The sequence below is a fragment of the Marmota monax genome, unplaced genomic scaffold (genome assembly GCF_021218885.2).
Source record: "Marmota monax isolate L192 unplaced genomic scaffold, Marmota_monax_Labrador192_F-V1.1 WCK01_AAM20220418_F8-fsc00723, whole genome shotgun sequence".
Taxonomy (NCBI): domain Eukaryota; kingdom Metazoa; phylum Chordata; class Mammalia; order Rodentia; family Sciuridae; genus Marmota; species Marmota monax.
In genome coordinates, this window is record NW_026694855.1 from 76,587 (window position 1) to 148,675 (window position 72,089).

The window sequence follows — 72,089 nt, forward strand, 5'->3', positions numbered from 1 at the left end:
ATATATAAAAGCATATATATAATAGGTTTCCATATATATTTTTATATATACTTATATCTTTATATATATATATAATTTATATCTTAAATCTAACTCTAGCCCTAAATTTAGTCCTAACTCTAACATTACCCTTCACCATATAAGTATTTACATATAAAAACATATATTTATATGGATTTTCATGTATATATTAACAAGTATATTTGTATATTCATATGAAGTTCCTATATATTTATATATTCATAAACAATCTTTAAATCAAATGTAACCATATATCTACTACTAAACCTATCCATATATAAAATCATATATTTACATAAGATTTAAAAATATATAATCATATATATATATTTATATATATTCATATATTTTTTATATATGTTCATATTCTAACCCTAACTCTACTTATTTACACTAAGCTTACCTAAACCTAATGCTAATACTACCTATTTATATATAAAATCATATGTATTTTATAAATATTGATATACGTTTTGACAGTTATACTTATATATTAACATAAATTCATATTTATATTAATATATATTCAATTATATCTTCATATCATATTTTTAAAACAAACTATAACCATACACATAACTCTAATAAAATTATTCATTTATAAACTGTGAATATATATAGATTATCATATATATTTTCACATATATAGACATATTCATATATATTGAAATATATGTACATAACCTAACACTAATCCTACCTCAAAATCTCTCCTAACCTTATAATAAACCATAAATGTATTTATATAAATATTCATATATATTTTGATATATATTTATATTTTCACATTTACATTCATATGTATATTTTATATATATTCATTCACTGCCTTTAAATCAAAGCATAATCATACAATAAAACTCTCTATATTTGACACCATATATATTAATATATGTTACCATATATATTTTCAATATTATATATTATATATTATATATAATATATAATATATATATATACTCATTTATCCTGAAATAGAGTTGTGTGTATGTATGTGTGTGTGTGTATATATATATATATCTATATATCTATATATATATCTAGCTATGTATATATAACTCTCTCTCTCTCTCTCTATATATATATATGTATATATATATATATATATATATATATATCCCTATCCCTAACCCAAACTTTGTCCTAAACCTAACACTACCTCTAAGCCTCAACCAACTTGTACATAAAACTATATATATTTATATGACTATTGATATATACTGACATGTAGATTTATATATTCACGCATATTCATATATATTCATATGTTCATATATATTCATTTATATATTCATATCTTTAAACCAAACCATAACCATACACCTAACTGTAAAATTACCCATATATGAAATATATATACATATTTTATATATATTTACTTATATATTCATACACTATTTAAAAACAACCAATAACTATATCCATAACCTTAAAACTATCTATTATGAAATCATATATACATACATACATGTAGATTTTCATATGTATTCTAACATCTGTATTTGTATATAATCATCTATATTGATACATATCTTCATGCCCTAACATTACCCTAACCCTATTCCTAAACTTAGTCCTAACCATAACAAAAGTAATCATAAATATATTTATACACAAAGCCATACATATCAATATTCATATATATTTTGACATACCTATTTTTTATATTTACATTTATACCCATATAAATTCATTTATATATTTATACCCTATCTGTAAAACAAACCCTAACCCTAAATATAACACTATATAGATATATGAAATCATTTATTTTTATAGTTTTAATATATATTTTTCATATGTATTCATATATATACTCATATAAACATATATATATATATATATATATATATATATATATATATATATGCTCATATCCTAACCCTAGCCCTAATTCAACTAATAAATTTAGTCCTAACCCTAACTATACCCCTAGCAATAAAACTATTTATATGTAAAGCTTATATATTTATATAGATATTCATATATATTTTAACAGATATATTCATATGTATCATATATATTCATACTCTTACCTGAACCCTTATCCTACCATTAAACACTAACACTACATCTAAATCTCAATCAAATTATTATAAAACCATGTACAGGGCTGGGGTTGTGGCTCACTGGTAGAGCGCTGGCCTAGCATGTGTGAGGCACTGGGTTCGAACCTCAGCACCACATATAAATAAATTAAAAAATAAAATAAAGGTCCATCAACAACTAAAAAATATTTTTTAAAAATAAATAAAACCATGTATATTTATATGAATTTGATATATATGAACTTGAATATTTATATATTCACATATATATCCATATATACGTTTGTATATATTCATTAGTATATCCACAACTTATGTATAAAACAAACTGCAATCACACATAGCACTAAACTTGTATATAAAAACATATGTATTTATATAGGTTTACTTATATATTTTCACATATTTTCATGTATACTTTCATTTATATTGGTATATATAATCATAACCTAACCTTAACCTTAATCCAACCCATAAATTAGTCCTAATACACTATCCCTAAACCTGAATCTAGTCCTATATAAACTATATAATATTTATAAGAATATTGATATATATTTTGACATGTATATTTATATATTCACATATACACATACCTTATTTTAAAACAAATCAATTTCATAAATCTAACTGTAAAACTATCCATTATGAAACCATGTATATATTTATATTTTTCACATATATTTATATATACTCAAATATATTGATATACATGTTTATATCCTAACAATGACCATATCTATATACATAAAATTAGTCATAACCCCAAGAATACCCCCAACCATAAAAATTCTTATGTATAAAACATTATATATTTATATATTAATAAATATTTTGACATATATATTTATATATTCACATATATCTTTTTATATATTCATATCCTATCTTTAAACCAAACAGTAGCCATGCAGTAAACACTAAACCTAACCCTAACCCTATCCATGCAAGTAGCATTAAACCTGTCCAGGTATAAAGCCATATATATTTATATTTTTTTCATATACTTTCACTTATATTCCTATATATATATGCATATATATATATATATATATATATATATATATATATATATATAGTAACCCTAACTATAATCCTACCTCTAAATGTATTTCTAATCCTAGTACTAACCCTAAACCTCAATCTGCTTATATATAAAACATATATAAATATTGATATATATTTTGACATGAATATTTATATATGTATATTTATATATGTATATTCATATATATTTATGTATTCATTTATGTTTTCATACTGTACTTTATACTAAATCATAACAATACTCCTAACTCCCAAACTATCCATATATGAAACCATGTTTATTTATATATAGATTTTCATGTATATTTTTACATGAACATTTATATATACACTCATATATATTGATACATATGTTCATACCTTAACCCTAACTCTAATCTACCCATAAACTTTTCCTAACCCCCCAAAATGGCTTCAAGCTTAAACTATGTATATATAAAATAACATATATTTATAAGTATATTCATATGTATTTCACATGTATATTTACATATTCACATATATATTTATATATTCATATTTATTTATTTATTTTTATTTTCTTACTTTTTTTTCATTAAAAGTATACTCTAATGAAAAAAGTATTATGAGTTTAGAGAATAAAGAATAAAACATTATTATAAAAAGAGCAACTTGTCTGAAATCTAACACTTCTAAGCTCTAATAGATGTAATGATTGAGAGTTACACTAAGGGGACTGGATACATCAACAATCAGATTCTGAACCTATTTTTAAATTTATTCTTCTTAGTTATACATGACAGTAGAATCTATTTTGTCATATTTATACAAAATGGAGTACATCTGACTGTACTTAGGATCCCAGTTTTGTGGTTGTACATGATGTGGAGTTTGACTGTCGTGTATTTATGTATATACTTTGAAAGTGAAGTCGGATTCATTCTACTGTCTTTCATATTCCTGAGCCCCCTCCCTTCTCTTCAGTCTGCTTTTTCTAATCTACTGGAGGAGTTCTATTCCCCCTGCCCACATTGTGTGTTAGCCTTCTTATTTCAGAATATTTGACTTTTGATTTTTTGGGATTGGCTTATTTCACTTAGCATAATAGTCTCTAGATCCATGGATTGATTGGCAAATATCATAAAGTCATTTTTTTGTGGCTGAGTAATATTCCATTGTGTATATACCACATTTTCTCTATCCATTCATCTGTTGAAGGGTACCTAAGTTGGTTAAATATCTTAGTTATTGTGAATTTGTACTATAAGCATTGATGTGGCTGTGTCACTGTAGTATGCTGATTTTAAGATCTTTGGGTATTCACTGTAGAGTGGGATAGCTGGGTCAAATGGTGGTTCTATTCCAGTTTTTCTGAGGAATCTCCATACTACTCTCCAAAGTGGTTGTAGCCCCACAAGCAATGTATGAGTGTGCCCTTTTCCCCACATCCTTACCATCATTTATTGTTACTTGTATTCTTGATTGTTGCCATTCTGACTGTAATGAGATGGAATCTCAGTGTAGTTTTAATTTGCATTCCTATAATAGATAGAGATGTTGAACAGTTTTTTCCATACATCTGTTGACCATTTGTATTTCTTCTCCTGTAAAATATCCACTCAGTTCCTTTGTCCATTTATTGATTGGGTTGCTTGTTTGATTTTTGGTGTTAAGTAATTTGAATTCTTTATATATTCTAAAAATTAATGAGGTGCAAGTGGCAAAGATTTTTCTCCCATTTTGTATTTCTTCACACTCTTATTTCTTTTGCTAGAAACTTTTTAGTTTGATGTCATCCCATTGGTTGACTATTGATTTTATTTCTTACACTTTAGAGGTCTTATTAAGGAAGTCAGTTCTTGAGCCAATATGTTGGAGTACTGGGCCTGCCATTTTGAAGAAGTTTTAATCTAATAATATGGATCTCTTTAACAGATATCATCAGAATATATTTATACTTCATTGTTTTATGTATATGTGAACAAACCACTTGCTATTAAAATTTTTAACAATTTAAAATAATTTAAATATAAATATAAAGTATATGGATATGAAATTAGAATGTTAAAGGGAGACTTTTAAAGAAATGTAAGCATCAAATTTATCTCTACGCAAACTAAAACATTTTAGTCAATATTTTTTTCTGAAATAGTTGACACCAAAAGTTTCTAAAAACCTTTCTCACATAATACTAATGATCCAGTTTGCTCGAAAGTAAGTTTATCTTATATGCTTTAAAGCAAATATATTATTAAATAGTGCAGAAAACTTAATATAGTACCAGCTTTTAGTACTATTTATTCATTAATGAGATAGAATTGAAGAAATAAAAGAATAATTATGTTCTTTTAAAATGTTAAAGTTTTTATTATATATCAACATCTGCTTTTATGAATTTTCTAAATGCTGTTTTGTTATTTTTCTTTGCTCATTTCAAAATTCATTGTAGACATCAAAGATTACAAAATACTAATAAAGTCAGATTCAGTTGTCTCCATTCACAGGAATCACAGTGATCACAGATATTTGAAAAAACACAGCAGAAACTTTTTACATTCAATTGTATGACACTGATGCTTGTTGAAATTTTCAAAGTTGAATTAATTAGTTTTGAAAAAAATTAAGCATTAGTTTTTAAGTGCCATAAAGACATTGTACTTAGATTTAAAACAGAGAATGTGGTTGTATTTTGAATTATCCTTTAGTTACTAAAGTTATAAATGATTTACTGAGCTTCTATGAATTTTAAAGTCTCACCCTAACATATACTTGCTTTGTTTTGTCAAAAACATTATATATATATATATATATATATATATATATATATATATATATATTTCTGTTGATTTTGAAGATTAAAGAATGTTAGGCTTGGACTTGGCACAAGCACATCTCTTCATTTTTCATGGTAGTACTTCAAAGGCTGGTGAAAAGTTCTTTTAAAAAGGCAAACAGGTTTATGTGGAGCTGAACTCCTGGGCCAAGACAATTACCGAAGTAAGGATATGCTCAGAAAGAAATCGATATTGAAGCAGGCCACAGACCCCCACCCAGAAGACCTTTACTATAATTAAGCAGAAACCTCCACCATATTTGTGGCATGTAAGTTCCTCTTAGCCTTTCAGAAAGCTTTTTATCAGCAAAAACTTCTGGAGAAGGGCATTGTAGTTGATAGTTTCCTCTTTTTGTAAATGCCAGGTTTGAAAAAAAAAAACAAAAAACAAACTTGTTAAACCTCTCTGGTCTAGAGGATAGAACAAAAAGCACTTGTCATGTGAACCTCCTAGCCCTCCCCCGCACTGGGTATAAAGTTCAAAGAATTTCTAGATTCATTGTTCAGAGGAAGAAGTTTTAGAAGGTAGCCCATTCTGAACCCTGCAGTCAAAAACCTGCTTCCTGAAAATTCCTCAGGTGTCCAGCCTCTTCTGTCCTACTTTAGTATAAAATTCATAGAATGATCCTGCATGCATGCTTAAACATTTGACAAGAGGAAAAAGCAGGAAGAAAACCAAAGTACCAATAACCTCTAACTTTTTTCTTATATTGTTATTATATAATATTTTAACTACCAGGAAGGTCAATATATGTAGCAAGAGTTTACACATACAAACAGAGTTGGCACATAAAATGTACAAATCAACCTCTAAGTGTCCATTGCTTTTGGAAAACATTATTCTGAAGTTAATTTATCTGTTTAATTTCATGTCTCTTGGATTTTATCTACTACAATTTGTTGAGATTTTGATCACAATTTTTAGGGGAACAAATAACTTCTATATTTTTTAAAAAAGAATATTGATTATCAATACAACAAGAACACTGGAGCTAGTTATACCAGCTCATGAGAGCCAATTGTGCATGGACTTTCTCAATGCTGTGTCTAAGGATGTCACTTTGGTACTTGAAATCCAGTGTAATATGAGTATTTATGCCAGGGAAATATAAAATTACTATACATCAAGGCTCTTCCAGACCCCTCACCCACCCTGAGAACTGGTTTATTATTATACCATTGAATATAAATACATAATCAAGGGAAATAAAAAGTTCAGAGTAAAAATCTATCACTTCAACTATGAAAATATTTGAGAAGCTTTTTGTTCCTCCAGAGCAGAAAACAGAATATTAATGTGATTCTTATTAAAAGCAACTATGGTTTATTAAAATACTATCGAAGAATATTCATCAGACAGATCAGATAAGAATATCTATTGGCTGTTAAAACACTGTGAAACCCTAATAATTAATGGTAGGGTACTAGTGCAGTGATAAAATATTGGTTGGAACAAAATATATATACCTTAGAGAGACCCTATTACATTCAATTACAGTGGATAGTAGATACCCCCATAGGTAGAGAACTTTCTCTCCTTTCAAACCTCTGCCTCTAGAAAGTCAAAAGCTCTGTTGTTATCATTACAATAACCCAAACAAGTCAAATAAGCTTAAAAAATGTAGGTTTTTTTAAAAAGCTAGTTCCATTAGGTTGTTGAGGAGACACACACACACACACACACACACACACAATCTAGATGAATAAAATGCCAGAAATTATAAAACTTTCCTAGAAAAGACATACAGCTGCTTTTATTTCTGGCAGTGTAGTGAGGAGAAAGCAGCCAAAATTCCAGCTGCTATGTACAGGCTATTGTAACAGATTAGAATTCCCAAATATCCCAATCACAATGACAACAGCTACCATTGAGCATCCATTCTAAAGCTTTTTCAAGTATTATTTCATTCATCATAACTTTATGACTATATTACCACTATCTTTACACAATTTTAATTCCTGTTTTTCAGGGAGTTATTGAGATAGAGAGGTTATCAGCCCAAAGTCAGAATGTGAATGGTGGAGCCAGGTTTTGTGCACAGACAATAGCTTTCAGTCTTCCCGAGATGCTATTCTGCTTCCAAGTAAATTGATTTTTTTTTTAAAATTTTTTATTGTTGGTTGTTCAAAACATTACAAATTTCTTGATATATCATATTTCACACTTTGATTCAAGTGGGTTATGAACTCCCATTTTTACCCCATATACAGATTGCAGAATTACATCAGTTACACATCCATTGATTTACATATTGCCATACTAGTGTCTGTTCTGTTCTGCTGCCTTTCCTATCCTCTATTATCCCTCCTCCCCTCCCCTCCCCTCCCTTCTTCTCTCTTTACCCCCTCTACTGTCATTCATTTCTCCCCCTTGTATTATTTTTCCCTTTCCCCTCACTTCCTCTTGTATGTACTTTTGAATAACCCTGAGGGTCTCCTTCCATTTCCATGCAATTTCCCCTTCTCTCTCCCTTTCCCTCCCACCTCTCATCCCTGTTTAATGTTAATCTTCTTCTCCTGCTCTTCCTCCCTACTCTGTTCTTAGTTACTCTCCTTATATCAAAGAAGACATTAGGCATTTGTTTTTTAGGGATTGGCTAGCTTCACTTAGCATAATCTGCTCTAATGCCATCCATTTCCCTGCAAATTCTATGATTTTGTCATTTTTTAATGCAGAGTAATACTCCATTGTGTATAAATGCCACATTTTTTTAATCCATTCGTCTATTGAAGGGCATCTAGGTTGGTTCCACAGTCTTGCTATTGTGAATTGTGCTGCTATGAACATCGATGTAGCAGTGTCCCTGTAGCATGCTCTTTTTAGGTCTTTAGGGAATAGACCGAGAAGGGGAATAGCTGGGTCAAATGGTGGCTCCATTCCCAGCTTTCCAAGAAATCTCCATACTGCTTTCCAAATTGGCTGCACCAATTTTCAGTCCCACCAGCAATGTACAAGTGTACCCTTTTCCCCACATCCTCGCCAGCACTTGTTGTTGTTTGACTTCATAATGGCTGCCAATCTTACTGGAGTGAGATGGTATCTTAGGGTGGTTTTGATTTGCATTTCTCTGACAGCTAGAGATGGTGAGCATTTTTTCATGTACTTGTTGATTGACTGTATGTCCTCCTCTGAGAAGTGTCTGTTCAGGTCCTTGGCCCATTTGTTGATTGGGTTGTTTGTTTTCTTATTGTCTAATTTTTTGAGTTCTTTGTATACTCTGGATATTAGGGCTCTATCTGAAGTGTGAGGAGTAAAGATTTGTTCCCAGGGTGTAGGCTCCCTATTTACCTCTCTTATTGTTTCTTTTGCTGAGAAAAAACTTTTTAGTTTGAGTAAGTCCCATTTGTTGATTCTAGTTATTAACTTTTGTGCTATGGGTGTCCTATTGAGGAATTTGGAGCCCGACCCCACCGTATGTAGATCGTAGCCAACTTTTTTTTCTATCAGACGGCGTGTCTCTGATTTGATATCAAGCTCCTTGATCCATTTTGAATTAACTTTTGTGCATGGTGAGAGAAAGGGATTCAGTTTCATTTTGTTGCATATGGATTTCCAGTTTTCCCAGCACCATTTGTTGAAGATGCTATCCTTCCTCCATTGCATGCTTTTAGCCCCTTTATCAAATATACCAAGTAAATTGTTGAAGTTCATTCATCAGTAATGGCAATAAATGAACCTAAACTAAGCACTTTTTCAACTTTCTCTCAAAGAAGTAAATTCAACAGTTAATTTGAAATGAAAGAGCATTGAAAAAATTAGGAAAACTTGTTTAAAAAAGAACCAGAACTTTTATGGATGCAAGTGCTTCAAAGTTCTGATACCTAAAATATTGCATATTTATCTTAGATTTGACATCTATTACCAGCTCAAGTAATATTGAAGAATTAACTTGAATGCTAATTCCAATTCTATCAATAATATGTGTAATTCTCCCTTTTCTCATTGTAGAAAAACATGCCTATGATTCAATTATTTGCAAGTGTGTTTGGCACACTTCCAAGTTTTAACTGCTAGTGAAATGAAGTGACTAGATGTTTCTGGGAAAACCTGGATATCTGCAATTTTTATAAATTTTTTTATGAATTTGTTTTACCATTTAAAATACAGAATATGTAGTGCTCCATCCAGGACCCAAACACCTGCAAGCTTAACTCTTGAAAAAACATATTATATGAGTATCTTATTTATTCAATTATTACAATCAACTTCTCAGAAACCTAGTTCTTTACAGGATTAGCAATGGGCTTAAAAATGATTATAAAGGATTAGAACTTTTTCATATTTGATATTTCCCCCAAATCTTATTTCTGGGAATACCTTTTCCTGGGAGTCCCTAAACAGAAGGAAGAAGAATGCTGGCAGAAGGATCCATCTTGGAGCAAAGACAGGCCAGTGCTTCCAAAAGAGTTCCCTGCCTATCAGAATCTTAGCAATAACAGTGATGTAGAGGAGTGATATGAAATGCCAAATTCCTTGCAGTTCTTAAAAAAAATCAAAAAAGAAATACTGATCCCTGCAGTAATAAGAATCACTTTTTCATCACTCCAAGCCCCTTTTACTGAAATCTTTACCTCTCTGATGATAATATCTGACTTTAAATGGAAATTCTTTGTTTCCATAAAATAGTTAACTTATAATCCTGATATTCGCCCTTCTCTTGACATCACTGGTTTTCCTAAGACAGATCTTTTCTATTTCCATTAGTGATTTTCTTGTGTTTTCATCTTCCAATAATTTTCTTTGGGCTTCTGTTCGTTCCATTTTTTGCGAATTTGACTATTGATAGATTTGAGTATTCCCTGAGCTCTGGTATAACATAATTGTTACAGAGAACACAGTTAAAATTTTCTTGAACCAATGAGTCATGCTCCTGATAGAAATTACTCACTTGGGTAATTCAAAGCCTGAAACCAACCTATTATCTTACCCTTAAAATAACTCCCCTTTCTGACATTTAATTTCTGTTAATGATAATGAGTACTAGCATTTATAAAGTATGGAAATTTTATCATTTATTGATTGTCATGTAAGGCATTTTCTCTGTTATCTCATCTACTTTTCACAACAATCCAATGTAATAAGTGATACTATGAAGAAACTGAGGTTGAAAGCACAGAGCAATTGAAGGGAAGGAGATCTGAATGCAAGGCTTCTAACTCAAACAGTGTCTTATGCTTAACTTAACCTCTCTCAGTCTGGGGTTTAGACCAGTGAAATACAGGTCCAAATGATGACAAATGCAATCAGAAAAAAATAGGACTCAAATTGAGATAGGTCATGTGGGATAGCCTAAACAATTGAAAATTCAGTAAAACCAAAATGACATTCATAAATAAAAAACATAAAGAAATAAAGAGATCTTTAATTGCATAAGAGTTGCCTTATTTGTTTGAAGCAAGTTCTGACATAATACAATGTTAACTGCCTGATTTTGTTCATCAAGAACATAAAAGAGATTTAAAGATGCAATCAAGTCAATTAATATATTTCAATACAAAATTTATTTTTGAAACCTCCAAAGTAGTAGCAATACAGAGTATTTGATAATATTTCTTTTTTACTTAACAATCCACCTTTGTGTTTAGCTTTCTATAAACAAATGCACTGGATTAATACTCCTCTTAACTCTGAATTCAATGCTGAGTATTTTCAATGTTTTGAGCACATAATAAAGCAGAGACAATTAATTTTCTTGAACATTTTATTTCTACCCAGAGCTCAGCAATCACTTAACTTCACATTATTCTGTCACAAATGATAATCAAATGGCCTGCCTAAGTAGCTAAAATCATAAAACTACCATAAACCAAGTCAATGGAGTTTATGTTAATATAAAACAATAACTATGTTGATACACATGTAGATTAGGCCCTACCAGACATATGCCCAATTAACAAGCTTTATTAAAGAAGGAAGTCCTGGACAGAAAGGAAAGAAGAGTCATTTGATGAAAAATTAAGATTATAGGTAAAAAGAACTTAAGTCTCCAATTGTAACCAAATGAAGGAGGAAAGGGGTATACATCACCCCAGTTGATGACAGCAGAGAAATATATAATTACCATCCCATCACAGACTGGCTTACTACCCTAAGAGCTGGGAATCAGGCTCTGCAGGCATTCTACTACTTTCCCACTATTTCTTATGTGGAACATAAACCTCCATTTATGATAACAACAGGATATTAATCTGACAACTAGCAAACAATGAGAAAAAAAGGTTGGTAGAGCGACACTGATTTTAGGCCATCTCAATACCCCTGAAAATAGGGGTTAAATGAGTCAATAAGAAACAGTATTCAAAGAACACTGTATTATCTAATGTGATTTATAAAACAAGCAAAATTCAGTAATCTTCAATGGAAAAGGTCTACTATTTCAAAATTAGGAATGTTGCAATGCTGATTTTTATCAAAGTGGTACTCCATCCTATTAATTGGAACAAATTCCAAACTCACACTTACTTGCATCACCTCAGTTTAATAATTCCATAAATGACAAAAAAGACAAAAAATGAAAACAACATCATATAGCACAGCAGCTTGGTTTGGCTCCCCCTGGATAAAATCTTCAGTTTTCCCATAGTTTTACCTAGAAATCCAGTTGTAGAATCAAATTGTGAATCCTATGAGAGAGAAGAGAAAAAGTAATACTTAGGTTCTATTATTCTACATGTGCACATTCAAGTAATTGAATACACTGTTATTAGTGTACATTTTCAATGACAGTTTTTGTGTTTAATCAGTTCAAGAACCTGCTTATAACCCTGGGTAATCAGCCTGATTACTCCATGCAAAATAAAGCAGTTTCTCTCAATGAATAAAAAGCTCTTTCATTACCCAATAGACATTTTTTAAAGTCCCACAGAGTAATTAAAAAACTCAAAGTATTTAAGCCTTATTTCAATTCTGTGGATTAAAAATCACTAACAATAAAACAAACATTGTTAAAAATAGTAACAAAGGTTTGTGGACTATCTTACAGGATTTTCCCATTATTCGTTATAGCATTGCTTTCCAGGGTCAAATAGGTAACCGCTACCCAGTAGAAGAAAGCATTCAAGGTTTAATATGGTTAGTGGTTAAATGTTTAAATTTAATATGGTTAGCAATTAAGATTCTTTTGTTTAGATAACTGACTTTGAAGTACAGTAGAGTGTACTAAGTATTAAGAGAATATCATTCATGGGGAATAGGATGTGGAAAGGACAATAAATATGTGTGAAGAAAAACAACTCTATTCAAATGGCTGGAAAAGTCCTTAAGATCAGAGTAGGTATAGATAAGAAATATTATACTTCCACTGAAGTCTTAATGTCCTCAGATGAAAAATCCCTGACATAATTAAAAGACTTTTTTGCATACCTCAGTATCCATGTGCCTCATGCACTTAAATACTTATGGTTCTTCACTGGAGTTATGCATCAGGATCTCTGGTGATGCTCTTTACAAAACACATATGCCTAGTTCCCGCCCCTTAAAATTTTGAAGCAGTTTACTTAGTGTGAGAAATAGAGATACGCATTTACAAGGAGTTCTCTAAGTGGTTCTAGCACGAAGCTAAGGAAGAACACCACTTTCAATATCATATTAATTTTTGAATAGTGCAATTTTAAAATCATGTGGAGAAACAATGGAAGGTTCAAAGAAGTTTGACATCCAAAAAAAGGCATTAACAAATGAAAGAAGGCTCTAATAAGAAAATATATGTATTGCTGAGCCCTTTTAGACAAGAGATAAAGGGCTTTGGGCTATTCAAATCTATGAGGTCTTTGTTCAGTAGCGAGCCTTAGAAAATTTGAGCAAAATAAATAAGTTTCCATTAAGTGGAAACATTTGGTTGGTTGGATATAAAGTGCTTTTTGATTGCGTGGTTAATAAATTACTAGTTGTCGTTACCCATAGAGATTTCTAAGACTACTCAAAACAGTCATTTGTCTTACATCTTTAATACTGTTTCTAAACACAGGGCTAAAGAAACATTAGCTTCCACCTCTCTTCCTACTTATGTATTTGTAAGATGAAAATACAAAAATAAATCATAGCTATTATAAACTGATTAGATACAAATGAATGGTAATTCAGAATTTATGATCTCTAGATCTCTTTCAAATGGGAAAAAAATTAAAATGTTGTTCCTGATTAACAGACTAAATTTGAGAATATTAAATCAAATTTCTTAAAGTTAAAATCATAACCACTTACCATTTCAGCTAATAGCTTATTTTGACTTTTAACTTCATGGCCTATTTCAATGGAAAGCTATAAAGAAGAAAACATACACATTATTACTCATATAATGGTACTCAATTGTTATAAAGTAAAAACAACAATACTATTCTAAGCATACACTTTTTCTCAGATTTCATTGGATTCTAGAAAAACATAGTACACTCTTCTCATACTTTGTCCACTAAAATTAATGGAAAAGAAATTTAATCTTTCTACTGGTAATTAATGGACATTTTCTATTTCATTCTGATTTCATTACAATATTCAATTCTATGTTTTAATTTTGGTATATTATTCTCTGGCTTTCTTATTCTTCATTGTTTTGTTTTCTACTTTATTCACACAAAAGCATTTACCTATATATTTGAAAAGATATACAAGTACCTATATAAGCAATTTAAATCCAGACATAAGTATTTAATGTTTTCTTAATGAAACATGACATTGCTTTGAATATGTATAAACTGACTATTTTGATTTTTTAAATATTTTTTCATTATAATATAATAATAAATTGGGGAAAATGTTAGATGTTAGTGTTATCTAAATCCTAAAGCTATGCAGGAAAGAGCCCAAGCCTACATAAAATAGCAGAAGTAATTTCAGCTGCCATGTAAACTAAAATCTAACACTTTTACACAACAAATTCATCAAGGGATTCACTTCCGAGATATTTGAATAAATACAATCAACTACTAAATATTTGGCAAACCATCATAAGTACTGTTTTCAATTTAATTGGAAAGCATGTGGGATAATATTGATCTAAATCCATATTTAGAATTCTAAAGATCAGAACATGAACCTTCCCCTCAAATTTAACAAATCAAAACTTATAAAGCTAAATGGCCCAAATCACCCAACTACTTTAAACAAATGCCATTCGTGTCAAGAAAAGAAATTTCCAGGACACACAGCTTTCTTCTAATAAGGAATCTTAATTATTAACATTAGAGTTTTGTTTATTTTGTATTAACTATTTAATTCTTATGCCCTGTCACGTTATATTTTCTAAATTATTAACATCATACAGTATTATTAGGTTCTATGATCAACTTCTTTTGATTTAATATAACTTTGAAAACAATACTCTGTTTCAAAATATGATAGACTCCAGGCTGATTATGATTTGATTTTCCCAAAGATTATATGGAACTACCAATTAAGTTTTGGTAACATGGGTTTCTACTGAATGTTTTAGAAGCATATAACATGTTTATTGCAATGAAGAATCAAACACATATACTATTAACACACTGAGAGCCACGGCCAAGTCTGTATGGCCCCTGGCATTTTGCCAACAGTATTGATTGACAGGCGAGGCATTACTATCCGCCTCTGCCGCAACTTTTGAGTTCTCGCACTATTTTGGAGTTCTCGTGGGGATTTCCGGGGATTCCCCGAGAGTTCCCATTGGTTGGGGAAGTGCAGGAGGAGGGATTTCTGGGAGAGATATTTCCAGCTGGGGGTTCCTGGACGAGCCGCGTGGCGTTAGGGAGGATTCCCCGGGAGCTGTGTGAAGTGTTTTCCTGCAGTTCAAAAATAAAGTTTGTTCCTGCTTCAGTGGCTCGTGATTTGTGCCCAGCCAGACTGCAGCAATTGGCGGCCCATGCGGGGAACGTCTGAAGCTTCGGGGTAAGTGAAATTGCTTGCCCCTAAGGGAAGGCGAGAGAATGGGTGACCATTTTAAAATGTGTTCTTGTTTTGATTTGTTTTGTGTTTGTTTCAAGCTGCCTATCCCTAGAATTTTCTCAGGCAGATTGGGAAAAATGGTTGGCTCAAGGTTTGAAGTTGTTCGCCCCTGAGGAAGAGATAGAAATAGACCACAAATGCACATATCAAGAAAATAGGAAAACTGATACAACGATTTTTTGTTCCGTTTTTGTTTCATTCTGTTTCGGTTTTGTTTTGTGTTATCTTACTGGGTTGCGTTATCTTTATAACAGATTAGAAATTAGTAAAAAACAAACTGAAAGAGTGTTAAGTAAATTGTTAGAGGTTCAGACCATGGAGAAAGACATTTTAGATCAAGCAAAAGAGAAGGTCTCTCAAGCTAGTCAGACAGAGGAAGAAAATTTAAAGGAAGAAAGCTTAGAGGAAAAACAACTATTCGGGAAAAAGCTACAACAGGAGGCTGCTACTAACACCGTTCTATCACCAGAGGGCGTAATTCAACCAACAGCTCCCCCTATGGAGATAGCTGAGTGGCCCTCAAACCCCGTAGTTGATAGATGGGATCCTGAGACAGGACCTCAAAGATTAGCATGCCCTGTACTTGAGCAGGCAGGAGAGCAGCGAATTCACCGAGCTTTAGATTTCAAAACAGTGAAGCAGTTAAAGGAGGCTGTAACAACCTGTGGTCCCCAAGCACCCTTCACTGTAAGCATGGTCGAATCCATTACTAACTTGGACATGACGCCAGCAGATTGGGCTAGTATGTGTAAATCTGTGCTAAATGGAGGACAGTATTTGTTATGGAAGGATGCCAATGAGGAATTTTGCAGGGAGACAGCTAGGCGAAATGCAGCAGCTGGTTACCCTCAAAGAAATCTACATATGTTGTTAGGAAAAGGACCTTATGAGGGTCAATGGCAACAAATTGAATATGATCCTGGCGTATACGCACAAATTGCTGTAGATGCGGTTGAGGCATGGAAAACTTTACAGGGGCATGGAGATTTACAAGGTCAATTATCTAAGGTAATACAAGGAACTAATGAACCTTATGCTGAATATGTAGATAGGCTTATTCAAGAAGCTTCCAGAATTTTGGGGGATACAGAACAGGCAATGCGATTTATAAAACAACTGGCTTATGACCAAGCAAATCGTTGCTGCAGAGAGGTCATTAGATCATGGAGACATGAAGATTTAAACACATATATTACATTATGTAGAGACATTAATGAACAAGGGCAAGTCTTAGCAGCAGTACAACAGGCTTCAGATGCCAGGCCAAAAACATGCTATAATTGTGATCAAACAGGACATTTTAAAAGGAGTTGCCCCATAGGAGGAGGGTTTAACAAAGCTAGGTATCAAAGGAATAGAATACCGGGTATTTGCCCACGATACCGTAGAGGGAAACATTGGGCTAATGAATGCTGTTCTCAAACCACCATAGAGGGTATTCCATTATCAAAAAACAGACAAGGACCAAGTGTTTACCCACGATATCGTGGAGAAAGGCATCGGGCTCCATTGCCAAAAAACGGATAGGGGGGCCCAATGCTCCGGGGCCCACAACCACAAATGTACGGGGCACTGGAGGAGCCCAGAAACACCATGGAGGAACCCAGCAACACCATCAGGGCAGTGCCAAGGACACATTATCCATCAGATCTCTCATCAGAAAAACCAGAGGGAGCGTAGGGTTGGACATCTGCACCTCTGCCAGAGCAGTACTAACTCCAGAGATGGGAGTTCAAATCATTCCCACAGGAGTAAAAGGACCTCTTCCCCAAGGAACAGTAGGCTTATTGTTAGGACGCAGTTCTTCTACGCTAAAAGGACTTATGATAAGTCCCGGGGTAATTGATCCCGATTATGAAGGTGAAATAAAAATTATAGCTAGTTCTCCAAAGGGTATATCAGTAATTTCACCAGGAGATAGAATAGCACAGTTATTAATAATACCTAGCCTACATGATAAATTTTCTAGTAGTACTATAGAAAGAGGTTCCAGGGGATTAGGCTCCACAGGTGTAGATTGGGCTATGCTGTCTTTAAATTTAGATTCTTGCCCAATGCTAAAACTAAATATTCAAGGACATGAATTTAATGGGCTACTGGATACAGGTGCAGACCTTAGCATCATATCTCCTCAAGAATGGCCAAAACATTGGCCGTTACAACAAGCCACTCAAACGCTTCAAGGCCTAGGAGTGGCAACTAATCCCCATAGAAGTGCAATGGTATTAGATTGGAAGGATCCTGAAGGATGTGAAGGAACTATACAGCCATATGTATTGGATCATCTTCCTATAAATTTATGGGGACGAGATGTCCTAGATCAATTAGGTTTGACATTAACAAATAACATCAATCCAAATGCGCCCACTATTAGGGCTAGACAAGGTTTCAGGAAAGAAAAAAGATTAGGAGAACAAGGCATAGCAGCACCAATTCAAATAGATCAAGGAATAAATAGACATGGACTGGGTTTTCAGAAGGGGTCACTGAGACAATAAAAATTACTTGGAAGTCAGAAAGACCAGTATGGGTTCCTCAGTGGCCCCTGACTAAAGAAAAGATACAAGCAGCCCATGACCTGGTCAAACAACAATTAGCGGAAGGACATATACAACCTTCTGTATCTCCCCATAATACTCCCATTTTTGTCATCAAAAAGAAATCTGGTAAATGGAGATTATTGCAAGATTTAAGAGCCATTAATAATGAGATGGTTATTATGGGACCTGCTCAATCAGGGATTCCTCAGTTGTCTGCTTTGCCAAAAACCTGGTATGTTTTAGTTATAGATATTAAAGATTGTTTTTTTTCAATTCCAATTCATCCTGAGGATAGTCCACGTTTTGCATTTACTATCCCTGCACTGAATCATGAAGGTCCTGATCAGAGATATGAATGGAAAGTACTCCCTCAAGGGATGGGTAACAGCCCAACTATGTGTCAAATTTATGTTAACAAAGCAATCCAGCCACTTAGAAATCAAAATCCTAAACTACAAATATTTCACTATATGGATGATGTATTGTTAGCACACAAAGATAAAAACACATTGCTAGAATGTTATGCCACACTTACAAATTTATTAAAAAAATATAATCTAGAGATAGCAATAGATAAAGTACAATTAAATTTTCCAATTAATTATTTAGGAGTTCTATTATCCTCAACCATGGTCCGTCCACCAAAAATTCAAATACGAGTAGATCAACTCAAATCACTTAACGACTTTCAAAACTTATTAGGAGACATAAATTGGATAAGGCCTTATCTAGGCATACCAACAGGAGAGTTGGGACCTTTATTTGATATCCTAAAAGGTCCATCAGATCCAAATTCACCCCGCATGTTAACACCTGAAGCAAGAAAGGCATTAAAAATTATTGAAACATATATGGAAAAATATGCATTTGGATAGAATTGATATAACTTTGCCTTTATTATTTATTGTAATACCAACAAAAAATATTCCTACAGGAGTATTTTGGCAAGAAGGTCCATTATTGTGGAAACATTTATCTTATTCTCCTAACACTATTCTTACTAGGTATCCTGAGGCTGTAGGAAAATTAATACTCAAAGGAATAAAAGCAGCAAAGGGAGTGTTTGGAATTTCTCCCAATAAAATTATTACTCCATATACTATGGATCAAATTGATGAGTTAGCTAATGAGTTAAATACTTGGGCAATAATCATGTGTAAATCTAATGTTTCATTTGATAATCACTTACCATCTAATCCTTTGTTGTCTTTTTGGTCTTCACATCCTGTAGTTTTTCCAAAAATGACAAGAAAAACCCCTATCATGAATGCTCCAAATGTATTCACTGATGGGTCAAATAATGGTACAGCAGCAGTAGTTACCCCTGATCAAACTTTTACATTTTTAGTACCCAAATAATCAGCTCAAAAGGTAGAGCTTAATGCAGTTTTACAAGCTTTTGTGATGTTTAAAGATTCTGTATTTAATTTATTTTCTGATAGTCAGTATATAGTTAATGCTATAGTATCCCTTGAAGATGCTGGCAGGATTTCCCCTTCCTCTACAGTTTTCTCTTTGTTTTCTGCTATACAAAGTCTAATCTGGGACAGAAAAGATCCATTCTTTATAGGACATATCAGGGCACATACAGGATTGCCTGGAGCCCTTAGTTTGGGCAACGATTTAGCAGATAAAACTACACATGACATACATATTTTCTCTACACTAGAAGAAGCTACACATTTTCATAAAAGGTTCCATGTCAATGCTAATACTTTAGAAAAGCGTTTTAAAATAACTAAGGAACAAGCTAGACAAATAATAAAACAATGTCAAAATTGTGTGACCTTTTTACCACAAGTTAATCTTGGAGTCAATCCTAGAGGACTGATACCTAACCATATTTGGCAGATGGACGTCACACACTTGCCAGAATTTGGAAAATTAAAATATTTGCATGTTACAGTTGATACTTCTTCCGGATTTTTGATGGGCTCCCTTCATTCCGGAGAAAAAATTAAAGATGTTATAGCTCATTGCTTACAAAATTTTGCCACTGTGGGCGTTCCAAAACAGTTAAAAACAGATAATGGTCCTGGTTATACTTCTACCTCTTTTAAACAATTTTGCTCATCATTTGGCATTACTCATATAACAGGAATCCCATACAATCCTCAGGGACAAGGCATAGTTGAAAGAGCTTATCAAACTATTAAAATGTACTTATTAAAGCAAAAAGAGGGAATTGGAAAGGGGTATATATCACCCAAAGATAAACTTAAAATAACCCTTTTTACTATAAACTTTTAAAATTTGGATTCATCAGGGCTTAGTGCTGCGGAAAGGCATATGTGTCCAAAAAATGTACATAAGCCTAAGGTACTTTGGAAGGATATTCTAACAGGACAATGAAAAGGTCCTGACCCAGTGATTGTCTGGAGTCGGGGTTCTGTTTGTGTTTTTCCACAGGGAGAACAGCAGCCGATTTGGATTCCAGAGAGATTAACTAAAACAATTTCTACAGACCAAAAGGAAGATAATTTGACTCAAATCCATAACAGCTGATATCCAGAACTCCAGTTTGGCTATTCTTACATCTGCGACAGTGATTAACCAAGATGCTTTTTTCAATATTTATTTTATTATTTGCCTTTTCCCACATCATAAAGTTCTATTTTATTTTTGAGCTCATACAGACCTAGGTTAATGTTTTTCTGATCAGTTTTATTTTTTGATTGTGGAGTTTTTAAGCATTACAATGGAGATTTCACCTAGGTAAAGCTACAAGGCCTTTACTATTGTCTTATGTGTTGTATGTTATGTGTGCACACTTCTGTTTTGTGTTGTATGTCTGTATGTGCGTATGTACATATATCATATATGAGGAGTGCTCATGAATTAATGGATCCGAATTTTTTTATTCACGTGATTTTAATGGTTTAATTTAGATTGGGTAAACAGCTGTTGAAAATTGTTTTAATATGTGAACAAATAAGGAGGTTAACAGATCTGTTTGTTTACTTTCACCTTTCCTTCTCATTATATTTAATAATTCCGTTCAGGATAATGTAAATTGTTCAAAAAATTGTTTTCTTAGTGCCTGTTGGAATGTTACATAATTTTTTTCTTAGCATCATTGCCAGAATTCCTATCTTCATCCCAGTGCCGGTGAAGACAAAGATAAAACCAAACAACAGCTTCTTCAATAGTTATCACAACAAACTGTATAAACTGATGTATCAATGAATAATAACTCAACAAGTAATGCTCAATCAAGGAGTCGATTTACTTTGGGAGGAAATGGACATATTGACAGATTCCTCTGCTTTGAACTGTTTGCAGAACTTGCCTGGACTATGTATCACTTGTATGCATTGTGAACTATCTGTTGGTGCAGCGAATTGTGGTAGTGCTGGAGTATTTTTGCTGATGGTGTCACCGGTGGTACAATTTTTCAAAGGAGCCCTCAATTGGCTTAGTGTCATGGCATTTTGCATCCTCCTCCCTTCTACTAGTGATGGTCTAAAATTTGGGGGCCAACAGAGGTGAGGCAAAGAACCTCACCCCCCCACTGGCACCAAGGCCAAATTTGGGGGCCAACAGAGGTGAGGCAAAGAACCTCAACCCCCCACTGGTGCAAAGGCCTATCCACAAGTATGGCTGTATGCTGGACCGGTAGTCAGTGACGGGTATGATCCAATTGCAGTGGTACCAACCTAAGACAGGAGGCTGACGCCTAGAGGTCAGTTCATCCGATGACGGGTAAGGACCATATGTTGAATTGGACTACCTAACAGGCAGGGTCCCTAAGCCACATTGCTTGTTGTTTAATTAAACAAAAAGGGGGAGATGCTGAGAGCCACGGCCGAGTCTGTATGGCCCCTGGCATTTTGCCAACAGTATTGATTGACAGGCGAGGCATTACTATCCGCCTCTGCCGCAACTTTTGAGTTCTCGCACTATTTTGGAGTTCTCGTGGGGATTTCCAGGGATTCCCCGAGAGTTCCCATTGGTTGGGGAAGTGCAGGAGGAGGGATTTCCGGGAGAGATATTTCCGGCTGGGGGTTCCTGGACGAGCCGCGTGGCGTTCGGGAGGATTCCCCGGGAGCTGGGTGAAGTGTTTTCCTGCAGTTCAAAAATAAAGTTTGTTCCTGCTTCAGTGGCTCGTGATTTGTGCCCAGCCAGACTGCAGCATTAACATTTTTGTCTAATTACTTTATTCAATACAAATTTACACAATTAATATCAGTGATAAGGAATTACTCTAGTTTCTATGTGGAATAAAAAAGAAAGTACCAAAAAAAAAAAAAAAAACCTACACTCAGGTAAATTTCTTTTACACAGAAATAATACCAAAGCAAATCATTATGCAATAAACGCTACAGAAATACGTTCATAAGGAAAAGAGTTACTTTGGATATAGTGATTAGCTAAAGCAATAAAGTAGGGTCTCTCAAGAAAAGCACAGCTTTAGTCAACATAGGAAGAGGATGACCATGGCAAAGAGTTGGCATGATCAAAGATATGGGATGGAATGGCAACAGCATACAGAAGACACAAAGAGCACTCTCATTTTTCTGGCAGAAAATATATGTGGATTCTGGATGTGCAAGAAGTCAGAAAAGTTGGAGCCCATATTTGAAGGACCTATTCAGTCAAGGTAAAGAGTGTGAACTTTATTTGGTAAATCACAGAAGTCACCAAAGACATTTCGGAGCTCAGAATGCAATTTTAAAAATACAAAGATTATTCTGGCAACAGTATGTAGCTGAGGTCAGAATAGAGGTTAAGAGATTCTCCCAATGACTCACCTTGGAAACGAGGGCTAGTATTAGAAAGAGAGAAACAGGAAAACAGAGATAGAAACACAAGAAAGCATATGACTCAGTGACTGAAATGACATTCAAAGGCAGAAACAAGAAAGACTTTGGTTTTTTATCTTAGGAGACTAGAAAAAGGAGAAGAGCTACTGGGGGTGGAAGATGGTTGAGACATTACTGCAGAATATATATAGTATTTTTCAGATTTTAACACAAAACATAGCCAGAGTTTAAAAAAAAATTTGAAAATACCATATCTTTGGATTTGTCACATTTTCTAACCTACTTAAAGAAGCTAAATTTTGAGTGCATTTTGACTTTGCTAAACCACAGTATTTGAATAACCATCTTCCTCAGTACATGCCAATAAAAAGTATAGTTTATAAGTATGTGATATATGTATACAAACATACCAATCAAAATGTATACCATGCTAACAAGATACTTACAGATTTTATAGCAGTTACTTTGCTTCTAAGACTCTCGGTGAGTCTCTCATTCTCTTCTTCACAGGCACTGTACCCACTGTGAGAATAGCCATGGTTCCCATAGTTGCCAGAAGGTGCTCCTTCACCTGCAAGGACAAGAGTCACAAGGTTAGTGTAGTAAACCAAAAGCCACTTTTGAAAGTTTAATAGGAAAGAACCGAAAAAGACCCCTTGAGGGCGTTGCAGACCACATATGTCTATAATATTCGTACTCCAAGTAAATTTTTAAAATTTAGAAACAGAGATCAAACCAATTCTTTCCATTACTTCTCTTAAATAAAGAACATTCAGTTCACTTCAATACATACTTATTAATCACTTACTGATTATTCAGAAGACACTAAAATAGGCACTGCCATACAAGGATATTGGCACACATATCCTGCTCATTAGAAATATGTTTTAATAAAAGATCTAAAAGCAGTTACATTAACTACTCATTGAAGAAATCTAGTTTTGAAGGAAAGGAAGAAAGCATCGTGGGAGGGAAACTCTTGGCAGATGGATGATGTTTCACCAGCATCTCTTTCCCTGAATGGGAAAGAGTCAAGGGGTGAAGTGAACACAAGCTGAAGTCCTAGGAGAGGGAATAACTTATGGAGAATATTAGTTGAGAGTTCTGTGGCATTTTAGTCATTCTTCAACAAATATTTGAGCTATATGTCAGATCAACTACTCTTTTCAGGTGGTCCTTCTATAGAACGTATCTTCTAGGGGATGGCACTAGGAATACAGTCCCCACCACCCTAATAAGGTACTTGGTATTCATCAGGCAAACAACAGGTGCAGTGAGCCTTAGAGAGTGAATGCAACATAAATGTGCTGGGGGGTTGAACAGGAAAGCATGGTTGAGGGTGTTATCTAACCACATTTTTAAAAAGTTGATGTCATCAGTTTCTTCAGTAAAGGAAGAAAGGGGGCTATTTGGTGATCATTTGAATGGTGATCATTTGAAATAAAAAGTAAAGAGAATAATGAAGAGCAATGACCAGGACTGCTCAGGACTACTTGGAGGTTAAAACCAACCTGGTTGCCACAATATGTTGTAATGGTTTCATTCCTCCCAGATGTTTTATAGAAGAACTCAATGGCCTGAATTAACCCTTGAAAAGCCACACTGTTAGACTGATCTAGAGTTGGAGGTACAACACGGGGGCTAGAGAAAAACAGAGTCCCAAAAGTTTGAGATTGCTTGCCAAAAGAATGGTTGAAGCATATATACGGATTATGAGAACTCTATCCATGAGATTCTAATTTAATTGGGATCCAGATAACAACACTTTAAAAACTTCCCAGGTAATTCTAATGTACAGTTGGGCTGAGAACTATCATTTCTCAAGTCTATTTCTTGAAATTTAGGAAGACAAAAAAATACATTCAAATGGGCAATAGTCTACTAATGATGTAAACCCATGTGCCTTGGGAGTTTTGCAAAAACCTCCACAATGTGGTCTCATATCCCCTACTTCAATCAAACTAGTTTAATCATCATAATCTCTTGATTATGATGTAGTTCTAGTACAAACCTTTTTAAATTTTGGTCACCCTCCCATCTGGAACTTACTTCTCCCACTCTCCACTAATCAAAGTCTAGTTGAAATTCTGATGTTTCCACAAAGTACATAGTGATCCATCTCTGCAATCTCGGAAACATTCACTATCTGCAGAACTTATCTGGTATTTGGATGTTTAGCTACCACTTTTGTACCATAATTTATCTTTGTACACAGTCCTACTCCCCAGCTAGGTTGGAAAGCTTTGGGGAGCATAAACAAGGTGACAAATGACTATGTAATTAAAGCTTACTTAATTACACAATAAATGTTTGTTGTTCAAAATCAGTTCTTTTTCACTTTAATGACCTGGACCACTTTTTAATTTTCTTTTGTCTTCTCTTTTTAGAGATTGATCCTATGGGCACTTAAGCACTGAGCCACATCCCCAGCCCCCCACTTTTTTTTTTTTCTTTTGAGACAGGGTCTTGCTAAGTTGCTGAGGCTGGCCTCCAACCAGCGATTCTTTTGCCCCAAGTCTCCCAAATCGCTGGGATTACAGGCATGTGCCTCCATGCCTGTCTTGGACCACTTTCTATGATCCAAGTATTCATAAAAATGCATAAAAACCTGTTTCTCACAGTACAATTTATTAATCAATGTAGACGTCTACATGTATTGGCAACTTGCACTGACTTTAAATAGCCAACACTACAGAAAACGCTATTGTTTTTCCCTTTTCCATCTTACAATGAGAATGGTAACATCTTTTAAAAAATATTTCAGGTATTTTTTCCTCAAATATTTCAGAGTATTTCCTACTCTGATTAAGTAGGTTTTTTTTTTTTTTTTTAAAGCCGCTTAATAGAGAGCTTAGGACCAGAAAATGCTGTGTGTTATCATAGGGTCCATTAAATCTCCTTGTGCCTGACTTATTCCTGCTGCTTAGTATGCTGGCTTCCTTAATTCACAAAGTCAAGAACAATGTGAAGTTATTAAACCTTATCACGTTTTACTTACTGCCTTAACAGTGGAACAACCTTCAGGTAAGAAACTTTCTACGTAAAAATCGCCTTTGACCCAGATCTTACATACCAGTGCCTTGAATAATAATGACACGTACATTTACCTTTGTAACTCACTGTTACCAACATAATCAGTAGTGTGCTTAGCACGCAACACCCACTCTTTATTGAACAGAGAAAGAGAAACCAGAGTCAGGCTTAGGGAAATTGAGCAGTTTCCATGTTTCCATAATCACTTAGAGACTAAAAAAAAAAAAAAAAAAAAAACACTACTGAGTTGGCACTTGTACATAACCCAGCTCCAGATCTACTCCCTCTAACCTACCATCCAAACTTGGTCTGAATTGGACTTAAGAAACTCCCTGGGATGTGGGACAAATTACGTGTTTCCACTCGGACTGCCTCCAAAGATTACCTTCAAACATCCCACTTTAAAGCCCCAATGCCTATGACAGGAGACCAGTCGAGACCCTCCCACAGCTCTATGCCTCCGAGCAAGGCTGTTTCTGGGGTCCCCAAACTTTGAACCTCAGCTCACTTCTTACCCAGGCCTGCACGCCTCATCCTGCCAGAGGAAGGAGAGAAAGGCGAGAGAGGGAGATGTGGGTAGGAAAAGGCCGGAGTCACCCGGACCTCGTCTTCAGTCCCAGGGGCCCGAGCAACACCAACTTCTTGCCCCAAAGCGCCACGACATCAGTGGAGCCTAAACACCGCGCTGGATGATGGCGTCACTCGCGCGCTTATTGGTACCCTGCGAGAAGGGTTGCATGGTATTCTGGGAATTGTAGTTCGCTGGCGACCAGGACCGTGTGGAGGGGGGCGTGGGGCGAACTCCTTTCCAGGAGCCGACGGGTTTCTGGAAGAGCAGCTGCAGAACGCGGCCCTGGTTCCAATTTGGGGGTTTCCGTGGGTGAACCGCCCGCAGAGCCTTGATTTCAGAAGTTAGAGGGCAAAGTTTAACCCTCCGAATCTTCCCTGATTCAACCTACTCCCTTTCACGCCCAGTCAGATTAGGGGAAGTAAAGAAAAATTTTGTCCGGGTTTCTTATTTTACAAACAAGTAATCTGTAGGGATAGAAGAGAATAGCCCATTTGTGCCTGGTCACAAGAAGGGACCTAAGGACAGGACCCCTGCACTTCCACTTAGAACTTTTTTTTTTTTTTTTAACTTGCACGAAAGATATTGAAATATTGCTCGTATCTAGCAGTGTGTCAGATTTGGGGTTTAAAAGCTTGGTGGGCGCTACTAGTAGAGTGGTGCTGATACAGGAGTTAATCGGAGAATTTTGTTTTATTGTACCATACGATTTGTCTGAGGATATGATGAAATCATGGTTTTTGAAAAAAAAAAAAATCTGGCTGTGTTTATGCACAGCCTACTTTTTACAGTTTGCTCTTGTTGCTTTATGATAGAGGAATTGAAAGGAAAGTGACCACAACACTAGGAGCGACCAAGGGATCAACAGTGAGAAGGAGTAGAAAAGAAAGAGAGAGAGAGAGAAGAAATAAAGAGGCAGGAGAGCATGAGAAAGAGAGAGAGAGAGTGAAAGCCAGAGAAGAAAGAGAGCAAGAGAGAGGGAAAGCAAGAGAGAGGGGCCCAGCAGGAGGGAGTTTTTATAGCCAAAATCTAATGGGATCTTTGGGTCTGCAAGCTAAATTGTTGGTTTACAATGATTGGATCATACAGTAGTTGCTAAAGGTGTCATCTTCTGTCTTCAGGCAGAAGGGGCAGGGGTCAGATGTGGGTTTCCTTTGCACCAGGTGGGTGGGGGTCCAGTGTTCAGACTTGATGCAAATAGGTGATAAAGGACCAGACAGAGGGGGCTTTGAGTGCCTGGGTAATCCTGCAGCTAACGTTTGTTCAGCCCACCCTGCAGACAACTGCACCTAACAGGAATAATTTCCATAATGGAGATTTCTGAAAATGTAATCTCTAAACAATTAGTGTTTTCTCATGGTCGTTTTTCAACATAAACATGTAGTATAATAGTGATTTAAGTTGTCTCTCTTTTTAAAGAGATCGCCTTTTTAAAAATACACACAAAAACAACTTCTAGTAAAAATTATTAACCTGGGAAATAAACTTAATCCAGTAGTGTTTTGGGAGAAAAAAAAAGTCTTCATAAAAATAAAATAAACCATCATTCTCTAAAAGTAATGGAATTAAACAACGTTTGCAATTAGGGACAACCATAGCAAATAAGCATCAAAGATTCAATAATAGAAATGATAGTTGGGGTTCCTTTTTGATATACAATTTTTGACGGTCTTTTCTTGTGCTAAAAAAGCGTTCTATAATCAAAACACATTAGAAAATATCATCTTACTAAAAGATAACAAATGTGAAAATTGTTATTTGTGAAAATCTAATATGTTTACTAAAACCAACTATTTTCTTACTCTTTTGTAAACTATCTCTCTTACTTGGAAGGAAGACAAACAAGTAAAATAGAGTTAAAAGGAGAAATAATAAAGTATTCCAAAACTGAATTCCAGAAACAGCTGGTTCACATAGAGTTTGTAACCTAGTATTTTGCATTGAAAAGATAAAGCATAAAGGATTAATTTAATACACAGAGGTGTAATTATTAAACATGACCTCAGTTGACGTAGAGACCAGAGAGAATTCTTTTTTCCTTTTTTTCTGTTGTTCTTTTTTTGTTTCTTTCTTTTTTTTTATTTTTAAATTAAAATCTCTAACTCTTCTTGCTGACTGAAGGCAAATAAAATTCTTAGAGATGAATAGCATCTATAATTTTTTCTCTATTCTCATAGGATAATATCACAGAAAACATCTAATTTTCAGAGGTCTCCAGGAGATGACTAAAAATGACTAAATAATATCATCTCCTCTATAGTAATTATGGAAACAAGAACATGAAGAGCAAATATCTGAATTTTGGTGTAAAATTACAACCTTTCTTTTTCCTGTTTGTCTTCTTCCTGTCCATTTATATTACCTCTTCCTAACTAAATTCTAGGACCAAACCAAGGGAACAGCATGCTAAGCTCTCAAACCTGACTAAATAAATGTTCCAAAGTGGTTTTTGAAAACTCTGTTATATAGTAGGTGTTTCATAATCATGAAGCAAATGAGTATCTTGAGCATCGTATTTGAACTGTAAGAAACCGTAAACTAAAATCAGAAAGCTCTTGACTTGCAAACAGGCTATGGAACAAAGGTTAGTTTGTAAGCCAGTTATTTGACACTTAAAACATATATTTCCTAGAGACTGAGATGATGCTTATGTCCCAATCCATCCCTAAAAATACATGACTCTGAAAGCCAAAGTCTATATGACCTGCAAGACAGCTGAAATGCTCTATATTTTTAGTGAAGGCCAGTAGAATAAAAGTAAATTAGAAAAAGGTAGTTCATTGAAAAAAAGAACTACCACTGACAAAGAAATGAAAAATTTCAAACTATTTTTGTTATCCTTGCTTGAGAACAAATGGGTTTCACTTGAAAATTCTTAAGTATGCCAAGAAAAAACTTACAGAGTTTGCAAAGAGCCACCAACTTGGTCTTCAGTTTCTGTAATTCAGAAATATTACTGGCACTGAGGTAATGCTTCTTAACCATGGTTAATAAAAGTGAAGCAGTTTTAACTAATAGGTCTTCAGCAGAGCTAGCTACATAATTTGCAGGGCACAGTGCAAAATGAAAATGCAGTATCCCTAGATCGAAAACAATAAAAAAACCCACAAAGAAACAAAAAAATATATATAGAAAATAGGAGAAAAGTACCATTAAAGATATTAAAACATAAACCATTTACTTTCTTATGTGATCCTCCCAACTTGTCACATTCAATTTGTCATTTAATGTCCTTCTAATAAAGAAGAGAAATTCTAATTATTAGCATGAATTTTACCCTTCATCTTGATATTGTGCAATGACAGTTTTAAATACCAACATAAAGCATTTCACTTGAATATAAAAGCACCAAAATTATTCAATTTCTTCTTAACAGAACAGTGAAACCACTGCACAAAACTAAATGCCTTTTGTGGGAGGAATTCCAGAGATTGAACCCAGGAGCCACTTCCTTAGTCAGTATTTTTTTATATTTTCTTTAGAGACAGAGTCTCTATAAGTTGGTTAGGGCCTTGTTAAGTTGCTGAGGCTGGCTTTGAACTCCTGATCCTCCTGCCGCGGCCTCCCTAGTCACTGGGATTACAAGCAAATAAATGGGTTTTACTTGGTGTGCCACTATGCCCAGCAACAGCTCTTTTTACTGCCCACCTTGATATGCACATATTCTCTTGACCTACAGCCTACTGATGAGTTAAGAGTGACAGAAAGAAAAAGGAAATATGGGTTGCTTTATCTTTCCTTCTGCTTCAGTGTCATTATTATCAGTACAACTGGCTAATAAGAGATGAGTAAGAAAGAATAGAATAGGGGTCCGTGGTCATTTTCTTCTTTCTGCAAAGTTCTGGATCAAGTAGAACATGTGGTCTTTGGGGGCTGTCAGTACCCAGATATAGGCACACTCTTAACACACTTAGCTTGTTTCTTGCTGAACTTTCATGCTTCATGAAGTCAATCATGTTCAGAGATCACTGCAAACATTATATTTGGGTGAAAAAGAACAACAAAAACAAATACTGTCCCTTTCTCCTCTGCTCATATGTATAGTACATTGTTCCATTAGACTTCATTAACAGGACACAAGGTCAAAGTTAAAATTATTAAGAATGTCAAAACAGTGACCGAAGAACACTAAAACCAAGTGTAGAAGCCTGAGAGAGAGTCGTATGCATCGGCAAAGACTATACCCACGAACCTGCCTCAGTGTTGAGAGAAATTTTCCAAGGAAATGGGGCCATAATTGGTAAATTAAAAAGTGAATAGAAATATTTAAAATGAGAAGTGAAATTCATGGGGAAAGTAGAGTACCATATATATGAAAGAAAGTAGAGAACCATATATATGATGTCCTAAGGGAAGGAAAGAGCTCTAAGTTACACAGTCCTCCAAACCACTCACTGAACCAGTTTCTGTCTGGGAGCAAATGCTTTATACGGTTAATGAGCATTAGACAAGTGAGATTCTTGTGACTTAGTATGTACAGGCAGAGAAAGAAAAAGAACAGAAGGAAAGAAAGGGAGGGAGGGAGGGAAGGAGGGGCGGAGGAAGAAGAGAAGGAAGGAAAAGTCTTCAAGGTGGTATGAGCCCAGTGAGTCTTGAGTGATTGACTGTGATGGCAGGAACAAGGCTTTTTCTTGTTTCACAGCAAGATGTTTCACTTTTTCCAACAATTCTTTCACATTATTAAGTTCTTCTTCTGGGAAATGATCCTTCCTAATGTCAGTTCATCAGGAAATGCGATTTTATTTTTTTCTCAATATTTGGCCCCACAGTAAAGCAGTGTATTGTAAAGCTGAATATCAAAACGGGCACTTTGCAGTGGCTGGCCTTTTAATATTCCAATTTTGAAGACGTCTCTGACATTTCTAATACATCATTTTATATTATAGAAGATAGGTTTAATTTACATTGCCTAGAAAATACAAGTGTTATGTCTTAAAAGACTTTGTATTACCTATCATTCAAGATCAATTTAGTCAAGTTGATAGTCATTTTATCTTAATAGTATTTATTATTCAAGAAGTATATTGAATTATCACATTGATACATTCAAACATGAAGCATACGTTTTGGTTTTATTCCTATAGCTCTGTTAGACACTTTGACAGACATGGAATTTTATCGCTCCACTTACTGACTTATTTTTCTCCCAGTGGTGCAGATTAGTTTTATATATATGAAAGTCAAATTTCTCAATAAGTTGTTCAGGGATTGAAATCTGCTCTGAGTTTTCATGTAGTAGATATTCATCTAATTTTTCTGTTTTACAAAAGATTATGGTCTCATGACTCTTAATTTCTACAGTTGGGCTACAACTGTGTCCCAAATGTATCCATGCAATCATCTCAGTTTCCCTTAGTTTATTGACACGGAAGTATTCTCTAGGCAGGACCCAAAATATCCAGTTTTATTACTTTGTCAGTTAGTAACCATAATTAGAGTCAGCTGAGATGGTCGAATTTTATATAGACAACATTCAATTCCTTTTATTCTTATAGACTAAATTTAGCTATTTCAGAACACTAGATAGTGTTAAAATGATTTAATCATTATATTGAGTCATTACTTGACACCCACATTCCAAGATGATTAAGTCTGGTATTCCTTTAAAATTTATTCATGCTTTGCAGTAACTTTTCCTGTAATGGTTCTGATCTGATACCAGCTTCTTGGGTTCTTTTATTTTATATATATATATATATATATATATATATATATATACATACCAGCAGATATAGATTATACTACTTTGAACATGACATAGGGTCACTTGATTTATGCAATGGTAACATTGTAATACAATGGAAGCAAGTTATTTTTTTCAATAAGTGTCATTATTTCATTTCAATTGTATATTTATATAAATATAATATTTTCTACCTATTTCTTATACAAAATTATTTTAAGTGAATTTTAGGTGAAATATAACTTAAATTGAAAGGTAAAGCAAAATTTTCAAAATAAAAATATGTTGCTTTGGGTTGGAAAGAATTTCTTAAATAAGATACAAAAATCAATAACCAAAAAAGGAAATTCTGATAGACTTCACTACTTGAAAAATATCAACTCCTATTCATTAGACACCACCATTAAAAGAGTGGAAAGACAAGTTACTAAATGGATTTTATTTGCAATAGATGTACCTGACAAAGGATTTATATGGAGAAAATATGAAATACTCCTGTAAATGCAACAGGAAAGAAGAGTAAGATCAATAATAAAAATAGAAAAGAAAAATGTTGAAAGTTTTTAAATAAAAGAGGACCTCCAACTGACCAATATATATTTGAAACATTGCTCAACATCTTTAGACAACAGAAAAATGCAAATAAAAGTTGCAACAAAATAGAACTGCACCTTCTCCAAAATGTGTGCTTGTTTGTGTATATAAAATGCCAGGTGTTGATAGAGATGTGGACCAATTAGAACTCTCAAATTTTTCTGGCAGAATTGATGTAACCACCTTAGATAACTGCTTGACAATATCTACTAGAGTGTATATATACATATTCCTGTGAAGTGCCAATTCTGTTCCTAAGCATATACCACAGGAATATGAATCAAAAACATAGCCATGGTTTCACTATTTGTAATAGCTACAAATGAGAAACTATGCAGTTGTCCATTAGGAGAAGACCTGGATAAATAAATTTTGGAAAATGCATATATTAGAAATGAGTACAATAAAAATGGGAAAATCTAATACAACATGCAATATTGATGGATTGCATAAACAATATTCAGTGAGAGAAACTTAATGGGAAAAGTGCATTTAGAATGTATAATTTCATTGACAAAGAGTTTAAAGAGAGGCACAGCCCACTCACTGTGTTAGAAATCTGGATATAGGTTAACTCTAGAGTAAACAGGAGTGGGCAGAGGAGGCTGCTGGGATAATGGTAATCTGCAACATAATTTATTTTTTAGTTAGTTATCCAGAGTATTGTGAGAAGTTATGAAGCTGTACATTTTATATATGTGCTGTACTGCAATAAAAATATTTACCAAAAATAAATCCATAATTAAGTTTCTTCTTAATAAATATTAAGTATATATTAAAGAAAGCAAAAGCTTAAGAAAAAAAAGATAAAGAAAAATTAGCAGGCCCTGGCCCTGGCCCTGGCCCAGACCAATTAAATTAGCTTAGGGACAAAACAGATCATGTCCCTCTTGAGAAAGATTTAGCAGGATACTACCAGATGACATGCTGGATGAAACAGTGTACAGTGCTGGTTCACTGGTTCATTGTACAATAGCATTTTAATGTGGTAAACTCAAAGACCATGCTTTGCCCGTTGTCCCTCTTTAATTAAAATGATGTTATTTTTCAGTTTTCCCCAATCTGCTCTACAACAGTTATCAAATGATGTTTCTGTTTGCATGTGCCCTGGGAAGCCAACTCTGAGATGGAGGTTAGCATGCAAGAAGCTCACTGGCCAGTGCTCTCAGGATCAACTGCTGGTGGGCAGGGGTAGAAGAAGCACTAGCAGAGAAAGTTGGGCTGTGAGACAATCAGCTTGGTGATGGTAAGCTCTGAACTGAGATGACTCTTCAGAGGTGTCTACCCTTTCGTTGACCAGTAATTGGGTATGGTCTGCCTTGGGAAGCCGGTGCAACCTTGGGCCAGGTGACCCTGCTGCTGAAGGCAATTCCCTGAGAGGCCAGACAGCAGAAAGCTAGAAGCAAGTGAACCCGCAGAAACTGGGCAGTAACTCCCTCAGTCCTGAGTCAGCTTGGGGTCACCAATCTTCTTTTGAGGGCTAGACCAGCTTCCCAGAACAAAAATATCTGAGCTGTTTTCCATACAATATTTTTAAACACTATGATTTGACTTGAAGAATCACAATGGAATAACCATCCCTGAAGAAAGCATGAAAATTAATTAAAGGCTATTTTCCCCAATCTTGATGCAAAGAAAGTATTTGTCTAATGAAGAAGGAAAACTACGGTTCTATAACCGAGACAGATTTGGAGGGCAGAAATATTTCCTCCTGAGGATATGAGTGCATGAATATAATATGATTTTGAGAGAGGAGATTTTATATATAGTATAAACCATATATTATAGATATAATTATATGTATTTGACACATAGTTTTGCAAGTTTAGTATATTTATGAACTCATAAAAGGCATAAGGTGTAAGAGGAGTTTTTTTGTGTTTGTTCTTAAATGTAAGATGAAGGTACATAATTAGGAGGTATAAACAGTTTATTGGAGTATAGATCTATGGTAATTGTAAAAAGTCATTAATCTCTAGCATATTCACTGAAAGGGATCTAAATTTTATTAATCTGAATTCTTCCTCTTGAGAACAGTAAATTTTTCTCAGAGATAGTGGTCAGGCTGTAAGTGGTTGAGGTCTACTGGTTTGAGACAAACAATTCAAAAATCAGCAGAATTTCCCCAAGTAAAGTGGACATGCTATGTTTTTGCATGATTTTTTGTTTGCATGATTTTTTGTTTTTGCATTTTGCAGCAGACATTTAGGTAAATAGGTAGAAAGACTAGATACATCAAAGATAAAGGAGAAATAGACAGAAAAATTCCAAGGTGGACATCATGAAAATTATTGCACAAAACAGTGCTAGACTTTGTGCAACTAATTTTCTTATTTCTTTTTTTTCTTTTTGTTCCTTTGTAGCTATATTCGCTGTAGGGTTTCCAGAACTTTGGACAGAGCAGATTCTCTAAGAGATGGATGCCAGGGTCAGGGTCAAGATTGTTATTCAGTAGTGCATTAAGCATGTGTGAGGTTTGGAAGCATTTGCATAATAACTCCTGGTCACTATTCTGAGCAAAAGCAGATTTTATGGAATAATTTACAGAAGTAAAGGCTATGTGTTCATTTAAATCCCTGATGCCATCACAAACTGGCCATAAAAGTGATGGCTTATCAGCAAGAGCAGTAACTTATATTCTTAACTTAGGTGAGTTTGGCCATATACCTTTATTCCTACTTATTTTATGTTGTTGAACTTTCTTCACTGGATGGAGACCATCTTTTCTTTGGAGGCAAGGATATAGATCTGATCTTATTTGAGGCACACCGAGTTCTCCCTGTGGTAGAAGGTAGCATCTCAAGTTGTGGCCTCCACCTAGGCTGCAGAAACTGTCTACAGATAATTTGAATTCCCTCAGATGTCTGTGTACCCCCTCATATGGACAAGGATTCTGAAATTAAATATAATTCTCACATTTGAAAGAAATAGAATATTCCATTATTGTTAAGTTCTTCTCCATCAATATTTTTTCTTTTCCATAGGAAATGCAACAAAAAATCAATCAATAGTACAAAATGGAATCAACGTGTAATCTTTACAGTTGTAAAACAAATGCCATTATGTTCCATTGTTTTCTCACCTATAAAAACTGCTGATAGGAGACACTATGATTTCTTCCCTTATCAAAAATGTTTTTTATTCTCCCTATATGTCTTTATTATTAGAGCCTCAAGACTAAAAAAGATAATTTGATTATTGATGATTAGCAAGGAGTTTTGTGGAAATCAAAGTCACTACACAAAGAATTAGAAAAGTTATTTTATAGATGTGGGGCACAGATACTTTGGTACTACTTTCTCAGTCCCTCCAATTTTACTAAAGTGTTAACATCAAATCCTGGGCACTTAGTATGTTTGCTCAATTCTAGGATAGCCTGAATTTTTATAGCTCAATTACAAAACTTTGTAAAGAGAAAAACAAATCTTTGTAAATGCTAATGTGTGACATAAATATTCATGCTTATTCACTCTTCTAAAATCTGGGTCATTTCCAGCTTTATTTCACTTAAATAATGTTTTTTTTTTTTTCCTTCCAGGTGCCATCCATTAGAAAGGAATTGTGGCCACACATGGCCATGAATATGTATCTAATTGGACAAACATTATTCCTATATTTGAGAAAACAGGAAAGCAGCAGAAATGAAGAGGCTTTTCTTCCATACCAGAGGATGGTGACTTCTGTTTCCCAATTGGAGGGGTTAAGGGCGTTGGTTCTTATGTGTGTCATCATACCCATCCCACTAGAGGTGAGAGGTAACTTTATGGATGAAGGAAAGTGCCCAACTGACTCGAATGCTAGTGGAATAATAGAGTAGCTGGACATTATACATTAAAACATCTGTCTCTCCAGAAGCCTTAGAACAAGATTAGTCAATTTTGCTCAATATTCTATGTGACTCACAGGCAGCCAACAGCAGAAGTTTTATGACTATTCGTGTCAACACTTGTCCTTCCCCCTCCATTTAAAAACCAGACTAGAGTTCTGTTCATGCAGACAACACCACAGTTGAAACTCAAGGCATATATGTGTGAGAAGAAAGGGACAGGAAGTGAGTAGCCATCTGTTACTTATCTATAAGTGATACTGACATCCTGTTCATCATCATAACCCTGGTCTCTTTCTTTGCTTCCAATTACTAATTTCTTCTATTCTTTTTAGACATTTCTGCCTGAATATGTCACCAGAATTTGAAACTCAATCAGTTTCTCCCCTAAACCAGCTTGGCTTCTTGCTTTTTAACAAAATGTTTTATTTCCTGCCATTGAGGCACTTGTGTTTGGCTGTTTTATTGATGGATGAGGCAAGATGGGAGCTTGGTGTTTGTTCTTTGTCTCTCCCAAGATTTGAAAGTGCTCCTGAAGTCAAACTTGTGAGGGAAAACAATAAGGCAATGTGGTTAATGTAGATCTTTAGCTGCACTCTTGTGACGGTTGCCTATCTAGCTTCTTCATTGAAAGTACTGGTCCCTATACTGGGCAAAATGTTTTCCCTGATAAATGGATTCTAATCCATATGGGGGGTTCATGGGATAAATGGAGGAACTTTGATGGGGTAAAGGGTGGGGAGGAGGCAAAAGGGTAGGAAAGACAGTGGAATGAGACAGAAGTCATTATCCTAGGTACATGTATGATTGCACGAATGATGTGACTCCATGTACAACCAGAGATGTGAAGAATTCTGCTCTATTTGTGTACTACAATGAATCGAAGAGCTTTCTATTGTCATGTATAACTGATTAGATAGATAGATAGATAGATAGATAGATAGATAGATAGATAGAAATAAAGAAAAAGAAAATACTGGTCCCTAGGCCTTAACTGATCAGACTAACTGGCCATTTTTCTGTTAGTCTTATCTACTCACACTGGTGCAAAGTGTGCCATTCTGAAATGTCTTAGATGAGTCAAGCTCTAAGCTGCCATTGTTCTACAACTCTGATCCAAAAGTTCTTGCTCATCTGATAATTTTCAAATCATCCTCCCACCTTTCTTGGTGACTTTAAAACTTTACTCCTAACAACCCAAATATCCATCAACTGGTGAGTGAGTAAATCAAATGGAGCTTATCCATGCAGTGACAGCCTGCTGATAATAGGTATCTAATGCCGGTCTAATCTAATTATTTCAGGAATAAAACCGAGAATTTTCCTTTTGATTTTGGAAACATGAGTATGACCTTAACTTGTCACACTTTTGAGGAACTGTGTAGTAGACATCTGAGTCTCCTCAACACTTTCTTTATTTCCAGAGCTGCCTTCTTCAAATCATATACCTCTAACTGGATGGTCAGTCAAAGCACCCCTTCTGTGTCCTATTTACAAGGGATGCCCTTCCATTGAGCACAGTGGTGGGCATATAACCCACACAGGTCCAGAGTCCCATGTCAGAGTTGCTTTATGGACACTGGCAGAGATTTGATCCACCCCCTTTATCACAAGCTGAAAGGTGAAATCTAAGGACTGTTGGCTAAATATCTTTTTTAAATGAAGGAGAAATTCTATCCAATGAAACACCTAAGAGAAGCCATGACATGAAGAACTGAAAGATAACAGTATTATGATGGAGTTAAAACAAAGCTGAAGGTGTAAATAGATAAGAGAGAGGGTTTGATTACATTGTTTGAACTCTGGATCCAGCCATGTCAAACACCAGATTTGCACTGAGCTGTGTGTCAGTAAAGTCCTAGAGGTTTGTTTGTTTTGGGTTTTGCCTCAGCTGAAGTAAATTGGATTTTCAGCATTCAAAACCAAAGGAGTGCTAAATATTTGATCAGGTAAAAGAAATTTTGCTGAAAGTCCTTGTGTCTTCAGAGTATATCCACCCTAAGTCAAATGTAATTTTCTTGCTGTTGACAAAAAAAAAATGGTTTTTGTTTAGTTCCTGGATAAAATAAAAATGAACGGTGATGAATAAACTATTGGATAATTTCATGAGAGTGATATAATAGGCTAAAAATTAAAATTAGTTCTTTATCAAGTAAAAGATTACTTCCCATACTTAAGGCATCAATTCTGACATTTGAAATAAAAACATTAAGTAATGCAATGCATTCTTTAATTTGAAGGAAATTATTGCAATCATTATTTGAAGTAAGTCTTAAAGACAAAGCATGAATGATAAGTTATGTGAGGAAAAAAAATGACCATTTCTGTGAACAATTCACCATTTCCTTTCTTACAGATATTTACTATAGTTCTTTATTGTAGTCTATTCCAGAGAGAATTAAACATACAGAAAAAAATCCACATCCCAAACCTAATAATCACACAATATATACAGTCAATAATATTTGGGAAGAGTTTGTGCTTATTTTTGCATTAATTACATGGAATATACTTTTTAATATTTGTCTTCAATGCATTCGTTCGTTGAAGTAGTATTGTCTAGTGAGAAATTATTCAATAACCATATGTATTTCCATAGTGCTGGAAAAGGGTTCTAATAAGGTGATCAAGGTCCCTGAAGAACTAGTCTTCGAACTGACACAATATCATTTTCATCACATCCTAAAGTACAAAGCAAGTCACAAGGCCAGCCCAGATACAGGGATGGAGAAATAAAACCCACCTCTTGATGGCAGGATCTGTCAAGTCACATTACGGGGAACATGAATACTGGGAGAGGAAGCTTTGCAGCAGGTTTGCAAATTGCTATACTTCCGTAGCTGATGTCTTTTCCTTCTTTATTTCTTCCCTTTATCATTTCTCATATCGCCTCTCTCTATCCTTCTACTCCCCAAGAAAATAAAACAAAAAATTAGAAAGCACTTTTTCTTGAAGTCTGAAAATTAGCAATAATTTCCCTGCAAGACTCAGGTTAAATTCTATTTATCCCTTGGAACTTATATGAATCATTTGAAATTAGAATAATTGATCCTTTCCAATCTTCCAGTTACTTATAACATATTCAGTAAGTATTTACTAAATGTCTCCTACAAGCCCATCATCACTCTGTTGGATGCAAAGAAAAATAAGCCATGGTTCTTACTGTCAGAGATTTAAAAAATCTATTAGTGAGGCTAGAAGTTCTCATACAGGAAGTTTAATATAATTTGAGACACTAATGCTCAGAGGTATTACAAGATGACAGATAATCTCCAGGTTTTAAAGAAATAGTTCAGAGGAGTGTCTCAAAGGTATCAATGAATAACAAAAATAAAACAGGATCATATGAATTATACTTATTGAAATTTATTTAAAACACTTTTTAAAAACATGAAAAATCAACATTGTTTATTAAGGTATATAGTTGAAAAGATAGAAATAAAGCAAATATGCATTGATAATAAAATGAAAATCAGTTATGGAATACCCATGTAGTGAACATTATAAACTCATTAAATAGGAGAATATGTGTCCATATGAGTTGATTTGGAAGGATTTCTTTTTTTTAACATTTTTTTTTTAGTTATAGTTGTACACGATACCTTTATTTTTTTATTTTTTTAAATGAATATATTTTATTTTTATTAATTTTAATGTATATATGATAGCGGAATGCATTACAATTCATATTACACATATAGAGCACAAATTTTTCATATGTCTGGTTGTATACAAAGTACATTCACACCAATTTGTGTCTTCATACACGTACTTTGGCTACCAATGTCCAACACATTCTGCCATCATTTCTAACCCTATGTCCCCTCCCTTTCCCTCTCACTCCTCTTCCCTATCTAGAGTTCATCTATATCTCCCATGCTCCCCCTCCTTACCCCACTGTGACTCAGCCTTCTTATATCAGAGAAAACATTCGGCATTTGGATTTTGGGGATTGGCTAACTTTACTTAGCATTATATTCTCTTTTTTTTCTTATTTTATTTTTTTATTAGTTGTTCAAAACATTACATAGCTCTTGACATATCATATTTCATACATTTGATTCAAGTGGGTTATGAACTCTCATTTTACCCCCGTATACAGATGGCAGAATCACATCGGTTACACATCCACGTTTTTACATACTGCCATACTAGTGTCTGTTGTATTCTGCTGTCTTTCCTATTCTCTACTATCCCCCCTCCCCTGCCCTCCCCTCCCATCTTCTCTCTCTACCCCATCTACTATACTTCATTTCTGTCCCTTGTTTTTCCCCCTCTTTCCCTTCACCTCCTCTTATATGTAATTTTGTATAACGATGAGGGTCTCCTTCCATTTCCATGCAATTTCCCTTCTCTCTCCCTTTCCCTCCCACCTCTTGTCCCTGTTTAATGTTAATCATCTTCTCATGCTCTTCCTCCCTGCTCTGTTCTTAGTTGCTCTCCTTATATCAAAGATGACATTTGGCATTTATTTTTTAGGGATTGGCTAGCTTCACTTAGCATAATCTGCTCTAGTGCCATCCATTTCCCTGCAAATGCCATGATTTTGTCATTTTTTTAGTGCTGAGGAGTACTCCATTGTGTATAAATGCCACAGATACCTTTATTTTATTTATTTATTTTTATGTGGTGCTGAGGATCGAATCCAGGGCCTCTCACATGCTAGGCGAGCACTGTACCGCTGAGCCACAACCCCAGCTCCGATTTGGAAAATTTCTATGATGTATTTTCAAATAAGAAGAATGATGCAAAAATTTAATATCACCATAGTTTTGTCAAATAAACATAACAGTTTTTTTTTCCTTTGCTACTATGACATTATGAGACTTCTGGAAAGACACACAATAGGTAATGCACTTTCCCTGATGAACAGAAGGGTAGAGAGGGGGAGAGAGAGGTGATAAAGGGAAGAAATGAAAGGAATAAAAGTTATCAGCTAATAACATGCAGAAAATTGCAAGTGTTGCTTTCTCTCCTCATATTCATGTTCCTTGTAACACAACCTTGCAGATCCCATCATCTAGAGGTGAATTTTATTTCTCCACCTGTGAACCTGGGCTGGCCTTGCACTTGCTTTGCACTCTAGGATATGATGAAAAGGGTATTGTGTCAGTTCTGAGACTTGTCCTTCAGGGACTTTGATCTCCTTGTTGGAACCCTTTCCAGCAAGGAAACCCTGCCCCAGCCCAAAGCAGCCAACCCCCAGGAGCAGACCAGCTGGATAACTGCAGCTAACCACAGATGTGTCACTAGTCCCCCTTAAGACCACCATATCACTCATCTGAGCAAGGGGTAGGAAACTGCAGGCAACAGAACTGGGAGTGACTTGATTGTCAATTTAAGTCACTAAATTTTGGGACTATGCACTATACAGCACAAACTAACTAATGCAAATTTTCATTAAGGAAAAAATATCACATTACACTAGTGCTTTATAAAGGAACTACTATGGATAGATTATATAGCTTTTAGGAAGCATGTAGATGTGTATAATACTTGACACAAGCAAAATTTTAAAAATTATAGGGATTTAATGGTGAAAAGGGGTTTCATTTCTTTGTCATATGAAGACAAATCTGTTTTTACAAACTCATTTTTCTATTATATCATTTTTACACTTATTTGTAGGAGATCTTTACATATCCCCTTTATGAGGCCTACGTTTGTTACATATGTTACAATCCGTTCTTCCTGCTCTGTGGATTAACTTTTAAACCTTAATATTTTTTTTTGATGAGCAGAATTTCTTTTTTTTTTCTTTTATGGTTAGAACATTCTATATACTGTTTAAGAATACTTTTTCCACCCTGAGGTCATGAAGATAGTCTCTTAAAATCCTCAATTAGGACTTCTCATCCTTCACATTTATATCTATCCTTAAATCAGTTTAGTGAATGGATTAGAATAGAAATCAAGTTGCATTGCTTTTCCCATGAGGATAAGCAATTTTCCCATTGTCATTATTGTTGAAAATGCTCTCCTTTCCCTCAATCTTGTGTAATCATAATTTCTCACAAACCAAGTACTGTTTGTGCAGCCTTTTTGTGAACTGTACTTATTTCATCACTCTATTCTTTGATTCTTGCATCAGCAACAAACTATTTAAATAACTTTATATAGTGTAACTAATATTCAGAAGATCAAGTCTTCCTACCATAAGATGCTTCTATAAGAATGTTTTGGCTATTTTTGCCCCTTGGGGATTTCCACATAATTCTAGAAACAGCTTGTCAAGTTTCATTTAAAATACCTATTGATATTTTAGCTGCAAATGTATTGCACTAGAGGATCAGATATATCCTCAACATAGTGTTTTCCAGTTTTTAAACTCTGTGTATCTCTGCATGTATGCTGCATTTTTTTATTTTATTACAGTATTGTAGAGTTTTTTTTTTTACATAGATCTTTTTTTGTTAGATGTCGATTTGTGAGATGTCAATTTTGTTAGAGGTCGATTTTTTTTGTTAGATGCATCCACATATACGATATAATTGATGCTGTTGTGATATCTTTCTTAAACATGACATTTCCAAACTGTTTATGACATATAAAAATGAAATAAACTAGTGGGCACATTGCCTGTAATTCCAATGACTCAGGAGGCTGAGGCAGGAGAATTGCAAGTTTGAGGACAGCCTCAGCAACTAAGCAAGGTGCAAGGTTCTAAGCAATTTAATAAGACCCTGACTCAAAATAAAAAATTAAAAGGGCTGGGAATATGGCTCAGTGGTAAAGTACCTCTTGCTTCAATCCCCGGTACAAAAAAAAAAAAAAAGAAATAAAGAAATAAAGAAAAAGAAAAGCAGACTCATAGATTATTCACATTCACTGATTCAAGTAAAAAGTTGACAGACAGTTCTATTTCTTCATTTACAATCCTTAGACCTCTTGTTTCCTTTTATCCTTTGGTGTGTTAGCTAGGACCTCTAGTAGAATGTTGAGTTGTGGTAATTTCATTTCCAAATTCAAGATGCAAATTCAATATTTTAATATTAAGTATAATATTCTCTCAGTTTTTTCCAAAACGTTGTCATCTGCAAACATTTGCATTTCTAATTTACCAAGAAGACTTTTTTTAAAATGTTATTATTAATGGTTGTTGAATTTTATCATGTTCTTTTTCAAATCTGTTGAGATAGTTAACTTTTTATTTTTATTTATTTATTTATTTTTTAAATACACAACAACAGTGGAATGCATTACAATCCTTATTATACATATAGAGCACAATTTTTCATATCTCTGTATATAAAGTATGTTCACACCACCTTATGCCATTATACATGTACTCTTTTTTTGCATTACAATTCTTAATACACATATATACCACAATTTTTCATAACTCTGTTTGAATATAAGGTATGTTGGCCCCAAATTCAGTCTTCATACATGTATTTTGTATAATGATGACCATCACATTCCACCATCCTTGCTAATCCCCTTCTCCCTCCCTTTCCCTCCCACCCCTCTTCCCTATCTAGAATTAATCTAATCCTCCTATGCTCTCCCTCCCTACCCCACTATGAGTCACCCCCTTTATATCAGAGAAAACTTTTGACATTTTTTGGGGGGATTGGCTAACTTCACTTAGCATGAGATAATCAATTTTTTAATTTTCTTTACATATGGTAAATTACATTGACTTTCCATGTTAAGCCAACTGAGCATTCACAGATTAAAATCCACTTATCAAAATACTCATTTTTATATACAGATGACTTTGATTTGCAAGTATTTGTTCTAGATTTGTATGTCTTTATTAAAGAAATTTCCCTGTAATAAGCCTCTAGTAATGAGTTGTCAGGATCTAGAATCAAGGATATGCTGCCTAATTATTTATATTATTTTTACATAATTGGGAGATTTCACTGGGGAAGCCACCTGGTTCTGATTATTTTTCACCTATTTTCTTGAAAATAGTAGTTATAGTAGTTTTAATAAAGAGATTCAATATCTGAATCATACATGGGTCTGTTTATATTGTCTTATCTCTTTGCAGTCATTGATCCTGTTTCTTTGCATCTTTGTTAACTCATGTAAATTATAGAGTGTTTGTAATTCCACTTCATAAAATTTGAAGATTTTATTTTAAAAAAGAAGCACACAAAGTCAGTGTGTTCCATATCGAAATATAGTTTGCTGCATTTTCTGGTTTATTTAATGCTTTTTAAAGCACAAAATGGGGTCTGCTTTGAAATATACATGGCCTGAAGCATCAAAGATTTATGCAAACAGGGAAAAGTCTCAGTAAAAATTAAAATAGAAATTAATCGGTATAAAGATAGAGCATTTTGAAAAGTAAAGTACCCATAAATTGAAATTTGTAAAGGTAAAGGGTAACTACTCTGAAAGTGATCCACAGCAAGTCTCTAAACTTATACTATTAGAAAAATAATGGTGTGGAATTAGCAAACTATACTTAGATATTTAAAATCAAAATGTGACAGAAAACCAGAGCTAAAAAAATATTTGTTTTCTCTATTTTTCTAAAAGTTCTTTTAGGAACTACTTACGAAATGTTTCAATTAACTGCAAACTCAGGTAGCCCTTTCATAAATATTCCTAAATCAAAAGTACAGGACAAAGTGTAACTTTCTCCCCAATGCCCCATGGATTTCTACTTTTGTGAAAACCATTTTTGGTTTCTATAAACACCCAACTATGGTAGCCTGTATTGGACATGCATGGATACTCTAATTTCTATGGGGAGAAGGAGGAGGATTTCATGCTAGGTCATAAATATTGTTTTATTTGCATTAATAGGACCACATCTTGTTCAAGTAAGAGAAAATATATTTACTAAGGTATAATTTGAAATATTTTTTCTAAAAAATACTTTCTACAAATATGCTTATTCCCTTTTTATTTGTTAAAATAAAGAAATGTTAGCTTTATGGTTTTTTCCCTGTTTGGATTTTTCTAAGAAAATGAAATGGAAAATATTTGCACGAAAAATAACAAAACTAGTTTTTAAAATTTGAAATGTGATTTTTAAACAAGGAAATGAGCACATTTAATTAATGACAGAGAACAATTATGGAGCCCATGTATAGAAGCAGAATGCATTTTTGCCTTCAGTTACAGTCACATTAAAATAAGAAAATGTGCCTATATTTTTACATGAACATCTAAATGATTACTTCTATAAATGGTTTTTCAGTGGCATTAATAAATTTGTTTGCAAAAAGTCCAAATAATAACCAAAACCAAATAAAACACAAATCACCAACTATTCCAGAATTTCCAAGGCTCACAAAAGATAAAAAGAAAGGGAAATTTATTTTTTCTTTGTAACATCTCACAGAAGCTGCCTAACTCATGGCAAGTCATGCAAATTTTATTCTATGGGGAAAAAACAGCAACTAGTCTGACAACTCCTAGAAGGTTCACCAGCATTCTTTCAGTGTTCAAAGTACAATCAGAAAATGAAGGGTAGAAAGAGGAAAATATTGAATCATATTATGGCAGGCAGTTGTATCCAGTTGAAGTAGAACTGTTCTATCTTCAATTTGTCCTGACTTAGAGCATAGCACCTTCAGGCTCTCAATAGAAATGGTGGTCCAGTCTTCCTTGATTGGCCATGAGCTCAAAACTCTATTTTTCTGACTCCATCTAATTACTGGGTTCTCTGCTTAAAGGTGAACCATTTTTGCTGCTTTCTCAAACCCCTTGACCTTGACTGGCCAGAGGTCAGCAAATGCAGCTAAGGATGAATTACAATCTGCAGAAAGTTGGCTTACTTCTTATTCTTAGGAAGCCCCTTTGTTTTAGGGATCTTCAAGTCCTGATTGTCTTTGGAGTTTTGAACCCCTAATTCTGTCTCCCCAACCCACTGAGAAGACTGGTTGCTGTAAATTTTGAAAGTATTTTGAAAATAAAAAGAATGATTAACTTCATAAAACTTAAAAAGCTCTGCTTGCCAAAAACATCATAAATCAGTTATGTCACAAATGGTATCTGTTCCTTATAGTTGTTCATCCTTTTTATAGTATAAAGTTGTAGAGGGAAATAATATATCAGTCAGTGACTAAATTTCCCCATCCCATTTGCCACCAGGTGTGGCCATGTGACTTGTTCTTGTGGATGAGTATGAGTGAAAGTAATTCATACTAACTTCTGGGGCTCCAATCATGTGCAAATAATAAAAAGACATAAAAGCACAGATAAGTAACAAGATCCAAGGTATCTGGGCCCCCAAGCCACTTCATCAAATAAAACCATTATAAATTTAGGGTTCTTGTGGTTCCAATAATTTAGTCTATTCTAACTAACACAAAAATTTTAAGTTATAAGCTAAAAGTATATATTGTTAAAAGAAATACATAAATAATTATGGTCTGTAATAATTTTGAATTTCAATTATTAAAAGTAATATTTCAACAAATATTAGAATAAGAGCAGTTCTAAAAATAAATATTACATATTAATGATGATGGTTCAACTAAGTACTGGTGTTAATACCATGAATTAACAACATGCATCCTATACAACCTATGAAATTAGCAAAAGAAAAAAATTAATGAAAATATTATGAGCTCTCTGAGGACAGAAATATACAGTTGATGAAACTGTAAATCCATGCAATCTATATGACAAATAGTTTGGCAATATGTATCAAAATTTAAAAATGATTATATACTTTGAGGCAGAAAGAACACCCTGATATTTTTCCCAATGAGAAAAATATATATGTACTAGAATGCTTATTTCATCATTTTAAAAAAATACCAAAAGAAAAAGAACATCAGTAAGGCTAACCATTATATAAGTTGTGCTAGTATCATGAAATTATGTTTGTAATTTACATATTTGAGTTTTTATGAAAAATTACTCAGACTGGACATAGTGACACACACCTATAATTTCAGCTACTTGGGAGACTGAGGCAGGAGGATCACAAGTTCAAGACCAGTTTCAGCAACCTATCAAGACCCTGTCTCCAAATAAAAATTAAAAGGGCTGGGAATATAGCTCAGTGGTAAAGCTCCCCTGGTTTTAATCCCCAGTACCAAAGACATAAGTATTTATTTAATGTAATTACATACATTTAATTTATAAATGCATTCTGAAGTTGTGTGTGTGTGGAAAGAAGGGAAGGATCTGGATAGATATTTATCAACTATGAATAGCAATGATGGTATTCCTACTTGTATGTTTATAACTCTTTGAATAAAACTGTACTTTTCTTATTTTTTTAACAACAAGCATGTATTTAACATTATATGGGGAAAGATTATAAATATGGTCAATTGTTCAAAATGCACAGATGAAATTTCACTGGGAAAATACCTAGCATGAACAACTTATTCTCCAAAAGGATGGAGTGCCAAGATTCAACTTCTTATCCTAGCCTACTGTCATTCATTCAGTCAACAAAAATTTTATTCAGGTGATGCACTATGTGGCCAGGCACAATGTTCTTAGGAATCTTAGGATTCACTGAGGAGGACTCTGGCTTTGGTGGATCCAGGGATGTTTCTTGGCATTTGAGAGATGCTTCAGAATTTAATACCTGGAAGGCCATCTAAACCTGTGCTCCTGGGTGCAGTACCATCTGCAAAGCAATGAGCAGATGTGCTATCCAGGATTTTTACCTGTGGTTTTTCTCTTTTCTTTAGCATCCAGTACATTTGCCAGTTTTGTTTAATTGTTTTAGCCTCCATAGGTATTTTTAATAGCTTAGGCATGTTTAATATTCTTCCATGCTAACTTTAAAGATTTAAAGTTCATTTTAGGGCTCTATTAAAAATGAACTTGACCAATCAGTCCATCTGGGGAGAGTTGAGAAAAAGAGATGTTATCCCTAAAATGGCAGAGGTTATTCTTTGTAAAGTCACATGATTCTTTGCTTAATGCAATAATCTCTTTCCCCTAAAATCCAAGTATGGAAAGTGGACCTAACTAGGAACTTTTGAAAGTAATGTCAGAAATTTTATACTCCGAGACCCTGCCTTAACACACAGCATTGGAATGAGACTTAGAGAGGCTCTCTGTTTTAGCAACTTCTCAAAACAAGCAGGCTAATTATCTCATGGACCAATGACCCTTCCAGGTGTCTCTCAGGACTGTTAGATGCCAGAAGAAAAATATTGGTTCTGTATTACTATTTCAGTATAACACTTGGTAAGGCTAATAAATAATCCTTGAAAAATATTACATCAAATAGATAAGATTAATTTCCCCCATAAAAAAGAAATATAGCCTTTATTTCTCCTACTGAAAGCTTTCCATCTATCACGTATCCTTCAAGAATAGAGACTTTTCTTCTATTGATATTTTTGGTAAAATTCTAGGAACCCTGAATATAACTTTAAGCATTCTCAGAAATATATGAATCATTATTACAAAGCAAAATACTCATTTTAAACTGGAGGGTTGGATATATCCACACATTACTTGGATAAAAATTTTGGAGTATTTTGCCTAAGTAGAATTTGATCATGTTTTTGGTGGCTTATTTTTATTTTCATTCATTTGTCTTTATTCTTCCAAAATTATAATCTCAATGAATTTGCTTGTAAATTTGTTTCTTCTAGATACACCATTCCTAACCACCAACCTTATCTTCTTCCATACTCTCTCTCACTTTGTTGCTCAGGCCATAATGGCCTTTCTTCATTCTATTAGATGCCTTGCTTTTGTTACTCCCCGGGTCTGTCTCCATATGTACTGTATGTGGAACAGCAACAGGTATTTGGATGCTCATTTCCTTCTTTTGACTCTGTCAAATTAATATCATTATCAGTTGACAGAATATTATTTCCTGAAAGATTTTCATGTCCTGATCTCCAGAACCTAGGAATGTGTACCAGGGAAAAGGGTAATTGAAGTTTCCAATAGTGTTCAAGCTGCCCCTCAGCTAACCTTAGAATAAGGAGATTAGCCCATTATCCAGGTGAGCCAAAGAGATCAGGAGGGTCTTGGAAATTCTAGTGGAATTTGACCTCTGAAAATTTTAAAAATTTTTGGCTGCTATGGTCTCAGTAAATGTCCTCTGAAGGAAGGAGATAAAAAGAGAAAGTCAGGTAAGACTGTGGGAATAGGAAGATAAAATGTCGCTAGAGTTAAAAATAGAAGAAGGAGATCATTAGCCAAGGAAGGAGAGCAGCTTCTAAAAATTGAAAGGACAGGGAAGCAGAGTCTCTCCCAGAACCTCCAAGGAAGGAATGCAGTGTGGGATATGTTGATTTTATCCCAAGGATCGCAATGTCACTCATAGTTATCTCAATAACTATGTCTACTCCCTTGTCTTTTAGTTCCTCTGTTAGACCTTTGAGTTGTATAGGTTTTTTTTATATATATATTTCTTATAGCACTTTAAGCATGTAAAACAACCATAAGTCAAATTTAACTCAGCTGTTCATATCTATTTCCCCATGCACACTTCCAAAATTTCATCCTTTCTTTCTGTGCCTTCCACATGTAGGTATCAATAAATATTTATTGAGCATTAACTCCTCCCTTCTATTCCCTACCCACATACACCTACTTCAAAGAAAATCATAAAATTTCCCAAGAAAAATAATCATAGGGCGAAGATATTGTCAAATCCCATTGAGTAGGCCATTTAATTCACGTGGTGTTTAATTTCCCTAGGCCCTTAGTTCTGAAAGTATGATTCCCTGATCAGAAGCACGACCTGAGAATCTCAGAATTAGGAGTAGAGCCCAGAAATTTGTATTTTAATAAGCTGTCTAAGTGATTCTGATGTACGCTAAAGTTTGAGATAACTCCACATTAACCCAAATTTCTGGGCTCCCCTCATGGGATTTTTTTTTTAATTTAATAGGTCCAAGATTAGGGCCTAAGAATTTGCATTTCTAACAAATCCTGAAATTATTTTGATGTACTGGTGCTGATACCTCACCTTGAGAATAACTGACCTAATCATTAGGTAGACCAAGGACTTCTAGTGGAATTTGACCTCTGAAAATTTTACAAATTATAGGTTGCTATGGTCTCAATAAATGTCCTCTGAAGGGCTGGGTGTTGAAGACTTGGTTCAAAACCTATGGCTTTACTGGGAGGTAGTAGAGTTTTTAAGCATAGAGTCTAGTGGAAGGAAGTTAAGTCATTGGAGGTATGCCCTTGAATGGAATCTGGGGCCCTGGCCCTTTTTCTCCCTGTTTGCTTCCCAATTGCAAGGACATAAACAGATTTCCTCCACCAGGGATCCCACCATGATGTGGCATGACACTACAGTCCCAAAGCAACAGGGACAAGGAATCATGAACGGAAACCATTTTCCTCCTTGTAAGTTTATTATCTAAGGTATTTTGTTACAGTAACACAAAGCTTACTGACACATAAGGTTTTTATCACTTATCACTTTGTGGTTTGTGTGCTGTCTTCAGCCAGAAATCTGTTTATCTTTAGAACAAGATAATGTGGCCCTTTATAAAATCCAGTTTAGATGTATATATAATATAGCAAGTTGCAATAAAGTTAAGCAATATAATTATTATATGTAATTTTCAACTGTATGTATTTAAGATTGTATGGCTTCTAAAACATTAATAATTCTTATAAAAGTAGATTAATAGTGACTGTAAACTAATTCACTTTGCTCTATAACTTACTGTTTGATTATTTTCGTAAGAATGAATATAACATTCCTTGATGGTATTTTATTTCTGACATAATGATAGCAGTTGCCCATACAATTTCTAATAACTTTGAAAACTAGGAAAATAACTTAATGAATGTAAGTTACATTTTAAGGAATTTTTTGCTTAATGCAAGATTAATAATGTGTAGTGTTTATAGATCTTCTTGAAATCAGACTTCATTTGAGTGTTTTAGAACTAAGAATGATTGTGGTCTGGTAAAGGGAGGATCTTGGTAAAATGTTCAGTAACTATTATAATTCAGCATACCAGAGATCATGAGATTGAAGAGACAACACTTCAACAGCCCTGGTGGCAAATGCTGGCCTCTTGAGCTGGTATCAAGATGCAATCTGATCTCTCTGTTCCTTAGCCACTGGCCTTCTGTAGTAACTAGTCCTCACATTTCACATTTGAGGGTTCCAGCACTTTGTGTCAATGACCTGGGACAGGAGCCAGGTTGTTTTCCATCCTCTGATAACATATTCAGTTTTGCAAGAGAATGCGGATGACAGCCAAAGGGGAGAACACATCATCAGAACAAGCCAGAGACAGAAAGAAGATGGGTGGAGAACAAAACCATAGTTAGTCATCAAAATGATGGAAAATGGGAAGACTTGGTTGACAAATTTGAGCGTTTTGAAACAATTAGTGATTGGTTTATGGTGACTCCTAATGAGCTAATTAGGAGGGGGAAATTAAGGGCAGGTTTATAAAACAGCATGCAAGTTAAAATGAGGCAATTATTAACTTGAGGAAATATAAGCATAATACAGCATCTACCTCTAATGAACAATATTCATAAAGTTGCATTAATGTATAACATGATTTTGTAAAAATGAAATCATTATATAATTAGATTGTGTGGGAAGAGAAAGGAAAGTGTGAGCATGAGTAATTGGGCTGTATTTACCATAAAAGGAAGTAATAGTAACTAAAAATTATAAATTCAGAAATGGCATAAGCATATATTTATCAATTTGAAAATAAATACAACAGTCTAACCAAGAGCAACCACACAGTTAACTGAGTTAAAAGTAATTTCTTTTTAGAGAAGATATATGGTGAAGATGGAGCAGAGCTCAGGTGTTTTTTAATAACCCTTTTTAATATGTACATCTTATTACCAATAAAATCAACAAGAAACACATAAAAATAAAGACTGTGGTTCTTTCTTTCTTTCTTTCTTTCTTTCTTTCTTTCCTTCCTTCCTTTCATTTCTTAAAATATTTCAAAAGTGATTTGCAAAATAACTTCATTTTCATTTTAAAGAAGATTTTTTTCCCATAATTAAAAAAAAGACACATCAATAATAACAAAACCCAATCAGAGGTCTTTAACATTGGGTGTTGATTTCTAGCTCTTCTGTGTCACAGAATTGCATGATTCGGGAGGTCATCGTGTCTTTCTTCTATGAAATGTAGCTTCCTTGTCTGTAAGAGTTACAGTGAGATTAAATAAGATTATTTCTGTAAGGCACTTGGGAGGCATCTGGCACATCATTACTTCAGTGTCTTCACTCTCCATCTGTCCTTTCTGATATTGATATTTATGTCATCAAATAGTCACTTTCAAGTCCAAGTTCAGACATATAAACTCTTTCATGACTCCTATGTTTAGTGTCTGTTTTATCACAATCCTGGGTTCCTTCTACCCAATAACCATATTTATTCAGTGTATTTTGATGTTTTCTTCTAGAAGCACTTTTCTAAGGACTCTGTTCTGCAGTCTCACATCAGATGATCACACATATCTTAAAGCATTAACAGCCATCGGAGACAGATCCCACATTTGTATTTCCAGCACAGACCATGCCTGTGACTTCCAATCCTGTGAATCTAACTGCCCATCTGACATCTTCCTTGAAGTAACGTGTGTGTACCTCAAACTCCACTTATATAAAGCCAAGCTCGTGATTTCCTTTCCACAAAGGTTCTCTTCCACTTGTTCCTAATTTCACGAACAACAACTTCATTCTTCCAGTTACAAACCCACAAAATGAGGAGTTTCTTTTCACCTCCCAATTTGGAAATTAAATCTTGCCCAAACCCAAATGCAGTCCATTCACATGGACTAAGTTTTACATCCTAAATGTCTAAAACCTGCTTCTTTCTTTTCCTCCACTGCTATCAATGACACTCCAGTCCATGCCATAATCATTTTATTCCTACACCTTAACAGCTTTCTAACTGTTCCACCCCCTATCCTTCTTGCACTCTATATCCATCTGCCACAGAGTATCCCAAATCGTTGACCTTTTATCACTGTCCTTTCTTCTGACATTTCATGAGTTTTGAAAGATATTTGTTGAATAAATGGATACTAGCCTGAGGTCTGCTGAAGTAGTTATGAATATCAAATGAAATAATGTAAACTGTAAATGAAATACTGTAAAGAAAAATCTACAGTGTTTTGGCAATATTGATTTTGATGTCTTAGAAATAAATTCCATTAAGTATAAAAAGCCCTACTATTTTTAGACAGAAAGCAAATTAGATTCAATATATATAAAGATGAGATGTTTGAATAGGAAAGGGTCAACTTTGAGACCCTTGTATTTGCCTCAATGTTTTCCCCAGTTCTTATGTTTTTCTCTCTATTTCTTTAAATTCCTCAAATAGCTCTTGATTTCAGGCATTCAGTGTCAAGGCAAAATTATTTTATCTCCTGTAATAAAAGCGAGAACTTGTTCATTTGTTTAATTCTAGAAAGGATTAGGATTTAACCAGGCATTGAATGAGTTGGCAAGTGATCAGAATATACAGCCTAAAGACCAATTCAAAGGGACAAGAAGAGAGAAAAAGACACTATACATGTGAGTGCCACATGAGAGGAGAGCAAGGAAGATCTCAGAGTCTGGGTGGACCACAAGCGATTGCAAACCACAACACCGTGGAGGGGAAATCTTGGAGACTAGTAGAAAACAGAGTTTGTGGGAACTGGGACAATTATTCCATTATGCTCCACCCTGAGAAAACCTGGAACATTCTACTTTTCAAGGGAGGCCGGATGTGGGAGATGTGAGTGGGAGTTTAGAGGAAATCCACAAACATGAGTAAATGCTGAGATCATTAAATCCATGGGGATTATTTCCACACAAAAATCCTGAGAAGGTTTAGGAAAAGGAAGGTTTTGTGGCTAAACCTTCCTGTTAAGGGAAGTGTAGAATTTAGGTTAGATTTCAGGAGGAACTTCTCCTGCAGTCGCATGTAGTGAATTCCTAAAGAAGCATTCCTTGAAAGTCAGTCTGGTGAACTGTCCAGCTTGGTAGAAGCCTGTGATTTTACCCAGAGACCTCACTGAAGTGACTGACTGCCGTTCCTGAATTCTGAAGGCTTCTAGGTCAGCAATGAGCATGGCACTGTACATAGGACTCTGGCTTAATGAACATGCACACAGAGGCAAGGATTGTTGCTGTTCCTCTTCCTGGTAACCATTTGAAAGGCATGGCTGAGAGACTTAGTGGTTTTGTTAGTTCCGTGGGCCAGAGGAAACAAGAAAACACATGAATCACAGAAAGTGTTTTTGTCAAAATATGGCTTTCAATGATGATACTCTTTTCAGGTCACTGTATTTTACTGACTAGGATCCGGTAGGAAGAAAGGATGTGACTTCCCTTGTAAGGCTACACAGGGACTTCCTAAGCAGAGACATGAAATAATTTGAGAAGGATAAGAGGGACACAGTCTGTAATGAACATACCACTCCATCAGACACGGGCTCATCATTTTCCTTCATTTTTTCCCCACTTTTATGATTTTTTTCAGTTTTTTAATACTTTGACAGAATGTGGCCCCCAGATTATGCAACTATGTCTATATCTTCTCATTTTTATTGTAATACTAAATTTCTGACAAGTATACTCCAACCCATTCCTCAAATGTAGGACACTGTGGTGTGTGACATTAGGTGTCAGCATTGGGAAAGCTGTGCTATGATGGAATAGGGAAGAGGACAAGAGGGAGAACCCATCCCTGGCACCCATGCCTTATGGATCCCCCATTTTCTATCATTATTAGCAAAAGAACTGTTGTAACAGCTTTTTTTTTTTTTTTACTCCACATGGGGCCTCAGCCTTTATATAGTATATATTTATAGTATCAGAGGCTGGGTGAGGTCTTAACTGTGCCTTAGCTGTTTGCTTCATATCATATTTTGCATTTTATCTTTTAGTATACTTTGCAGAGGTTTTGTGGTGCTCTCATAGACCTCTTGAAGGGACCAGCCTTACTAGAATCTAGTTACTATTAGACCTGATACCAGGAATTGAATGCTCCTGTGTCATTCCTCTTGTAGTTTGAATGTAGTATCCATTGACTTGTGGCTTTTCAAAGTCTGCAGTTCAGGCTGTGTTAGAATTAGACTTAGCCTTCCTGCAATCTTGTTGACTTACTCTTAGGCACATCTTCTGACTATAACATGGCCAGCCTGCATTCTCCAGGGTTGGTTCAGCTGGAAAGTCAAGTGTCCAAATCCTTCTCCGCCATGTCTATATCTTATCTTCCCCAAATCTGTACATTTGGTCAACAAGAAAAATCTACCCATAAAACAAATGCCATTTAGTAGGTAAGCATGACCATCAAGATAAAATAATGCTTATTTAATACAATCTGTATTAGAGCTCTGTGGGTAACAATTCAAATGAGCTTAATTTAAAAAGCAATTTATTAGCTCACTTAACCTGGAAATCCAAGAATGATGCCTTCAGGAAGAACTGGATCTTGAGTCTCATATTTTTCCTTTAACCATCTGTCTTACTCTCCACGTGGAGTTTCTGTTTGTCTCTTCTCTTTGCATTATGGTATTTTTACTTCTTATTACAGGGAGTTTCCACCATGTAGCCTGACCACTTGGAAACCAAGCTTCACTCCATTTCAGCTTGATAACCAGTAGAAAGAAAAGAGCACTTTTCTTCTCAACGATAGATCAATCCCAGGACAGATTTGTTGACTCTGCTTATGTCATGTGCTTATCTCTGTCCTCACTGTATTCACTGAAATGGAGTACTGAGGTGGAACCAGGGCCATCTCTGCAGCCCTGTTACAGAGATGAAGAAGCAAGACTGATGCATCTCAGGAGCACATAGAATGGGGTAAGTATTTCCAAAATATTTAGGATGGAGAAGGGAAGTATGCCACACAGTAGAAATTACAGATACTACTGTTTGACACATAAATTGTCCCCCATTAGAGAGTTCTCTGGGGTTGAATAGTGGTAGGGTCTGAATGCTTGTGTCACCCCAAAATTCACTTTGAAATCAATTCCCAGGAAATTAGAAGGTGTGGCCTTTGGGAAAAGCTCTTATAAATGGGATCAATTCCCTGTGAAGAGACCCCCAGAGAGATAATCAGCCCCTTTTGCCATAAGAAGTTACTTTGGAAAGATGTCTGTCCATGAAGGTGAGCCCTTCCCAGACACAAATCTACTGACATTTTGATCTAGCACTCCCATCCTCTAGAACTGTAATAAATTTCTGTTGTTTATAAACTACCCAATCTAAGGTATTTTGTTATTGTAGCTCAAATGAACACTGATAAACTGTATCTCTTATACAGTGTTTGATAACCAGCATCCTATCATGATTTGATAGGATATTTGGATAGCAGAGGAGCAAAAGGTTATGTGGACTATAAAATCAAGGTTGATGTCTTACACCTTAGCTTCAGTTTCCTGTATTGGGATATTTTTTCCTGAATTTCAGATTCCAGAATTTTCACCATTACATTTTGTGAGCTATTAAAAAAAAATCAAACTAAGATTTTGGCTTTAAAAATGTAGACCTTCCAAATGTAACTTTAGATATTATAGTAGGCAAAATAATAAACTAACAAATAGCAAAAGATGGTAAAAATTTGTCATATATATGGTATATATATGACAAATTTTAATTCTAATTAATTAATAAAATACTAGGTAGAACAGTTTTTACCATACTAACTATGACCATGTCATATTATATATATATATATGGAATATATATAAATATGACATATATATATATATATGTATATATATATATATCAAATAGGTCAAAACATGCCTTTTGATTTGGTTAAAATTCCCATTTCTATTCCTAAGAACTCAAGAGAAGCCCAGGGGAGAAAATCCAGTGCATTAATATTCCATGAATACTGGGGATAGGTAAATCTAGCAATTTCCTTTCAACTATTTGCAAGGATTGGGATAAGAAAGACAATTCTGGTTTATATTTATAACCCATGAAAATGAGTAAATTATAAGTTTGGCAAACTATATTTTCCAATATCTAAAAAATAATGTGTTAAGGAATTAATTCAAAAGGGCATCAGTGTAAAAATAGATAAAACAATCTTTCCTGTAGCAAAATATAAGAAAAATGACAATTCTAAAATGACATATCACCACATTACCAAAATCTCTTTATGACTTTTATTAACATGCCCCACTGAATACATCCGTATAGGGGTTTAGAAGCTTGAGATTTGAAGATTAGATGTAATGTCATTCGCTGACTTATCCAGGGACTAGATGAATCTGTTCAAGTTTTGTTTTGTTTTTCAGACAACCTGACTTGATTTTTGTATTGCCTCCTATGAAGGTAAAAACATGCCTTTTGGAGCTGTGGTAATAAAGTTTACTCTATGTAAAAGAAACATAAGGGTGTTAGATTTCCTGTTCTCATTTTTAGAATATGCAATGTAATATTTGTGAATTTTAGTTCATCAGACTAATTATAACTTACATGTGTGTGTTGTGTTGCAGTTCTAATTAATTAATAGAATACTTAGGTACAACAGTTTTTTACCATACTAACTTTGGTTATCAATTAGAGTCAAAGAGAAAACAAAACTTGAACTTCCTGAATGATTATGGAAATGGTATCTCAGCAAAAATGTTGGATCAGGAGATTAAGCCAAACAAATCCATTAATTAGGGAATTATCTAAATACTTCACACTGGCCTTCCCTTAATTGTATAAATAGCATTCTGGGATGGAATTTCTCAGGCCAGAATTTTATTCTGATCTGTCCCTCCTAAAGTCATTGGATTGAATTCACCTTATCAAGTGCTTTGTAAATCTGACAAAAGGGCAACTCCAAAGAATACATCTTCTCATCCAGTCTTTAACTCCTTGAAGATGGCTTTTTTCAGTGTAGCTCAAAGAAAAGCCACCTCAAAATGCATGCCAGACTCCTGGATTATTAAAATGACTGACTTTGGTATATTGGGAAAGATTATTTCCAACTTTCCAACTTCATATGAGGTGGAGGGGAACAGGGGATTCAGAAGGAAGGAAGGAAGGAAGGAAGGAAGGAAAGAAGGGAGGGAGGGAGGGAGGGACGGAAGGACAGACAGAGGGAGGGAGGGAGAGAGGGAAGGAGGAATGAGGAGAAAAACTATAAAATTCCTCAAGGATCTTGGATGAAAGCTTCCTTGACCAAAGAATTCCATAACTGGGAAAGTGAGTGGCTTCCATGTGCCCAGGACACAGGGGTCCCAGTAATTGATGGTATTTTCCTATGCCAGATTAAATGATACCCTTGTGTCAGCACACTATAATCAGCTAATATTTTTTTCATGCAATCACCGTAAGTTATCATTGTTATTAGAAGCACTAATTTTGCATGGAAACTTTGGTAAAACAGTTCAGCAGTGTAATACCTAGTGTACTTCATGAATGTATAAAGTTCAGCCATGAAGCTGGGAAGAGAGTTTCCATGTACAGTTGTGTTACTTCTGACAAATCTGCTGAAGTATACTCTCTGACCATGATGGATGTATTGACGGATACTGAGAAGCACTGGGGAATAAAAACACCTATGGATCCCTCCAGCTCAAGTTTTATAAATAATTATGCACTCCAAATTTCATAGAGTGGGACATTTCAACTTTAAAAGAGCTTCTGGAAGCCTATACTTGTATGTTTTTCATAAAGAAAAAATAAATCCTGATTGTGCCTATCTGGGCAACTTCAGATACTCTCCCCTGAGATCTCTGACAGATATGCTAACACAAGAGAAAAACTAAAGAACTTTCAAAATAACTTGGGATATTCATTATTCTTCTAAAGGTTTTAAATTATTTTAAATTTATAGAAGACTTGCAAAAATAGAACAGAGTTCCACTATACCCTTCATTTAGTTTTTCTTCTGTTAACATTTTGCACAATTATGGTACATTTATAAAACTAAGAAATTAACACTGATACAATACTATTAATAAACTAGATTTCATTCAGATTTTCCAAATTATTTCACTAATGACCTCTTTAGTTCTTAAATCTAATTGCATCTGGGGTCTATGAATATTTACTTTCCTCTTTTTATCTTCATGTAATACAATGGATATGACATTACTAATTTTAAGAGCTTTGATCTCTCAGGATTATCAAAGACTATTAATAGCTCCATATTATTTTTTCAAATAACATTAAACTCTTGGTTTAAATTGTCTGGCTTCTTAAAATCAATAAGAAATTTTAAACTTGAGCATAACAGGAGGATAGGCTAAAAAATCTCCACCCATTACAAGACAGCAGGCAATCTCTTTCTTTCTAGCAAAATCCTTTCACCTTGGGAAAGATTTTCTGATAAGCTAGATTTGATTGATTACAAAAAGGCTCTGAATAGTTTTTGTTAGAAGTTTTCTATTCAAGTCAAGCTAGAACTTTCCTAAGGCACAGACAAATTTTGAGGTGTTTAGAGACAAAGACTTGTTCTTACTTTTGTACCCTGAACATTGCCTTAAACTTAATAAGTGTTTATTAAATTAACAAAAAATGAAATTTCCTAGATATTTAGGAGTGAATTTGAAAACTTTCAGTCTAATTAGACTCCAGACCCTTTACCTCTGACTGCTTTAGGAATGTTTTGTGTAGGTAGTGTCAAGGAGGTTGATAGGATGTGTGTTATGGACATCTTCATAGAAATGTCATAAATCTGCACTGAATACCAATAGAAAGCTTTCCAAGTTTTAAATAGCTAATCAATCTTTCTTTCTTTCTTTTCTTTTCTTTTTTTTTTTGTGTATGTGTACTGGGGATTGAACTCAGGGGTACTCAAATACTGAGCCACATCCCCAGACCCCCACCACCACCACCCTTTTGTATTTATTTAGAGACAGGGTCTCACGGAGTTGCTTAGCACCTTGCTTTTTGCTGAGGCTGACTTTGAACTCATGATCCTCCTGCCTCAGCCCCACAAGCCGCTGGGATTATAGGTGTGCACCACCATGCCTGGCTAATGTTTCTTTTGTTAGAGAATAAAAGCCTTCATCTTTTCATTCATGTGCAATGAATATATTATAGAGATATGTGTCCATAGCACAATGACAGACATCAAATAAAGTCATATATTTCTTGGGTATGAGCAGTCTCCTCGCCATGCAGGTACCATTCAAAAAACAAAGGTTGAGGCACTCTAAATACTGACACATGAAATGAATAGGACAGAAATGTGCTCATCTATCCCCCTACCTTCTCCTTCTCAAAATGCTACTGTTTTGCCACAAGTCAAATTTCAATCTCTATGCCCCGGGTGTTTTGTCGTATTCCTGGCTGGGTGCTTGGCCCTTACTGACAGACTGGTCCAATCATGTGCATGTCCTCTTTCGACAGTACATGCAGTATCCATTGGATCCTCATTGATGGATTAAACCAGCAGTAGATCAAAATTATTCAGGAAAAACTATCTTATTGAACACGTACAGACATTTTTTCTTGTCATTATTCAGCATCACAACTATTTATATAGCAATTTTATTGCATTAGATATTAAACTAATCTTGAGATGATTAAAGTATGCAAAAACATATATGTAGGTTATTTGCAAACATTACAACATTTAATATAAGAGACATGAATATCTGCAGATTTTGGAATCCAAAAGAGTTCCTAGAACCAGTCTCCCATAGATATCAAGGGATGACTGTATTTGTTTATGTATTTTGTTTATTTTTATTGCTAACCTATATTACCAAATGAATTTCCATAACTAAAAACACAGCTATGTCAAGTTAAAAAATTAATGTTTTCTTTTTTTTCTTAAGCCAGGGGGACTTGGAAGTCTGAGTAGACTATCAAGGTTAACTCTTAGCTAAATCTGTGGGTATTTGTTTCTTATAAATATATGTAACCCTGACAGGATTTTAGCTATTATAGCATGATCTGGCCTTCCACTGTGTTCCAAATGTGTCACCCCAAATTCATATGCTGAAAACTTAATCCCCAAAGCAACAGTATTGGGAGGAGGGCTCTTTGGGGAGCGCTGCCCTCATAAATAGAGTCATACCTCTGTAAAAGGGTTTGTTGGTCTTTTTCTTCTGTAGATTAATACTTTTTGTTGCTCCAGCATAATCTTCCCTGTGGTGGGCAACTTCTAGGCTAGACATCCCAGCTTTTTTGCCATATACAAAAATCAACTCAGAAAGTTATAAAAGACCTAAATATAAGCCCTGAAGCCATGAGATTATTAGAAGAGATATTGATATATACAATAATTTCCTATAAAAACCCCAAATCATAGGCAAAAAAATTAAAACTTGGTAAATGGGATTTTACCCAACAAAGAAGTTTCGACACAGCAAAGGAAATAATCAGCAGAGTAAAAGGACAGCATAAAAAATGAGAAAAATTATTTGCAGACTTTCCATCCCAAAGGTATTACTATCCACAATATATAAGGAATTTAAAAACCTTAGCGGAAAAAAAAATGTGATACATATACCAAACAGAATTTTATTCAGCCATAAAAAAAGAGTGAAATCTTTTGACTGCAGCAATATGGATGGATCTGCAGGACACTATGGTAAGTGAAATAAGGCAAACACAGACAAATACTGCCTGTCCTCACTCATACATGGAGCCTAAAAAGTTGATTTCATAAAAGTAAAAAGTATAGTAGCAGTCACGAGGGGCCAGAATGAGAGAGGGGTAGCAGGAGGTCAGGTAATGAATTCCAAATACAGCTTATTAGAAAAAATAAGTTCTATGTTCCATGGAACAGAAGGGTGACTATAATTTACAAAATTTATTATATATTTTATAAAAAGCTGGAAGAGAGGAATTCAAAGTTTTCTACATGATAGATGTTGAAGGAGACAGAAATTATAATTACTCTGATTTGATCATTACGCATTATATACATGTATCAAATTATCACACTATCTCATAAATATGTACAATTAAAAATGAGTACAACTTAAAATTTAAAAGTATATGTTTACATACAATCCTCCCTGCACAAAAAGGCTTGCTGGAGGGGGTTTTCTCTCTTCTGCCATGTGAGAACCCAGAAAGAAGCAAGAAGGCCCACACCAGATACCAGTGCCTTGATCTACTTCCCAGAGACCAGAACTCTGAGTGAATGAATTCCACTTTTTTTTTTCATAAATGACCCACTCTCGTGTATTCTTCTATAGTATAACAACTAAGCAGAACACGAACTAAGACAGCTTCATGTATCCTACATTTTGCAAAACACTGAGATGAGAGTCATGGGTGAGAAGCCATGGGTAAATATTTGCTGCTTAAAAGACTGGAGCATTGGCCATGATCCTGCAACTCTGGGCTGTGCCAACAGGCAGTGATATTATCTCTGCATGGTTAGTAAATGTTTCAGGAGAGATTCTGCTTGGGATTATTCAGTAAGAGTTGAGTGAGTCAGTTTACCCACAGCAGGATATTAATAAGCACTGATGATTTTATTGGGTTTATTAGACAGGATTTGAAGGAGAATTGGGCATAATTTAGAGCAACAATGAACAAGCTTTTTCTGTAAAGAGTAGATAGCAAATACTTTTAGCACTGTGAGTTTAGACAGAGGTCTAAAATGCACAATTCTACTCCTGTAACTTGAAAGCATATGTCAATACTGCATAGGCAACTGGGTATGGCTGTATTCCAATAAAACTTTATTTATAAAATCAAGTAGGCGACCAGCATTTGGCCCTTGATCTCTAGTTTACCAATTTACTCACAAAAATTTCCTGATCTTTCCTAAGGCCAACCAATGTTTGGAACAAACTCACAGATTTAGACTTCTTAAAACGATGCTCAAGTTCATTATTCTTTGCCACATTTGTGTGCATTAACTGCCTCTAGGATCCTGTGTCTTACAATCAGTTTCAGGTCAGACATTTATAGATGGCTTCTAATGTGCTACTAGCATAGTGAACCTAAGGAAGGGTTTATTTGGGCCCAGGACATAGGTAACATTGTAGCCATTATTTCAATTGTGGGCAGATAATTAATGATAATATTAATCCAAGCAATCATTTTATTTGGTTTAGAAACAGTGTGAAAAGTCAAACCTCAAGTTAGCCAGAAATATTTAAGTAATGGGTTTCTACCTTACAAAATTTGTGGTGAAGGTGGGACTTATTAGAAAATTGTGTTTCATTTCTCACCTTCCTGATAAAAGCATGTCTCACCTAAGTGAAATGTGTGTTAGTTTACCTCAAGGAGAAGCACAATCAAATTCACCTGTTGGGCTGTCTTTGCTTTCTTGTATTTCTTTCCTTCCTGGCTTCGACATTTACTACACACCTATTCTGTGAGGAGGAAGAGGAGGAAAGACTAAGAAGTGCACAGAAATCAACCACCTTTAAGTGCAGTGGTTACAGATGGTAGTTGGATATTTTGATGTGATCATAGAGTTTGTTCTTCCTTTTCAGATGCTGTGAAATACTGGGCTGGGTAGAATTGAGACTTGGTCACACACGTTCCAGTGCCTTCTGGGCAACTGCTTTCAGTGGACGCTTACTTGATGGTTTCTATTCATCAATCTGGGCAGGTTTAACTTGAAGTCACTTTCTTCTGTGCTCTGTCTCATCACACTGGGCATTTGGTATCAATTGTTGGAATGCCTTTTTTTCCTCCGGCAGCCATTGAAATCAATCTGGTTCTCTTCCTGCTGGCTAACCCTTGTGGAACATTATTTCTTCCTAGTTCTTGCTTGACATATTGATTGCTTGATGTACAACTTGTGCTCAAAGTCTTCCTCCATCAGGGCAGCCATCCTAATTCCCAATGAGGAAATTGGCCCAGCAGATAACCCAGGGTATTGAAGCAGCTGAAACTGGACCAAAGCCAGGTGGGCTGTCCATTGGCCCTCTTGCCACTATTTATCTATTAGGAAAGACTTCTGACAGGGCTTTAGTGCAAACTGCAATTTATAGTAAAAAATTATGCAGGTGATATCAAAAAGAGAGGCCCTGGGTTTAGATAGACACAATATACCTTTTGACTTGACTCACTTGTTTGACCTGGGATGACAAGTCATTTAATGTCTGTGTACTTTAATGACCTTATCTGCAAAACAAGAAGCTTATGCCCACCCAATGATAATTAACATGCCATATATACATACACACACCTGCATATATATCCTTTGTGCTGCTAAGTACGTATGATAGGCATCACATGTGCTGATCCATGGTATTAAGTAGATGCTTCATAAATTTCTTCTTTGAAGGGAATGGCTTTCCTGCAGCTTCAACCCAAAATTAATGGCTGTGATTTTTCTGGAGGGATGTTCTCTTCAAGGTCTCTTGACTCAAGTAACCCAACTGAGTGAAGAGACGGCCTTCTTGGGGCCTTGTGGGCCTTCATTGGCAGTGATATACCGCTTGACAGCAAGTGCTCACATTGGGAGCCACCGCCTGGGGAGGCAAGGGCAGGTTTCAAAGGTTTTTTGTGTCACAGGGGCTTTGTGTAGTGCTAATAGTCACAAAAACTCCTCTATAAACATGTCCTATGTAGACCCCTGAGACTGTAGTTCTGATGAGTTCATTTTTTTAATGAAATATGAGATGAACTGCAAGAACCCAATTAGAGAGTTTCAGGGAGATCACCAGAAGCTTTCTGGCCTGGATACAATAGAAGAGGTTTTCGGGCACTTGAGCAGGAGGAACCATAATGAGAAAAATTCTGAACTTGCTTTTATTCTTAGCAGCAGCTTTGTCTGTCTTCTCCCTGGGCTCGGGGCTGTGCTGCTGGGACTGAACTCATTTCCCAACAAACTATTTTTGTTTCTCACTTGTGATGCTCTGTGAAGGGGCTCTGAAATGAAGGCTTCTTATTCCCCGGGAGCCAAAGGTTTGACAGCACAATAAGCTGCCAGTTTTAACCTTCACCCAGATGCCCATTTCTATTGCCAAAGACAGCCCAGACCCAGAATGGTTCTGATCCAGGATCCTCCCCCTTGAAATGTTCACACAGATGATGAGACTCAGGGAATAATTCTCTTCAGGTACTGCCTTTGCCCACGAATTATGGTGCAGAGACTTCTGTGTCCATTTTTCAAGATCAGTTTGTGGGTGATAGAGTTGCAGGCATCTGATGGAACAAATCAGCAGAGTAAAACTTGCAAGCATAATGAGCCTCCCTCCTGCAGAGCCACCCTATGTGAAACTATATTCTAAAGTTCCAGAGCCCAGGTGGTTCCAGTTTATTTATTTATTTATTTTTATTATTTTTTATTTTTTATTGTTGGTTGTTCAAAACATTACATAGTTCTTGATATACCATATTTCACACTTTGACTCAAGTGGGTTATGAACTCCCATTTTTACCCCATATACAGATTGCAGAATCACATCAGTTACACATCCATTGATTTACATATTGCCATACTAGTGTCTGTTGTGTTCTGCTGCCTTTCCTATCCTCTACTATCCCCCCTCCCCTCCCCTCCCCTCCCCTCTTCTCTCTCTACCCCCTCTACTGTCATTCATTTCTCCCCCTTGTATTATTTTTCCCTTTCCCCTCACTTCCTCTTGTATGTACTTTTGTATAACCCTGAGGGTCTCCTTCCATTTCCATGCAACTTCCCTTCTCTCTCCCTTTCCCTCCCACCTCTCATCCCTGTTTAATGTTAATCTTCTTCTCATGCTCTTCATCCCTACTCTGTTCTTGGTTACTCTCCTTATATCAAAGAAGACATTTGGCATTTGTTTTTTAGGGATTGGCTAGCTTCACTTAGCATAATCTGCTCTAATGCCATCCATTTCCCTGTAAATTCTATGATTTTGTCATTTTTTAATGCAGAGTAATACTCCATTGTGTATAAATGCCACATTTTTTTTAATCCATTTGTCTATTGAAGGGCATCTAGGTTGGTTCCACAGTCTTGCTATTATGAATTGTGCTGCTATGAACATCGATGTAGCAGTGTCCCTGTAGCATGCTCTTTTTAGGTCTTTAGGGAATAGACCAAGAAGGGGAATAGCTGGGTCAAATGGTGGCTCCATTCCCAGCTTTCCAAGAAATCTCCATACGGCTTTCCAAATTGGCTGCACCAATTTGCAGTCCCACCAGCAATGTACAAGTGTACCCTTTTCCCCACATCCTCGCCAGCACTTGTTGTTGTTTGACTTCATAATGGCTGCCAATCTTACTGGAGTGATATGGTATCTTAGGGTGGTTTTGATTTGCATTTCTCTGACTGCTAGAGATGGTGAGCATTTTTTCATGTACTTGTTGATTGATTGTATGTCCTCCTCTGAGAAGTGTCTGTTTAGGTCCTTGGCCCATTTGTTGATTGGGTTGTTTGTTCTCTTATTGCCTAATTTTTTGAGTTCTTTGTATACTCTGGATATTAGGGCTCTATCTGAAGTGTGAGGAGTAAAGATTTGTTCCCAGGATGTAGGCTCCCTATTTACCTCTCTTATTGTTTCTTTTGCTGAGAAAAAAATTTTTAGTTTGAGTAAGTCGCATTTGTTGATTCTAGTTATTAACTTTTGTGCTATGGGAGTTCTATTGAGGAATTTGGAGCCCGACCCCACAGTATGTAGATCGTAGTCAACTTTTTCTTCTATCAGACGGCGTGTCTCTGATTTGATATCAAGCTCCTTGATCCATTTTGAATTAACTTTTCTTCATGGCGAGAGAAAGGGATTCAGTTTCATTTTGTTGCATATGGATTTCCAGTTTTCCCAGCACCATTTGTTGAAGATGCTATCCTTCTTCCATTGCATGCTTTTAGCCCCTTTATCAAATATAAGATAGTTGTAGTTTTGTGGATTGGTTTCTGTGTCCTCTATTCTGTACCATTGGTCCACCCGCCTGTTTTGGTACCAGTACCATGCTGTTTTTGTTACTATTGCTCTGTAGTATAGTTTGATGTCTGGTATTGCTATACCGCCTGATTCACACTTCCTGCTTAGCATTGTTTTTGCTATTCTGGGTCTTTTATTTTTCCATATGAATTTCATGATTGCTTTCTCTATTTCTACAAGAAATGCCGTTGGGATTTTGATTGGCATTGCATTAAACCTATAGAGAACTTTTGGTAATATCGCCATTTTGATGATGTTAGTTCTGCCTATCCATGAACAGGGTATATTTTTCCATCTTCTAAGATCTTCTTCTATTTCTCTCTTTAGGGTTCTGTAGTCTTCATTGTATAAGTCTTTCACCTCTTTTGTTAGGTTGATTCCCAAGTATTTTATTTTTTTTGAAGATATTGTGAATGGAGTGGTTGTCCTCATTTCCATTTCAGAGGATTTGTCGCTGATATACAGGAATGCCTTTGATTTATGCGTGTTGATTTTATATCCTGCCACTTTGCTGAATTCATTTATTAGCCCTAAATAGTTTCTTTGTAAACCCTTTTGGGTCTGCTAGGTATAGAATCATGTCACCTGAAAATAGTGATAATTTAAGTTCTTCTTTTCCTATTTTTGTGCCTTTAATTTCTTTCGTCTGTCTAATTGCTCTGGCCAGTGTTTCGAGAACAATGTTGAACAGAAGTGGTGAGAGAGGGCATCCCTGTCTTGTTCCAGATTTTAGAGGGAATGCCTTCAATTTTTCTCCATTCAGAATGATGCTAGCCTGAGGCTTAGCATAGATTGCTTTTACAATATTGAGGTATGTTCCTGTTATCCCTAGTTTTTCTAGAGTTTTGAACATAAAGGGATGCTGTACTTTGTCGAATGCTTTTTCCGCATCTATCGAGATGATCATATGGTTCTTATTTTTAAGTCTATTGATGTGGTGAATAACATTTATTGATTTCCGTATATTGAACCAGCCTTGCATCCCAGGGATGAATCCTACTTGATCATGGTGCACAATTTTTTTGATATGTTTTTGTATCCGATTCGCCAGAATTTTATTGAGGATTTTTGCATCTAGGTTCATTAGAGATATTGGTCTGTAGTTTTCTTTCTTTGAAGTGTCTTTGTCTGGTTTAGGTATCAGGGTGATGTTGGCCTCGTAGAATGAATTTGGAAGTTCTCCCTCTTTTTCTATTTCCTGAAGTAGCTTGAAAAGTATTGGTATTAGTTCCTCTTTAAAGGTTTTGTAAAACTCTGTTGTATACCCATCCAGTCCTGGGCTTTTCTTAGTTGGTAGTCTTTTGATGGTTTCTTCTATTTCCTCAATTGATATTGGTCTGTTTAGGTTGTCTATATCCTCCTGACTCAATCTGGGCAGATCATATGACTTAAGAAATTTATCGATGCCTTCACTATCTTCTAATTTATTGGAGTATAAGGATTCAAAATAATTTTTGATTATCTTCTGTATATCTGAAGTGTCTGTTGTGATATTGCCTTTTTCATCCTGTATGCTAGTAATTTGAGTTCTCTCTCTTCTTCTCTTCGCTAGCATGGCTAAGGGTCTGTCGATTTTGTTTATTTTTTCAAAGAACCAACTTTTAGTTTTGTCAATTTTTTCAATTGTTTCTTTTGTTTCGATTTCATTAATTTCAGCTCTGATTTTAATTATTTCTTGCCTTCTACTTCTTTTGCTGTTGTTTTGCTCTTCTTTTTCTAGGATTTTGAGATGAAGTATGAGATCATTTATTTGTTGTTTTTTTTCTTTTTTTAAGGAATGAACTCCAAGCAATGAATTTTCCTCTTAGAACTGCTTTCAATGTGTCCCATAGATTCCGATATGTTGTGTCTGTGTTTTCATTTATCTCTAAGAATTTTTTAATTTCCTCCTTGATGTCTTCTATAACCCATTGATCATTCAGTAACCTATTGTTCATTCTCCAAGTGATGTATGCTTTTTCCTTCCTTCTTTTATCGTTGATTTTCAGTTTCATTCCATTATGATCAGATAAGATGCATGGTATTATCTCTACTCCTTTATATTGTCTAAGAGTTGCCCTGTGACATAATATATGATCTATTTTTGAGAAGGATCCATGTGCTGCTGAGAAAAAAGTGTAACTGCTTGATGTTGGGTGGTATATTCTATATATGTCAATTAAGTCTAGGTTATTAATTGTGTTATTGAGTTCTATAGTTTCCTTATTCAACTTTTGTTTGGAAGATCTGTCCAGTGGCGAGAGAGGTGTGTTGAAGTCTCCCATGATTATTGTATGGTGGTCTATTAGACTCTTGAACTTGAGAAGAGTTTGTTTGATGAACATAGCTGCACCATTGTTAGGGGCATATATATTTATGATTGTTATGTCTTGTTGGTGTATGGTTCCCTTAAGCAGTATGTAGTGTCCCTCTTTATCCCTTTTGATTAACTTTGGCTTGAAATCTATTTTATTTGATATGAGTATGGACACTCCTGCTTGTTTCCAAAGTCCATATGAGTGATATGATTTTTCCCAACCTTTCACCTTCAGCCTATTATGTCTTTTCCTATCAAATGTGTCTCCTGTAGGCAGCATATTGTTGGGTCTTGTTTTGTGATCCATTCTACTAGCCTGTGTCTCTTAATTGGTGAGTTTAAGCCATTAACATTTAGGGTTATTATTGAGATATGGGTTGTTCTTCCAGCCATATTTGTTTATTTATGTTACTAAACATGGTTTGTTTTCCTCTTTGATTATTTCCCCCCCTTTACTGTCCTACCTCCCACTGTTGGTTTTCATTGTTATTTTCCATTTCCTCTTCCTGTAATGTTTTGCCAAGGATGTTTTGAAGAGATGGTTTTCTAGCTGCAAATTCTTTTAACTTTTGTTTATCGTGGAAGGTTTTAATTTCATCTTCCATCCTGAAGCTTAATTTCGCTGGATACACAATTCTTGGTTGGAACCCATTTTCTTTCAGTGTTTGAAATATGTTATTCCAGGATCTTCTAGCTGTCAGAGTCTGTGTTGAAAGATCAGCTGTTATCCTGATTGCTTTACCCCTAAATGTAATCTGCTTCCTTTCTCTTGTAGCTTTTAAAATTCTCTCCTTATTCTGTATGTTGGGCATCTTCATTATAATGTGTCTAGGTGTGGATCTCTTATGATTTTGCACATTTGGCATCCTGTAGGCTTCTAGGATTTGGGATTCTGTCTCATTCTTCAAGTCTGGGAAGTTTTCTCGTATTATTTCATTGAATAGATTGCTCATTCCTTTGGTTTGGAGTTCTATACCTTCCTGTATCCCAATGACTCTTAAGTTTGGTCTCTTAATGTTATCCCATATTTCTTGGATGTTCTGCTCATGGTTTCTTAACAGTCTTGCTGAGCTGTCTATGTTCTTTTCAAGTTGAAATACTTTGTCTTCATTGTCTGATGTTCTATCTTCTAAGTATTCTACTCTGCTGGTAGTATTCTCCATTGAGTTTTTAAGTTGGTTTATTGCTTCCTGCATTTCTAGGATTTCTGTTTGTTTGTTTTTATAACCTCTATCTCCCTGTATAGTTGATCCTTTGCTTCCTGGATTTGTTTGTGTAATTCATTGTCGAAGTGATCTTTCATTGTCTGATTTTGCTGTCTAATGTCTTCCTTGATACTCCAGATCATCTGAAGCATGTATATCCTGAATTCTTTATCTGACATTCCATCTGCTGCAGCTGTTACCTCTTCTAAAGTTGAGTTGACCTGCATTGCTTGTGGTCCTTTCTTTCCTTGTCTTTTCATACTGCTTGCGTTTCTTTCTGCTTGGAGAAACTGTTGTGTTTTTGAAAAATTTTTCCCCCTATATATTTATATTGCTCTTGTATAGTTGAAAAGTCTCCCTTGCAGGGTCGGGCGGCGGTCTGCCTACCTTGCAGGCACGGGTGGCGGCTCTGCTCTGCCCCTCCTCCAATTGGTGTGAGGTGTCTACCATGCCCGCGGACCCCTGGGCCTGTTCTGCCAGTCAGTCACAGGTCTGCCCACCTTGCAGGCACCGGAGCCGGCTTTGCTCCGCCCCCTCTCCAATTGGGATCACGTGACCACCACACCAGGGAGCCGCTGGGCCTGCTCCGGGCGCGGGCGGCGGCCCTGCTCCTCCCCTCTGGCTCGACAACAAAGCGAGAGAGACTCGGGTGTCTGTGACTCACCCTCCCTACCAGGAGACCAACTGTTTCTGTTGCTGCTGGTATTGATGAAGTTCTCTCCTCCGCCGCTTTCTGATGACATCAGATCTCTGCCATGTTGGTATCCTATGCGAATGGCAACATTTCATTTCCTTTGCGGGGTGACCAAAGCAATGGGTGAGTCCTGACCGGCCCTCACAGGCCCTGTCTCAGTCCTGTTGCCACTGCCCACGAAGGCTCGGTTGGTATTTACCTCCACAGTACTCAGCAGGACCTGGACCGAGAAGCAGTTTCTGCGGGCTCCTTAGCCCTGGGCCAGAGCAGTTCCGGGAGCCAGAACTCTGCCGCTCCGTGCTCGGTGTATGCTCTGATAAGAGCAGGCTCCAAGAAGCAGTTTCTGCGGGTTATTTAGCACTGAGCCTGAGTAATTTGTCTGCAAGCTGCAGGTGAATGGCAGCCTGATATTAC

At 35.3% G+C, this 72,089-nt stretch overlaps 1 protein-coding gene across 3 annotated transcripts; it reads right to left on the reverse strand.

The window, feature by feature from the left end:
• Positions 1-11,393: 11,393 nt before the first annotated feature.
• On the reverse strand, positions 11,394-26,864 carry Bet1 (Bet1 golgi vesicular membrane trafficking protein). 3 transcript variants are annotated; one of them, XM_058573231.1, is made up of 5 exons: positions 26,684-26,864; positions 23,582-23,706; positions 19,111-19,185; positions 14,114-14,170; positions 11,394-12,534 (listed from the first exon to the last, which is right to left on the reverse strand). In XM_058573231.1, the coding sequence occupies exons 1-5, from the start codon at positions 26,700-26,702 to the stop codon at positions 12,379-12,381; spliced, it is 432 nt and encodes a 143-aa protein (XP_058429214.1). In that variant the 5' UTR covers positions 26,703-26,864; the 3' UTR covers positions 11,394-12,378. The 3 variants fall into 3 exon arrangements, with proteins under 3 accessions (XP_058429214.1, XP_046282321.1, XP_058429215.1); XM_046426365.2 differs by lacking the exon at positions 19,111-19,185 and having other exon boundaries at positions 26,684-26,863; XM_058573232.1 differs by lacking the exons at positions 11,394-12,534; positions 14,114-14,170; positions 19,111-19,185 and adding an exon at positions 21,119-22,437.
• Positions 26,865-72,089: the final 45,225 nt, after the last annotated feature.

What these genes read in the sequence shown, in the direction of transcription:
- Bet1 (XM_058573231.1), bottom strand. An exon ending in AAGTAACTGCTATAAAATCT is followed by an intron (nt 19,186 to 23,581) that starts GTAAGTATCTTG and finishes TTCTTGCTTCAG; the next exon opens with GTGTTAACATGCGGGGTGAA. An exon ending in ATAAGCTATTAGCTGAAATG is followed by an intron (nt 12,535 to 14,113) that starts GTAAGTGGTTAT and finishes TCTCTCTCATAG; the next exon opens with GATTCACAATTTGATTCTAC.